The sequence below is a fragment of the Cavia porcellus genome, unplaced genomic scaffold (assembly GCF_034190915.1).
Source record: "Cavia porcellus strain 051 isolate PalLab524CR breed Dunkin Hartley unplaced genomic scaffold, mCavPor4.1 scaffold_18, whole genome shotgun sequence".
Lineage (NCBI taxonomy): Eukaryota > Metazoa > Chordata > Mammalia > Rodentia > Caviidae > Cavia > Cavia porcellus.
Genome location: NW_026947501.1, coordinates 24,357,005 through 24,415,886, shown reverse-complemented (window position 1 = coordinate 24,415,886; position 58,882 = coordinate 24,357,005). Strand labels below are relative to the sequence as shown.

Below are 58,882 nucleotides of genomic sequence, written 5' to 3'. Positions count from 1 at the left end.
AAACCAATCAGGGGGCTAATTTAGTAATCACACAGCCTTAATCCCAGCATCACACGCTCTGGAGTCAGCCAGCTCTGAAAAAGCCCTGTGGCTGCATGAGGCTTTGGGGGCCTAGCTACACAGAAACCATAACACCTATCATTCCAGCACTCAGGAGGCTGCAGAAGGAGTCCCAGGAGTTTGAGGCCAGCCTGGGCTGTATAACGCACTCAAGGCCACCCTGAACTGCACTGTGACACGGTCTCAAAGTACAACAGGACTGTGGCTAACAGTGCAAACATTCAAATTATTCTACAGATTGATAAGCAGAGGACCTTTGCCTCTTCTCTCAGCTTTCACAGTTTGTTCTGGTTCTAAATCTTGCCAACAATGCCAAGCAGCTACTGGATCAGCATGTGTCGCACTGTACAAGCACAAAAGACTGTTTTTGTGGGCCTGAACCTTGTAGAAGCCATCTCATATTAAGAAACAAAAGCTACTATAGCATTTCTAAATCCCACACCCTCAGGAAAAAGAGAAAGTTTTTGTTTTTTTGTTGTGCCAAAGGACGGTTGTGCCAGCACAGAGCATGTCTCATTATTTTCACCTTTTAAAATAGTGGTGAAGTCAGTCAAATGAGGATATTAAAATTGGGCATGTTGGCAACACCTGTAATCCTGCCACTTGGGAGGCTGAGGCAGGATGATCACTGTGAATTTGAGGACAGTTTGGGCTATATAGTGAGTTCAAGATCAGACTACACCACATAGCAAGACTCTGTCTCAAAAGAAAAAAAAAGAGAGAGAATGTTAATTAAAGATGGATTTTTTCAAAAAAATTATGCATAAGAAAAGTATTTCCAGTGTAGGATAGAAAACCATATTACTGAGTTTTTGTAACTGTCTGCAATCACACTGTATTAATGTCCACTTTGTATGCTTTAATTTTGTAACCTGGACAACTGTTTCTGAACTGACAATATGTAATCTATTTACTAGTGAATTCTTACTGTATATTTTTTCTCTTGAAAGTCTGTATTACTTGTAGCCTTTTACTGTCTTGCTTTGTCTTGTTTTGTTTTTCTCTTTAAATAAAAAAAAGAAAAGTATTTCCATAAATAAGACAAAAGGACTGTGATTAGTATTACAAAGATACAAAGAACTCCATAATGGTACGAGGGTAAGTAACTCAATATACAGCACTTGGGAGGCTGAGCCAGAAAAATCACCGTGAGTGCAAGTCCAGCTTGGTCTACCTAAGCAAACTCAAGACCAGCCTGCTTTATAGTGAGAACCTGTCTCAAAAACAAACACTCTATATAAATACGGACTAAGTGTATGACTGAGCAATTAATTCACCAAAGAGTAAGTGCCAATGGTAAAAACAAATGATAAAAACAAACAAAAAAATGGTATATGAAAATATACTAAACCCTAGTAGTTTTTTAGGTAAATGTGAACTAAGACAAGGAGATACCATTTGTTATTGATCATATTGGCAACCTTAACGAAAATGGAAGGAGACCGGGGGAGTGCTCAGGGACCAGTTTTCAAGCATTATTGGTGAGGCTACAAATGACTATGACGTTTATTCAATTCAGTAATCCCCTGTTGGGAATCAACCCTTCAGAAATAAAAAGATCAATGTATAAGGGTACACAAACTAGGTCTGCAACACTGTAGTGGAAAAATTACAGTCACCTGAATGTCTGTTGGTACCAATTATGGTAATTTATTCAATTTATCAATTAATAAATCATAGCACACTCATAATGGGCTATTTGGAAGCTTATTTATTTTTTGAGACAGGGCCTAACTACACAGCTCAGGCTGGCCTTGAACTCACTTTGTAGCCCAAGCTGGACATGAGAATCTGCAGTGATCTTGTTGCCTCAGCCGTCCTAGTGCGGGAATAACCAACATGTACCACCATACCTGGCTGCAGCTACTATTAAAACTTGGGCTAGGAATGTAGCTCAGTGGTAGTTGCACTTAGCATCCCCGAGGCCCTGAGCTCAATTCTCTGTATCCACTCAAGCAAAAAACAGATCTCTTCGCACTGAACTGAGAAACATTCACTAAAGTAAGTTTAAGTAAGAAAAGTCAGTTGCAAAGTATGTATTGTGTTTGTGAAATAACTAAAAATGCTAAGGACTGCTTGTAAATGTGTGTATCTGAATGTATACAGGGTAAAATGTGAACGCTTGCAGAATAAACTTTTATTTTTTTATTTTTATTTTTTTTGTCTTTTTCCTTTTTATCGGTACCAGAGATCAAACTCACGACTGTGACTGCTTGCAAGGCAGGCGCTTATGCCACTGAGCTGAATCCCCAGCCCCCAGAATAAACTTTTCATATCAGTTTCATACTGTAAGAGAGTGAGAACATTTTAATCTTTTCTTTGAATATATATTTCACTTGTAAAAGTGAGCACTTATTACTTTGTTTTTTTTTTGTTTTTTTTTTTCAGGAGGCAAAAGGCGATTTATTGAAAGACTACAGAGTTTTTATAATGTTTCAAAACAAAGAGCAGTACAAGTCACTTTAGGACACTTTCTTGTGCACACAGCAAAGGTAAACATGCTCCTGGGCCCGTGAGAAACTTCTATGTTGTGCAGCCCAGGAGGTAAACATGTTCTTGGGCCCATGAGAAACTTCTATTGTTTATGTTATGAAGCTTTTCCCAGGTTAATATCAGCGCGATGCTTTGTCTAGAAGGCTGAGGTCACTGTAGGATGAGGAACTGATTGAGGTCCAGCTTCAGTGTGTGGTTTCCCACACCCGTTCACTGCCGGACCCCTGGCTCCTGCTCCCAACATATACTGTCATCTTAGAAATAATTGTTCAAGTCACAAAATTAAAGCTTGTAAAGTGGACATTCCATCAATGATACTGCCAACAGTTCTGTTCAATGATCCAATAAATCTCTGTGATATCATATTCTATCTTATACACTTAAATATACATGCAGTAATATAGTTTAGAGCACTTTCTTTTCTTTTCCTCTCTTTTGTACAATGACTATTACACATTTTGGGTTTCATTGCTCTCACGGTTCTTATTACTTTTTTGGAAGAGAGTAAAACCAAATGTGACATAACAGAACAGAATCGGTCAAGTCAAAAGGGTGGACATAATAGATAATGTGAAAACATAATACAAGGTGATCAACAATGGTTACCATAATGCCTCCCGCTATCTCTAATAGAATTGCCTATACCATTAGTTATAATACAATTGAACAAAACAGTAAAGAACAAAACCGACAAAGCCAAACCATTGGAGACATTGTAGGTCTTCAAAAGTAGATAAAAGTCAACGAGAATGGGCGTTATAATGAATCTCATTATCTTCACAGCTGATGCCTAAATTTTCGAACCTGATACTATCCAGCAAAACAGAATAGGGGAACATCAGTTAAAAACCAGATGGTGAGAGTAATACAGGGCTTTAAATCGAGGTAATGGAAAGTCAAAGTGGGTTACTATAATATATCCTGCTATTTTTTTCCTTTAATTAAAAGGATAAAAATTTTTTAAAAAGTATTAAAAAAGTAAATAATGGAGTGGAGATTGAGATAAAAGAGGGCATAACAACGAAACAGCACAGATCAAAACATAACCATTTAAGCAGAATAGTGTTTCACCACCAGATAATCCTGACCTAAAAGTAATTACCATATTGTCTCTTTCCTTGAAATCCTTGAGTACAACTTCGTATACTGTAGCATTAAGTATATCAAAACAACGTAAAACCACTTAAGAGAATGACAGCATTACAGAGTATTTAGAATCGACTAACAGAAAATGAATAATGGTTTCTGTATAATCTCCTTGTCTTTAAAAGGTTTTTGCTTATACTATCATACATAATAAAATCCAGTAAGTTACAACCTATTTAGACCATTGGAGACAGAAGAACAAAAGCTAGATGAGACTTCAAAACAAGATGATACTAAATCAGTATTACCTATTAAGACATCATTTTCTCCAAAATAGCTGTTCCTATCATCCAATCTTCTCTGCCTCATTTCTGTTGAGCTCTTATTCTGTCAGTAGCTGTCAGTTTGTCTTCTTCACTTTGTTCTCTGCTCCATTAGTCGTGGCCTCCACTATTTCTGGATTCTTTGTATTTTTCTTTTTTTAGAATATCCTGCAATACTCTCTGTAGAGTTGAATTGGTGGTTGCAAATTCCCCCAGTTCCTCTTTATCCTGGAAGCACCTTGTTTTCCCATCAATTTCCAGGGACAGTTGTGCAGGATATCTCAATCTTGGCTGGAGATTATTATCTTTCAAAGCTTGAATTATTTCCCCCCATGCTCTTCGTGATTTGATGGTTTGTGCCGAGAAATCTGCTGTAATTCTGATGGGTGTTCCCTTGTAAGTGGTCTGTTTCTTGTCTCTGACAGCTTTTAATATTCTGTTCTTGTATTGAATTTCTGGAATTTTTATTATTATATGCCTGGGTGTTGCTCTGTTTGGGTTGTAGGTAGCTGGGGTCCTGTATGCCTCATACATCTGAGTATCTTTACCTTTTGCTAAATTAGGAAAATTCTCCTGGATTATTTCTGTGAGTAGCTTTTGTAGTTCATTTGTTTGTGTCCCTACTTCTTCTTTTATGTTCTTAATCCTTAAGTTATGGATCCTCTTATCATCTTCTTGTCTTTGTATTATTGCTGTTTGTTTCTTTGCTATTTTTTGTCGATGTCCGCTCCCGGCCGGCAGGAAGGACACACGACAAAGTCTGGCAGTGGACAACCTTTTCTTTTATTTTTCTTCTCCGTACAGCCTGCCCTGGGATCGCTCCCAGCCGAAGCCTCCTTTGGTCCGCTCCCCGCGGCTCCTTCTGGGCTTCTACTTCCGGGCTTCTCCTTCCTCCCCAGGGGTGGCACCAGTATATATACACGGATACAGTGTCCAATCATGTTAAAGTAAGCAAGGCAAGCTGATTGGCTAACATCATCAGTTGCCAGGCAGACTATATTGTTGAGCGGGTTGCTTACGCGGTAAGCAGGAAACTAACGTGCTCGATGGGAGGGGTAATCTACCTCAGGCTTTACTCTTTACTACAGGCCTCACGTCCGCCAAGTGAGGCGACCGGGCTCGGGGCTGCGGCTCCCAACAATTTTTAAGAAGTTTTTCATTTCATTCTCCCATATTACTTTGTAATTTAAAATATTACTGCACTAAAAATTACTTCTATAGGAGTATATATGGTATGTAGTTGGTATGTAGTTGAGCTTAAGGGTATGAATTCAATTCCCAGCACTGCAACAACAAACAAATAAAAGAAAGAAAGAAAAAAAGAAAGAAGGAAAGAAAAAGTTTTTAAAAATTCTACATAGATCCAGGCATGGTAGTGCACACCTGTAATCCTAGCAGTCAGAAAGAAGGCTGGGGCTAGAAGATTGCCAGCCTGGACTACAATAAAAATAAATATAAAAATAAAAAATTAAAATGCCATACAGTGGCATTTGGTAATAAAAATGAATGGGGTACTGATAGATGCTATAACACGGATGAATCTTGAAAGCACAATGCTAAGTGAAAGAAACCAGTTTCAAAAAACCACATATTGTATGGTTCCATTTACGTGAAATGTCCAGAATAAGCGAAATCTATAGGATAAGACAGTTTAGTGGGCTGGGGATTGAACTGTGACAGTAAATGGAGTGACAGCTAATTGGTAAAAAATTCATTTTGTGGGATGAACATGTTCTAAAATTGATTGATAGAAAAGCTCCAAATAAACTGAAAATCACCTTAACTTGGTGTATCAGGAAAGCATTAAAATACTATATACTATTAACATTTGTCTCAAAAGACTAATAATTGATATTGTTTCATATAACTGTAAGAATGTGCAACAGATTCTAATGACAATTTCAAAAATGAAAATCTAAAATATATCACAGTTTAAAGGAACTGCCGTGAGGAGGACATCATGCTTTTGGATGTACAAATTTTCCTATGTTTAAAAATATGTATTTGGGCTGGCTTTAGCCCAGAGGTTCCTTCGAGTCTGGCTTCCCAACCGCCCAGGCCGCGCCGATTGGTCTGCGGGCGCTCTCCAGTCCTTAAAAAAAAAATGTATTTAAGGGCCTGGGGATTTAGCTCAGTGGCATAAGCTCCTGCCTTGCAAGCAGACAGTCGTGAGTTTGATCCCCGGTACCGATAAAAAGAAGAAAGACCAAAAAAAAAAAAAAAAATGTATTTAGCCAACACGGTGGTACATTACTATAATCTCAGCATTCAAGAAGCTGAGGCAGGAAGATCTCCATAGGTTTGAGACAAAGGGCTACCCAACGCAAGTTGAGACCATACTCATAAGCGAAATAAATCAAACTCACATGTATAAATATCGAATAGTTTCCCTAGTGTAAGAAATGGTAAGAGTACATAAAAGAATGTGGTAAACATGATTCCCCATTATATTGCTTTGAAGCCTTATAATGTTTTCATTCATTATTTGGATGGTTTTATACTGGGTTGTTTGATTTTTATTGTCTGTGATGGTATGAACAGTTATTTTGAAGAAAACAATACAATAGCTAGTGATGACTTAATATCTTGTTTTGAAGTCCCATGAAGCTTTTGTTCTTCTGTCTTCATCAATTTATCATGTTGTATCCTATTGGATTTTATTATATATGATAGTATAAACAAAATTTTTTATAGACAAGGAGATAATATAGAAACCATTGTTCGTTTTCTATTAGTTGATTCTAAATACCCTGTAATACTTTCATTCTCTTGAATGGTTTTACACTGTCATGTTGTGTTTGATGCTATACAAAGTTATACTCAAATATTTCAAGGAAAGAGACACTATGGTAGCTACTGTTATGTCGGGTTATCTTGTGGTAAAACACTATTTTGCTTAAATTTTTCTGTTCTGACCTGTGTTACTATATTATGTCCCCTTTTATCTTAAACTTTTTTCTTTTAATTTTTTTATAAAAAATATTTTTTTTTTTTAAAAAAGGGCTACCCAAGCAAGTTCAGGGCCAGCCTGCACTATGTTGTGAGGGGGGGGGGACCCCAAAAGATAAATAAAAATTTTGAAAACATGTATTTCAGATAACTTATTAAATGTATGAAACACACAGTGAGTACACTGACCCATGTTTCAGAGTCCTAATTCTCTTAAAAGGATAAAGTTAATATATCCCCTGACTGATTTAAGATACTTGTGGCCAATTTGCAGTAGTAATTATTTCTTAAATGCTTTACAATGTACATTCAGTGCACCAGAGAAATACAAATATAAAGAAAAATCAATGTCTGAAAATATTTTTCCAGCTTTCAAAAACATTGGTTAATACCAACAAGGCAGATTCTTTTTACTGAAACACTTTTTAAAATAAAATAAAATAGGAATCCTATTTCAATAAACAGGATTTAAAATTTCCTTTTTTGGGTGTTTTGTTTTGTTTTGTTTTGCAGTGCTGGGAATTGAACTCATCTCCTTGAGCTGAACTACATCCTGAGTCCCTACATAAGTAATTTTTTGTAGTATAATATTATTTTAAATTACAAATATAAAATAAAATTAAATAAACTTTCATTTAGTTCCATTAGACAAAAGACAAATCCTTTATTATAAGAAGGAAAAATGACATTATAAAATGTTAATAAACTTTTTATTTTAAATGAATAAATACGAACTTTACCTTCAAGCAAGAATTTACACTTACATATAGTCCTAAGGAACTTTGGGAGGTCCTGATTTCCAACAGCGCCGCTGGTGTAGTGGTATCATGCAAGATTCCCATTCTTGCGACCCGGGTTCGATTCCCGGGCGGCGCAGTTACTCTTTTCATGGACAACTGAGTTAAAGAATTTTACTCCAAGAATCTTGTGTCTTTTCTTCCTTGGAAATATTCGGGCTCCTCATTCTTACGCAGACTTCTATTTTATTATAACTCATTGTTGAAACATTTGCGTCTGCAGCTGCCAGAATTTTGCGCCAGGTCCAGAAATAGTTAACTTTGCGCCTGCGCCGTTTGAGCCTTCCCCCGCATGGAGTGGAAGAGCGGCTGCGCAACAAGTGAACCTATGGATTGAGGTGTACCCTGGCGGCTGCGAGGTTAAACACAAGGTTATTCTGCGCCTGCGCGGCCCGGGTCACTTCGCTGGCTGCTTCCAGGCGCCCGGTTCGCCGCCATCTTGAATCAGGGCTTCATTGTTCGCGCTGGGCCGGGCATTTAGGTGTAATTGCCGCCGACAAAGAAGGCGGAGTAACCTCCGGTCAGCCGCGAAATCCCGCTATTTCTCAACCATAACCGCTCAAACGATTTGGGAGGTAGTGAAAGGAAGGGAGCTGGATCGAGAGGCGCCGCCGCAACAGCAGCCGCCATGGAGGACGAGATGCCCAAGACTCTGTGAGTCTGGAGCAGCAATGAGGGAGGCGGGATGGTGGTCGTCCCGGAGGGAGGCCTCGGCCCTACGCCGCTCCCCAGCCTATTGTTCTCCGTGGACGCCGCGATATCGTGGTTCCTCTCCTTAACACACAGCTGGATGCTTAGAGCCGAGCCCTGGGCTGAGAGGACAGATGGAGGGAGAGGGGGCGCAGCCCCCGACATTAATCCCCGCACCGTAACTGCAGCGCTGCGTGGCCTTTGGCCTCGCCACGGCCTTGGGAGGTCCTTAGACTCGGAGCAAAGACTTTTTAATTCAAACCAGTTTAGAACACGGCGAAGCTTCTTTTTATCCCATACTCTTAACCCCCCCCCGCGCCTCTTTTTAGTTTTAGTCTTAATTGATTTCCTCCTGAAACTTTCTTTCATTTTATTTATGTTGGTAGGGTTTTGTTTTCCCCTTGAGACGGAGGTAAACTTTATTCTCGTATTTGCCAACTGGAAAAAAGCCAAACGTCTTTCTTTATCCTCTCCTTGGCTTTCCTTCTGTAGCACCCCGACCCTCGACCAAAAAGCCTAACCGGACGCCCCAAGGATTTTCAAACTGCTTTTTAAAAATGAAATCTCTCCCGGATGGATAAATCTACTGAGGGGAAGTGGATTTAATACAGGTTTATAGTCGCCTACTACTCTCTTGATTGACAAGTTATTGATCAAGCAGTTTTTATGAAGCAACAGTTGATAAATACCTTAATTTAGTCGAGTCTTAGGAATTTTTAGTAGTGTTAAATAACCTGAGCTTTGAGTGTATTTGTCGCGCAACCTCCCATACTGCATTCTTTTGTTTTTGAGTATTACTGTATTAGTTAGATGATCTTCCCTTTGTTGCATTTCTCGTAAAAGAAAAAAAAGGGGGGATCCCGTTTTTTTATTTTTATTTTGCTTTTAAATTTTATTTGATATTTGCAACATGTTTGTCACAGATGGTAAAATGAAACATTTAACATGTCTTCTCACAGTTAACATTTCAGTGAATTCTACACCTAGCTTTTGTTTTTTATTCTTGAAATATAGGCAGTTTGAAGACTCAGTGCATTGAAAATGCTATTTTAGGTTTCTTTTTACAATTCTCTAGATACTAATTTCTAAACTATGTGTGTTTTTTCATCACCAAAAGTTTAAGTTTTAGTATTTCTAATGTATATTGAAATTGTAGCTATACTTGTTTTCTGATAGGTTAAGTAATTTGCTAGTTTATTTGATAATCTGTTACCTTTGAGTATCATAGGGATGCAACGATTAAAGCATGACCTTTGTTTTTTGGCAAGATTGTATCGTTAAAATGATTATTCCCTAAAAAACTTAGATTCATGATGTTTATGGAAACTTTTTTTTTCCTCTTGCATCATAACTAGAGATGTGATAGCAGCATATTGGGTTAAGACCTACTCATTTTAAAATGTATTTACATTTAAAATTCTTATTTTGTAATTTCAGAAACTACTAGAAGTATCTAGTAATTTAACTTTTTTAGTACATTGATTTGAGAATATTAGATAAAGAAGACAAACATTGTCAGGCCAGTCTGCAAAAACAGATAGTTAAATAGTACTGGACTGGAGAACAAGGACTAATTTTTGGCAAGGAAAGTAAGTTATATTCATTCATAGTTACTGAATGCTTTGCGTGTACCAGGCTCTGTGCTCAATACTCCACATGCTCATTCAATTCTCACCAGAACTCTATTCTAATTTGTAGCCAAGGAAGAGTTAAGCTCAGAGTTTGACTAACCCACAATCGAATACCTTTTTGATCTTTTATCTGGAAACACTACTGTCCTTGGCTTTTAACACTGTTAATAATTGTGCCTTGTATGGCTTAGTAAAACACTCCATTTAAGTTTTTGGATTGTTTTGTTTTTTAGGTGTTTTTCTAACTTCTTCCTAAAGTAGTCTGCGACCTGGAATTTCTTACTGCCTTCTCCTGTTTTCATCCCTCAGCCAAAACCCCCTCCTTCCAGTTAGGCACATGTAGATTGAGCATAGATTCCAGTCTCTTTTAAGTTTTCTTAGCAGTATTTTACTGTTGTTTGCTTTAATGACTCTAGAAGTCAGAGGCCTTTAATTTGTGCTTAGCACAGCATCTGGTTTGTGATAAATGATCAGTAAATTCATTTAAAATTTGATACATTTTTGTGGAAGTAAAACAGGATTTTTTTTTTTTTTTTACTCAGTGTTGAGAATAGTCTGAGAATAAATTAGCATCACCTTTTTTCCTAAATGACTCAGATTTGCCACATCTGGGTGTTTAGTAGCACCTTGTCAATTCAAGCTTGCCAGTATTCATTTTCTTGTAGGTAATACTTAAGAAACATTGTAAGAAACTTTTCTTGGGGTTGGGGATTTAGCTTAGCGGCATAAGTGCCTGCCTTGCAAGCAGGCAGTCCTGCGAGTTTGATCCCTGGTATAGATAAAAATGAAAAAGACCAAAAAAAAAAAGAAAAGAAAAAGAAACTTTTCTTAAAGTGTACACTTCAAGGCTACTCTACTCTTCCATGGTGGCCCATTCTCACACTTTACAGGTATACTTGTTTCCCTACATTTACTTAGCCAAATGCAGCCTGTTTCTTTTCCTACCTTTGATAAAACTTTGCTACCGTTAAAAGAAAATATATATTTTTTTTTCAAAATTATTTTGAAGAGTGTTCAAGGTACAATTAATAAGTTCAAACATTTGTAGTGAGTGAATGGGTAATGTATATATACTATTCTCATGTATAAATTTGAAATTGTCTAAATGAAAAAAATAAAAACGTGTATAGTGGATCTGATTTGGCCTTGGTCACTTTAAAAACATATGCTTTGTGAATTAAAAGCTGCACACTCAACTAGAAAAACATTGTTGGTGTTAGCTGATGGACATTAATTCCCTCAGACCCAGGCACCTTAGTGTGATTACTCTCAAATGCATATAAGGGCGGTCATGGTAGTACATGTCTGTAATTTAGCACTTGGGAGGCTAAGGCCAAAAGGGCACTATGAGATCCTGTCTAAAAAACAAAAATTGTGATAGGATTTTAGAAGACAGAATATAAAGTAAAGTGGCCTTTATTTTAAGGATGTGGAGAGAAACTCCATGACCTCCGGGGTCTGGGTTTTTCTGCCGAACACTTGGTGTGGGGGGCATACATATAGCTTTGGTCTGGAGTGGTGCCTAGAGGGGCATTGCTGACCAGGCCCACTGGAATTCATTTCGGCCACAGGTAAATTGCCTAGGGGCGCGGAAATGACCTCAAGGTAAATGTCCCTTGGTCCTGCCTCTCACTGCTGTCCTGTCCTATCTAGGGCAAAATCCTTTCAATTGTATGAATAATACTGTTTTTAGAGATAACTACATGGTTATCCTGTAGCTTTTTTGTTTGCTAGGAATGTAGGTCTATAAATTACAAAGCAGCTTTAAAGCCTCCAGCTGAATAATTGCTGTACAAATATAAGCCTTATGTTTCCATCACTGTATTTCATCTTATTGTCCACCTCCTGTCCTCTCCAAAAGGCTTTGGCCTTGTAATCAGTATGAAATACCATCTACTTTGTGTTAGTTAAATGTGATTATTCAGTCTTAACTGGAAATTGGATTGTGATTGTGCTGGGAGGTAAGGTTAAAAATGATGTTAACTAAAGTGAGATAATTATTGGATAATACTTAAAATGTGTGCAAATAACTATTAGTATTTGAGCTAGATGAGGTGGCCCATACTTACAAACCTACTCAAGAGGTTGAGGATCACTGTCTAATCATTCAAGGCCCTCCTGGACAACTTAAGGAGTCTCAAAAATGAAAAGGGCTGGATATGTAGCCCAGTGGTTCAATCTCCACTGCCAAAAAACAGCAACATTATATTTGTTCAGTAATATTTGAGAACATACCCCATGGGTTTCATTGTTCTTGGAACTGGTAACACAAGTATGTAAGCAGGTCCTTTAAGAACTTACATTAATAATTATGTCAGATGTTGATAAGTTGTCTTGGTTACTTTTCTGCTTGCTGGGACAAAATACCCAACACCCAAAATTAAAGAAAAATTTATTTAGCTCACTGTTTGTGGAGGTTTCAGTCCATAATCAACTGGTTCCAAGGTAGGGTAGCATGGCACAGAGGCAACACTTCAAGGCAGCAGCCAGCAAAAGAGGGCAGAGCAAGCGCTTTTTCTTATTTATATTGTGCACAGCCCACCTCCACCCTCACCCTCTCCCCGTGAGTGTATCACTCAAAATCTCTTTGCCTTCCTCATGCACCACATGAGGGTATTTACAGAGTTAAGAACCTTGGCTCCCTGTTGAGTCTCTTAGTTAAATTTCTAAACTGTTCAAGTTTTCATAATATATCAACCACAACATAAATGCTATGGAGAGGAAGAACAGTGTGGACATGATAAAGAATAGTAAAGTGATTCTTTTTTCTGTGTGTCTTTTTTGAAACAGGGTTTCACTATGCACTTCAGACTGGCCTTAAGCTTACTCGTAGCCTAGGCTGGTCTCGAACTCGCAACGATCCTCCTGTCTCAGTCTCCTGAGTGCTGGGATTACAGGCATGAGCCACCACGCCCAGCTAGTAAAGTCATTCTTTAATAAGTGATATTTCAGTAGGAAATTAGAGGTGAGGGAGAACCATGCATATAGTTGAGGAAGAAGCTTTCTTGAAAGAGTCAGTGGCCCATGCTTATTGGGTAGCGCGAAGCAGAGAAGATTGGTTAGAATGGGAGAGTAAGGTTTAGGGGGAGATTAGAAGGGCATCTCGTATGGCCCCATGAGGACTATGTCTTTAAGGGGTGATAAAACCCGTATGTCTTAACCATTAAAAGGCAAAATCAAGGACAGAAGGGAGGCTTATAACTCAGTACTGGTGGAAGTTACAAGAAATGGTTTGAAAAAATCTTAACAGGAATTACTAGTGGATCAAATGTATCATGACAATGACATCAACAGTAAGTGGGTTTACTTATATAATTATCACCTAAAATGTTAGTTTGTTGAGTCAGGCAGCGTGGCAGCCTGCACTAGACAGGGAGACCTGGCCTCGACAAAACATACAAAAAATTTGTTGCAAAATAGAAGTAAAAACAGTCCGACATGCATAGCCCTTGAGATCTGCAAGTGTCATTTGGATACATTTGTTCAAATCAATTGGTGTGTATGGTTTTAACTGCAAATGAAACAGGTGCTAGAGCCAGGCATGGTGGTGCACACCTGCAATCCCAGCACTTGGGAGGCAGAGGCAGGAGGATTGCCATGAGTTCATGGCCAGCCTGGGCTACATAGTATAGCCAAGGCCAGCTTGTACTACCTAACGACCCCGACTAAGAAAATAAAAAAAATAGGCATGCATCACTATCCTGGCCCAGAAGATTGTTAGCAAAAAAAAAGTATTAAGGTGACCTGAAATTCTTTTTCTTTTAGAGCTGTCATGTTTTTACTAATAGCATTAATGATTTCTCCATTGACTCTCACTTCTCAAAAAAAGCTAAAAATTACAGAAAAAGCTATAAAAATAATGTATTAACCAAATCTGCTTTTTTCCCCATCTCTTTTTGAGACAAGAGTTAAACTCTGCAGGTTAGGCTGGCCATGAGCTCACTTTTTAACCAAGGCTGGTTAACTCACAATGATCCTTGCATGTGCTGGGATTACAGGTGTGTGTCACCATGCCCAGCTTTGAATTTGTCTTATTTATTTTGTTTTGGGGTTGAAGCATATGATTTATTTGACGATAATGACATTTTACACTTAAATACTGCTATCTCCTAAGCATAAGGGCGTTCTCATATATAAGCATAATATAATTCTTCCCAGGAAGCAGCTGATACATTATGATTATGTATGAATAACACTAGGATTCATATCTAGGTGTTTGTGAGTGCGAAGGTGCTAAATACTGTGCTCTTCCATTGAGCTGTATTCGAAGTTCTAGATATAGTATTAACCAAGATACATTTTATGTTCATATCTATCCAGTTGCCCAAAGAAGACATGCTGTTGTTTGAATGTACATGTCCTGGGGGTTTGGCAATGTTAAGATGTGGTGGAACCTTAATTAAGGGGTGGGACCTACAAAAAAAGTGGGAAGGTCTTGAGGGGGTACCACCTTGGCAAGGATCTAGTAGTTCTTGTGAGACTGTTGAAAGAAGACCAGCCCACATGCTAGGTCTCTATGTGGCTACTTCCTTTCTTCTCCACTTTGTTGTGCTGAAGCCAGGGATCTCGTCACATGCTGTACCATGCTGTTTGGACTTTGCAGTCATCAGAATTGTGAGGCAATGTCATATACTTTGTTTTAACAACATTAAACTGATATTCTCGATCATTGCCTTAATAGTTCTTTTCCTGTTTTTAATTTCTACTTCTGCACAACACTGATAAACAACAGGATTGATAAACAACATCAGATGTGTTTGTACATGCCAATATAGGATACTTAAATCCTTGCTGTTAGCAAAATATCCAAGGAATAGCTAAAAAGACATTTCAAAGCTGAGCATGGTGGCACACACTGTAATCCCAGCTGCTTGGGAGTCTGAGGTAGAAGGATTCAAAGTGCTAAGTCAGCCTGGGCAATTTAGGGAATTAGTCTCCCAAAATGTAAAGAAAAAAATGTGCAAAGCCCTGAATTCAATTCCCAGTACTACCCCCAACCAAATGGTCTTCAAAAAAATCAAGCATTGAAAAATAAGAATAAATATAATGAAACTTCACACTTTTGTTTTGTAGAGTAGGAGGCATCTTGACAAGAAATCTGATCCAGTACCAGTTTTTGTAGTAAGACATAAAAACAAGTATCAGGAAAAATAATTGAAGTATAAAAAATTAAAAACATATTAGGCTTTCAAAATTTGCAGGGAAGTCCTGGAACTTGGCTTAGAAGATGTTTAGGAAAAAGAGACCATCACATGATTTTGCATCACAATACTTAGATCGTGATCATAATCACCCCTCGGATGATCCCAGGAAGGAAGCTGCAATCTCATCTACTACTGAGAGTGGGACGTGTTCTACCCTTTGAGCTATATAGCTTGCCTCTTTTAAAACTTCTATTGATTTATTTTTGTTCTCTTATGATTTTGTTTTTTAAGACAGGGTCTTGCTATTAATTAAGGCTGGTTTTGAAATAAATCACTACGAACCCCAGGCTGGTGTGGAATTCACAAAGATCTTCCTGCCTCTGCCTCCTGATTGCTAAGTTTATAGGCAAACACCACCATACCTAGCCCTTTCTTTTAGATTTTAGGTTTCAGATTTTAATGAGTTGTCCAGGTTCACCACAAATGTGGGATCTTCCTGCGTCCATCTGCCAAGTAGCTGAGATTGAAGATATGTGTCACTATTCCCAACAATCTGCTTTTTAAAGCCTTCTCTCTGGAGTCTGCCCAGTAGTACTGGCATCTGTGATGTAGCTTGCATCATGTGTACATACTTTAGCTCAGGGAGGCCTGCAAAGCCTTCTTGGCATTCTCAGCTTTTGTAGGGAGTCAGGCAGTGCCACAGGGTAATAATTTCTCTTAAAATACAAAGGGATTCTTCAGTTTCCAGTACTAAAGGAAAAAAAAAGGATCCAGAAGGAAAGAAACTAGGATGTATAATATTTAAATCCGTACTTCAAATAGGATACTTCTGGGGCTGGGGATTTAGCTCAGCAGTATAAGTGCCTGGACTGACAAGTGCAAGGTTCTGAGTTCGATCCCCAGTACCAAAAACAACAACAACAAAAAACAAATAGAAACTCCTTTAGCCTCAGAAACAATAGTGTGACAAAGTGGAAAAACTAAAACATTCATGTGTAAAGATGAGGACAAACTTTAAGACAATTTTATAGAGTATAATAAACTTGTTTATTTTCCATTTACAATATCTTGGGTATAAAAAGAATGCCCATTTTAGGGCTGGGGATTTAGCTCAACGGCATAAGCCTTGCAAGTGTGCAGTCGTGAGTTTGATCCCTGGTACCGATAAAAACGAAAAAGACCAAAAAAAAAAAAAAAAAAGAAGAAGAATGCCTATTTTATATTTTGGGAGGGGCTGTCCCAAACTAGTATTTAGCAAATAGATTTGAAAAGTAATATTAAGATGTCTGTAGCTGGGGTGGTGGCATACACTTGTATTCCTGCACTTGGGAGGCTGAGGCAAGAAGATTGTTCAAAGTTCAAAGCCAATCTGGGCTACATAGGAGTTCAGGGCCAGCCTGTACCACATAATGATACCTTGACTCAAAAAAAAAAAGGAAAAGTTGTTTATAAAAATTCGATGTAAAAATAAAAATATTATTGTATTGGGTCCAGTCCCCATGTTTGTTTATTTGTACAAGGAGGAATAAGATTTTGTCATCTGATTTCTTTAATATAAAACTGTTGTACTGGGGCTGGGGATTTAGTTCAGTGCATAAGCGCCTGCCTGGCAAGCACCAGATTGTGAGCTTGATCCCTAGTACCAAAAACAAAAACAAAAGAGCTTGTACTGTGTGCTACTTGTAGTTTATTGAAATGATGTGCAAGGTTGAGATAGAGTTCTGTGTACAATTTCCTCTGAAGAGCCTTAGAATTCATTGACAAATGTTCTAAGAGCTCATGGAATATGACAAGCTCCATTAAATGAGTAAATGAATGAATAAAATCAAAGGCAATAACAAACATTTCTTTTGTGTGTTTAATTTTTGAGTCAAGGTCTCACTGTATATTCACTATGGTGCTGAACTTGAGATCCTCCCGCTTCCAACTCAGCCTCCCTACTGCTGGGATTAAAGGCATGTATCAACAACCTGACACAATATACTTCCCTTCCTGCCTCCTTTCCTTCTCTTCTTCCTTATTTTGAGCTGTGGGCCTTCACCAAGCTATGTACTCATCGTGTTGTGGGGGAGGGGGGGTTATTTGTTTGTTTGTTTTTGTTTTGTCTTTTTAAGACAGGGTCTTGCTATGCAGTTCAGGCTGGCTTTGAGCTCACTTTGTAGCCCAGGCTGGTCTCAAACTTTCAAATGATCCTCCTGCTTCAGCCTCCCAAGTGCTGGGATTACAGGAGTGTACCACCATGCCCAGCTTCCCAATCCTGTTTTTTTATGTTTTTGGTACTGGGAATCGAACTCAAGACCTCATGCTTGCCAGGCAGATCTTAGGCTGCTGAGCTGAATCCCGGGCCCTTGTCAGTCCTATTTTTAAGACAAGGTCTCGCTTAATTGCTCAGGCTGGGCTTCAATTTGTGATCCTCCTGCTTTAGCTTTCTTGATGCTGGGATTATAGATTATAGATTATAGGCATAAATCACCGTGCTTGGCTGGGAATTTCTTATAAGAACAAAAGTTAGTAAAAGTAGGCATAAATTTGTGGAGCTAACACAGTTCTTTCTCAATCTTCACCCAACTTCTCAATTTAACATCTTACACAACCATGGTACAGTTACCAAAAATAAAAAATTGATTTTGGACCTTGTGCTGGCATTTGCCTTTATTCCCAGCCCTCAGAAGGCTGTGGTGAGAGGATACTTGAGCTGAAGAGTTTTTGAAACTAGACCACACAACATAATAAAACAGTCTGTCTATCTATCTATATTTAAAAATTGATACTGGTATAATATTGTAAACAGGCTTTATCCCACCTTCCCCAACTTTCTCACTTTTTTGGTACCAACAGTTGAACTCAGGACTTGGCGCTTGCCAGACAGGTGCCATGCTGCTAAGCTAAATCCCTTGCCCAACTTTCCCATTAATACTTTTTTTTTTCCAGGATTCAATACAGGATATAACATTACATTTAATTGCCCCTATCTCTATTATCCTTTGATACCTAAGGAGAGATTTCTTTTTTTTTTTTTTTTTTTTTGGTCTTTTTCCTTTTTACCGGTACCGGGGATCGAACTCACGACTGCCTGCTTTCAAGGCAGGCGCTTATGCCGCTGAGCTAAACCCCCAGCCCCCCTAAGGAGAGATTTCATGACAGACATTTGAAGAGAACTATTTCTTTGCTGTATAATCACTGTTTTTTCCTTATGATAGTCTTTTGTTTAGAAGTCTCTAAAGCCATAAGAAGAATTGGCTAGCCATGGTGGTAAATACCGGTAATCCCAGTAATTGTACTTGGGAGGCTGAATAGGAAGATTGACCCAAGTGCAAGGTGCCTGGACTATACAACAAGACTGTATCTCAAAAGAAAAAAAAAAAAAACGCTGTATTTCCTGAGGGGAATATATGAAAAGAATTGTATTACAAGATAAAAACCTCCATTTCATTGATTGAAAACATAATAAGCGTTTTTTTGTTTTTTTTTTTTTTTTGGTTCTTAGTGATACTGGGGATTGAACTCAGGATGTTTGCATGTCTCTCCTACACACATATACATTTCTTTGAGATTGGGTCTCACTATGTAATTCAAGCAGGCCTTAAACTCATTGTGTAGATGAGGCTAGCGTTGAGTATATTGTGATTCTCCTGCCTGTCTCCCAGTGTTGGGATTAGAGACATGCACCAACAAACCCAGTTTTTTATTTATTTATTTGAGATCCTAGTCTGAACTGGAACTTGAGGTCTTCCTATCTCCACCTCCCCAGGTTCTGGGATTATAGATATGAGCCACCGTGCCTGGTTTTGTGGTGTTTAATGATTTTTTTAATCTCTTATTCCTGGTACATTTATTAATAAACATTACAAAAGGCCAAGCTCTTTTTTCACTAGCCAGGATCCAGTCGAGGCATATACATTGTATTTGACTGTCAGTATAAATTTTAGGTATCTTAAGAGTATCCTCATTGTTTTTAGTTTTAATTAGGACTGGTTTATTTGGGAGTTCAGTTTTGTCCTATTTATTTTCACTCTTGTACTGAGGTGTAAACCCCTTCTTAGTACATACTCTCATACTAAACTTTACCCTTGGCCTAGGATTTAATTAATTTATTTGTTTGTGTATTTGTTTCAGCAGTATTGGGGACTGAACCCAGGATCTTTGCACTGATCTACATCCCCAACCCATTTCTACTTTTTATTTTGAGACTGGGGTAGAATTTGGAATTCTGCCTCTGCTTCCCAGAGTGCTAGAATTACATGTATGTGCCACCACATCTGACTCGGGACAATTTCTTGAAAAGATCTACAAGTGGGCCGGGATTTAGCTCAGCAGCATAAGCACCTGCTTGGCAAGTATGAGGTTGTAAGTTTGATCCCCAGTGCCAAAGAAAAAACACTGAAAAGTGTCTTATAAAATGTCCTACATCTGCCAGGCGTGGTGGTGTAGGCCTGTAATCCTAGCCCAGGGGAGGCTAGGAGCAGTGGGCAAATCACTGTGAGTTCCAGGGCAGCCTGGGCTACAAAGCGAGTTCAAGGCCAGCCTGAACTGCATAGTGAAACCCTGTCTCAAAAAGCCAAAAAAAAAAGGGGGGGGTGGGGCACATCTGTATTTATGTGATTTTTATTTGTATGTTCAGTATCCTATAAATTTAAATTTATTTTAAGCTTGATTAAATTAAGGTTACATGTTTTTCATAAATGCTTCATAGATGAAACTAATTAGTATTCCATAATTTCTCCCTTACCATTTGTAAAATAATATAAAATTTGTAGTAATAATAACAACCACAGCTGTGTTCCCCTCCTCCACCCGCCCCCACTGGGGATCGAACTCACAACCTCGCACTTGCCAGGCAGGGGCATGTGCCACTGAGCTATATACCCAGCCACAGCTGTCATGTTTTAAGGTAGAGTTTCCTTTTGCAGTCAGTTAAATGTGTGGTTTTTGTTTTTTTGAATGAGAATTGAATTCAGGACGTGGAGCTTGCCAGGCAGGCACTGTGCTGCTGAGTTATATCCCTGACCCTGTGATAATTTTAATACTGTGTCAGTGGACATTTCTGCAGCAATCTTTCCATGCTTTTAGCATAAATCAACCCACTAGGGCTTATATATTGTTACTAATGTCCTTATATGTTTATTAGCTAATATTCTTTTGTAAAGGAAAGCTTTTCCTCAACGGAGTCCATTAGATCATACTATTATGGTGGACCTAGGCAGGATACTTACTTCATTTTTAACCTTTACTGGTTTTCAGAAGACAAACTTCAGTGTAATAGTAATATAATGGTGACAAATTGTGACTGAGTAACTGTTCCTATTGCTTTCTCTTAAGTACAGTACCATTGTTTTCTCTGGTCTTTAAATATTGTTTATTGTTTCTTGGCCAGGGATTTAGCTCAGCAGCATAAACACCTGCCTTGCGAGCAGGTGGTTCTGAGTTCGATCCCGAGTACCAATAAAAAAAAAGAAAAAAAATACTGTTTATTGTTTATTTTTTTCTTAAGATTTAACACTTCTCTCTTTGCCATTTTAACCTATTACTGTGGCTTTGTAGTAAGCACTTGATAAGTGTTTATGGGACAGTAGAAAGAACAATTGAATCCATACTTTGTGAAAATAAATAGGGGTTGGGGATTTATCTCAGCGGCATAAGCACCGGCCTTGCAAGCAGGCAGTCGTGAGTTCGATCCCTGGTACCAATGAAAAGGAAATAGACAAAAAAAAAAAGAAATAGATGTTTATTTTTCCAGGGAGTTTATATCATTCATCAAATTTGTGGCAGAACAATGGAAAACTAGTTATTGGGAAACTACACTCTGTGATTTCAGAAGTGATAATTTTCTTAACTTTGTAACTTACCTAGAGGCAATCATTTGAAAATCCTGCTTTAAAGACAATTTATAAGCATGTTAAATAAAGTTCATCTCAGATCATGTTGACTTGTAATGCACTATTTATATTAATTTTGTTAATCAGCAACTCATTATCTGGAATCTTTATACTATATTTTGTTTGACTCTGGATGAAGTAAAAGATTTCCCATCCTTTATGAGCAAATCTGCAACACCTAAGAAGCAATTCACTCATTTGTTCATTAAATCCCCCTTCAGTTCCTCAAGCTGAAGTCTCTTTCTTGTTTTCTGTTTGAACTCTGCATAATAAATCTGCCTATGCCTCACAAAAAAGGAAAAATTTTGTTAATTGTTACCAAAGTCTACCTAAATTGGACATTATTAGGGAAATAATATGAATTGAAGTTAGGAGAAAATTAATGTTCTCAATAATACAGAAGTAGAAATAATGCTTCCCAGGATAGATTATATAAAATATTCTAAATCATAACGAATCATTTACAGCTGGGCATGGTGGTGCATGCCTGTAATCCTAGCACTTGAGCGGCAGGGGCAGGAGGATCACATGAATTCAAGGTCAGCCTGGGCTATGTAGTAAGTTTGAGGCCATTCTGGAATACATAGTGAGTTACTGTCTCAAAACACCAAAAGAAAAATAGAAATTCACTGGAGTTTTAAAAGTGTGTCTTCCCTAAGGTAAGTCTAGAAAAGTAAATAGGCAGTACTTTTAAGCTTTAAAACCTTGATGAAAATATATAAGCTCACACATTAGCTTTTCCTCTATTGGCAGTGTCTAATATATTTGCAGATAACCTATTTTATATGTATTTGAAAGATTTTAATAGTTTTCCAAATTCTGTAGTTTTAAGGCAAAGATCTGCATGTTCCAAAATTTATTTTCCGGTAAGCACCTTTAAAAACCCATTAAAAGACGGTAGGGGTGGGCCTGGGGATTTAGCTCAGCAGCATAAGCGCCTGCCTTGCAAGCAGGCAGTGGTGAGTTCGATCCCCGGTACCGATAAAAAGGAAAAAGACAAAAAAAAAAAAAAAATGGGGGTTTAGCTCAGTGGCACAAGTGCCTGCCTGGCAGATGGGAGGTCCTGAGTTCGATCCCTGCTAACAAAAAAACAAAAACAAACAACCAAGCAAACAAACAAATCATTAGAAAAAAGAAGTAAATGTAAAATAGTAAACTGTTTTTCTTTCTATTTCAGATATGTCGGTAACCTTTCCAGAGATGTGACAGAAGCTCTAATTCTCCAGCTCTTTAGTCAGATTGGACCATGTAAAAACTGCAAAATGATTATGGATGTAAGGGTATTTCACTTAGTTAACTTTCTTCTTTTTAGACATATTAATTAAAACGATTAATTCTACAACTTCTTATCTTAGTTCACATCTAAATTTATAATGATTTTAGTGATTTAATGAGTTTCTTGACAACTGGGTTAATTTCTTTGGCTAAAGGAACAGAATAGAAGTAATTATTTCTAGAGCAGATGTACTGAAGTATCAGAATTGTTTATCTGTGTTTCAGTTGGTCAAGTGATTAAGAATCTAGTTACTACAATTAGATTGGGAAATGGCTGTTATTAGGGACCTGCCAAAATCCCCAACTGCCTATATGAGGGGTGCAGTGAAAGGATGCAATAAAAGACAGATAGAAATTTAGTAATGCATGATGGGGGACTGGGAGGGCAGTACCTCAGGATAGGCAAAAACCCAGAGACTCCAAACTAGCCACTATTTATTGGGCGTGTACAATGAAATGGGTGTATACAATGATAGGAGAGGCTAGCCAGCGATTCAGAGGTGAATCCTGGGATGACTCAGGAGGATGGAAATAATTTTATGCCAAGAAGAACCTTGCTCTGGAGTGTTCTTTTTAATCTTAGTATTCTTAGTTAGTGGATAGGAAAGGATGGCCAATCCCAAGAGTTAATGGGAAGTCTCAAAAGGGTGATACTATACTCCCAAGCTTCCATTTATCCCTTAGCTAAGTACGCAGAGTTAGCCATACAGAGAAAGTGTTTTTAGCTAATGATGAAGGTCATCATTTAAGTTTTTCTTGTATTTAGGCAGTTTCTATCTATTAAACCTTAACATATAGGAAATGTATTTAATGTAAAAATAGATTAAATATATAATTGGTATATGTATATATATTTTTTAATTTTGATGAAGTAAATTTTTGGTTTTTGAAAAGAAGTCCTTTTATGGTGTAGTCTTTCCTTCCTATAAAACTCTTGGTTTTCCTTGCTGGGCATGGTGCCCACATGCCCGTAATCACTTGGAAAGATGACATAGGAGGATCACAAATTTGAGTCCATCTGAGTAGTTTAGTGACAACCTATCTCAAAATAAAAAAGGGCTAGCTGTGTAGCTCGGTGTGAATGCCCTGGGTTCAGTCCCTAGCACCACCAAAAAGAGAAAAAAAATAAGAAAAGGGATTTTCCTTGTTTTCTTTCCTCCCGAAAAATTCCAATTTAACTTTTTAGCTTGGTGTTTTAAACAATAATTGTTTATTCAAGCATGGTGATGCATACTTTTAGTATTCCCAGTTATGTAGGAAGTGGAAGCAAATTGTGAGATCGAAGCCAGACTCAGCAATTTAGTGAGACTTTATACTACCAAAAAAAAAAAAAAAGCAGCCACATTAATTTGTTATCTTAGATGTTAAATGTTGTCAGTCCTGTCTTCTGTTGCTGAACAGTCATCTAATTATGTGGATGGGATCAGCAGCTATTTTTTTTTTTTCTTTTTATTTTTTGGTACTGGGAATTGAACTCAGGACGTTATGCTTGCCAGACAGGCACTGTGCTGCTTAGCTATATCTCTGGCCCTCGACAGCTGTTTTTGTCTTTACCTTCTATCATATGTAGTATTGCTATGCTTTTGGATAAAAGAGAAAAAATCTGTGAAAACAGTCAGGCACAATGGCACATGCCTGTAATCCCAGCACTCTAGGAGGTGGAGGTGGAAGGATTAGAAATAGCAATCCATTTGGGGTAGCTGAGGGATTTAGCAAGACCCTATCTCAAAATAAAAATGGAATTATGGGCCAGTGTATGCCCATAAACCCAGTTTCCAGGAAGCTGAGGAAGAAGATCATCAGGAGTTCAAAGCCACCCTGAACCATATAGCAGTAATCCTGTCTCTAAAAACTAAACAAAAGAAAGACCAGACTGACTGACTGTGGTTGCAATTCAGTGTTCAGTTTCTCTTATCGATTTTCAAAAAGAAATGGAAGTATTCTCTGAAAGCATAAGGGAACTAAGGAGAAAAACATTTGAGGAAATAGTAGGGAAGTTAAAACCAGTCTTCCTTGATCTAGTAACACATATTACTTGCTGTCATTAGTTATTTTAGTGCATCATTACAATTATAAATGCTCAATAGAAGCCTTGTAAAGAAAATGTTCATGTATAAGGAAATAGAGCAAAGTAAGGATGTAGGACTCATTGATCTATCTGAATATAAATTTTCTCCATTAGTCTGTTTGCTGCTATTCTCCCTCTAGCTGTATATTTCGGTAAAAACCTTTATACTCCTGAACATAAAAGCTGATAATATGTATGTATGTATGGTTAGTTTCTTTTTACTTTTCTTTTTCTTTCTTTCTTTTCTTTTTCTTTTTCTTTTTTTTTTTTTGATGCTCAGAATCGAACTCACAACCTTGTGCGTGCCAGGCAGACACTTGTGCTATTGAACTATATCCTCGGCCCAGTTTGTTTTTATTTTAAAAGTTAGCTTTTATATATACAGATTAAATAATATGCATGTTGTCTTTTCATTTGTTTGTTCCACTCTTTTCATATATGTTCCTGGTGAGTCTGGGGATTTAGCTCAGCAGCATAAGCACCTGCCTTGCAAGCAGGCGGTTGTGAGTTCAATCCCTGGTACTGATATAAAAAATAAAAAAAAAAGAATTTCAAATATATATGTTCCTGGTGCTGAGGACTGAACCTGGGGCCTTGTACCCACTAGGCAAGCATGCTACCACTGAGTTACATCTGTAGCCTTGTTTCTTCTACTCTTTAGTGCAAGCTAGTTTGTCTAACCACACTCTAATGCCTGTGAACATTTTTCTTTGTAATAGATTGCCCATTAGTTTGAATGATAAAGTATATATTTACTTATTTTTGAGACAGAGTCTGGCTCTGTAGTTCAGGCTGGCCTTAAAACTTGTGACAGTTCTTTTGCCTCTGCTTTCTAGATGCTGAGATTACAGGTGTGTGCTGCCATGCCTGGCCATTGTTTTTAAAATTTTATATTTTAAAACAGAATCTTCCCTAAGTCAGTAAATTGCTCAGGCAGGGCTAAAGTGTACAGCCCTCTCACATCAGCCTCCCAGAGTGCTGGGATCACAGTCTGTACCATCACGCAGGTTGGATTTCATAATTTTTATATTCTTTTAATTGTGTAAAACAAAATAAAATTGTGTAAAACAAAATAACGTGTTAATCCCATTATAAAAGTTATTTGGCATTTTATACTGATGGGTATAAAATGTTGGAGTTTTTTGCTTTAGTTTAAAATAAAGCATTCTAAAGTTTTGGGCTGGAGGAACTGCTTAGTGGTAGAAAATTTGCCTGCATAAGGCCTTGGGTTTGATTTTGAGGACGCCAAGGAAAACTAATCCATCCAGGCTTTATTATCATATAATTACAACTGCCAAAAATGAAAAAGAAAGCATTTTTAAAAAGCTTCTGAGCAGCTAAAGAATTTGTGACAGGAAATCTACATTGTAAACTGGGTGTAGTGACACATGGGTGTAGTGACACATGCGTGTAATTCCAGCGGGAGGCAGCAGAATTGCTATGGGTTCAAGGCCAGCGTGGACTGCATAGTCAGTTCAAGACCAGCCTGAACTACATAGAAAAACCCTGCCTAAAAACAAACAAACAGGTGGTAAAATGGTTTCTAAAACTTAAGTTGCTAGAGAACTTTAGGCTCCAGAGCCTATTTTACAAACAGGTTGAAAAAGATTGGTTATAGTTTTCTGCTGCTCAGCAGGTTAGAAGTAGCAAGGAGATACATACTTTTGTAGCAATAAAAAGAAACAAGTAGGGCATAGAAAATACATCACAAAATGTCACAAGGTGTAGTGGCACACACCTGTAGTCCTAGCACTGGGGAAGCTGAGACAGGAGGATCACTGAGTTCAAGGCCAGCCTGTGCAACATAGTTCAAGACCAACCTTAACTACATAGGGAAGACTCTGTTTCTCTCTCTCACACACACACACCAAAAATCATAAAATGTTAAAACAAGAGTTTATAATTTCTATTGTTTTGAGACAGTCTCACTGTGTAGCCCAGGTTAGCTTCACGCTTGCAGTGATCTTCCTGCCTCAGCCTCACTTGATAAAGTGCTAGGATTACAGGCATGTGTCATCATCCCGGGTTTAAGACTTCAGAACCATGTAGCTAGAAGAAATAATTATATTGTGGTAAGAAGAAAATACAAATTATATTTATAGCTATACATTATTATTAAATTATAGTAGCATAGCATAACCTGCCAAAGAAGAAAGCTTATATTAAAATTTTTCTTTATTTTTGTGGTACTATACATCACACTAAACTTATGTCCCCCACCTTTTACTATTTCTAAGTTTTAGAGCAGTTCTAAGTTGTCTAACTAGATTTGAATATGTGATTCTCCTGCCTGAGTCACCCCTACTGTTGGAATTACATGCATGTGCCACTAGACCTGGCTGAAAAATACAGCTTTCACTATATAGTTCACTCTTAAGGGCTTTCTTTGTAGTGGAGAGCCAGTACGGGGAGTGAGCCTAGGGCCTTGTGCATGGTGAGCATGCACTGTACAACTAAACTGAATCCCTAGCCCTGGTATTTCCTTTTTTCTTATGTAAAAATTTACTTATGGAGTGGACTGTTCATTCTCAATGACCTGATAACTAAGTATATCGAACTTGGTTTAAAAATCTCCATACATAATTTTAAGGTTATTGAAGAATAAAGCTTAAAAGTGACTTTTGTATTGCTTCTCCAACAGACAGCTGGAAATGATCCTTACTGTTTTGTGGAGTTTCATGAACATCGCCATGCAGCTGCAGCACTGGCTGCTATGAATGGGCGGAAGATAATGGGTAAGGTAAGCTGTCATAATAAAAGGTGACTTGCCTAGAAATTTCTAAGTTGTTTGTGGTTTGATTCCTTTTTTAGAAGCATTATATTACTGGATGTAGTAGCATACACCTGTAATCTTAAGTACACAGAAGACTGAGGCAGGATTCCTATATGTTAGAGGCCTAGCCTGGACTACACAGCAAGATTCTGTCTCAAAAAAAAAAAATCATTATATTCACTTTATGGCAAACAGTCAATTATGTAGTCACATTTCATATTTAAAAGGTGGGGTAAAGCTTTTAGGAGGGGAGAAGCCTATGTATTTTCTCTGGTTCCTTGCACATAATAAAGTTTTTTTAAATTAAATTTATTGGTACATTTTAGGTATATTTAAATGTGCATGATAAAATATTAAAATATTTGTCAGATTACTCAAGTTTGAATAAAACATCTAGAAACATTGAACGCTAATGAGTAATAATAAAGGGAAAATATATTGGTTTTTTTGGTTAAAAAAAGTTATTTTTTATTAGTAGAGATGTGTAAAGATTAGGATATTTCTGACTGGGTGTACTGCTCAGTGGTAGAACCCTTGCCTAGCATGTGCAGTGCCTTGGGTTCATCCCCAGTACTGGAGGGAAAAAGATTATAATATCAGAGTGATTTGCATATATGTAGGTCAAAAGGTGATTGTTGAAACTTTGACCAGAACTGGTATCTCTTTGAATGTTTCATTTTAAAATAACACCTTTTCTATTTACTCATAGATGCAAATCTTGTTTTGGGGGTCAGGGATATAGCTCATGGCATAGTACCTGCTTGGCAAGCATGAAGTCCTGAGTTTGATTTCCAGTACCCGCCCCCCAAAAAACTTCATTTTGAACTTTTATTATTGTGGAGTTTAAATGTGGAAATTTTCTTTTAGGAAGTCAAAGTGAATTGGGCAACAACCCCCAGCAGTCAAAAGAAAGATACAAGCAGTAAGTATATTTTGCACCCTTTGAACATTTGTTTTTATTATACCCAGTAGTTTTATTGTAAAGCATATAAACATCATACGTTTGCAGTAATATTTGATCGTTATCCTAAGATATGATTTAATGTGTTTGTGTTAATAAATTTAAGAACAAATCTAATCTTTGTCATCAGGTAGTACCGTTGTCAGCACACAGCGTTCACAAGGTAATTGTATCTTCTTAAACATAAAATGAAATCTCTTGCAAAGGCTATTCACTAACCACCTGAAGTTTTTGTTTGATATTGGGGGGAGGTGGGAGGAAGGCGATAGTATTTCTGTTTGTCCCTTGGCAGTATTTTTCCCGTTCCCCATTGTTCACTAAATGAGGCTCGTCCACTACTGTAGCACTAGTTCAGCTTTATGACCCCTTAGTAGCTGATTTCTCAGAGATACTTTCACCACTTAAAGGGCAAGATACACTGCTTCCCTGAGGTCACCTGGACTGTATACCCAGATCTTCCAAGTGCTCGAGTTGCTCCTAAAACTCTTTCCCAAAGAATAGCCCAGTATGTTACTTAAGGCCTACCAAATAGGGGTAACCTTTCTTTCCAAGTATACTTTATCAAAATTGTTATAAATATATATATATATATAAATATATGTTCCTTTTATAATGTTTGTCCAACATTTTGCGTTTTTAAGTGTTTCTTTTTTGAGTGTTGTCTTTTGAAAAGTCACATATGGGATGATGATTTCTTTCCAATGCTTTTTTAATGGTTCTGATATAAAGTGAAGGGATTACTGTTTTCATTCTGTTGCCTTCAGTCTTAGTTCACTTGCACATGGATTCACATAAACTGAATGGTGTAATGTCTGGGCAACCAAAACTGTTGGCTTTTGAGAAAACTGTCAAAATACTTTAACATCAAACTGTTGCAATGCAAGGTATTTCTTTGATTGTTCTTCACAAAATATGGTTAAACCAAGTAGATCATGTAGCTAGCTTCAGTAAATTGTGTTAACTGAGGCAAATCTAGTCTACAGAATTCACAATACCACTATTTTATTTTAATTTATAAAGCCTTAATATAGTGGTAAAATGGATAAAAGTAAATAATTACTATTAGAATGGTAACTTTAATTTTCTTGCAGAACTGAAACTTGTTATATATGTTTATTCTCTTAGACTAGTATAATTGACTATAAATGGAAATGTAACTGAGTTTTCAGTTAGCTGTATCAGTCTTTTTAGAAGAATCTTCCCTGTACTGTTACCTTGATTTATGTTTAAAATTAATAGGATTTTTATACAGATAGTATAGTGTTTTATTTATGCTTTATATTATAATCTATAAATTAAGAATACTGTATTGGATAGATTGTAGTATTTTCCAGATTCTAACGTTCTATTTTTGTTTTCACTTCCCCTTTTATCCCCTTATAAGATCATTTCCATGTCTTTGTTGGTGATCTCAGTCCAGAAATTACAACTGAAGATATAAAAGCAGCTTTTGCACCGTTTGGAAGAATATCGTAAGTAACAGAAGATAAATAAAATACTTGTAGTTAGAAACAATTCTATGTAAAAGTAATTTGAAAATAGTTGTTATGAATTTGGGACACTAATTTTAACTCTTGAACATAGCGTATTAGATTGTTTAGAGACATTCAAGATGTTAATAGCAAAAGACTTCTATTAATGAATAAACCTTTAATTTTCAATTACCTTAAAATCCTTCTTCAACTAGCATTAGTTTTTAAGAGACATTTGTTACTGTACATGTTATAGTTTCTTACATAGGTTTTTTGCTAGCTTGATAATAATCTTTAGTAACAAACTTTAACCAAGCATTTGTTTGGGCACTTTTATGATACCATGCATTTTGTGTTGATATAATTTAACAACAAGAAAACCTTAACAAAAAAGCACTTGTTAAATGTTATTTCCTAGTTTTTGTCTATTTTTTTAATGTTAACAGAGTAGTGCCTTATAGGTTTTATAAAACACTATCTTGCTTGCGTTTGATATTTATCACACATTTTTTAGGTCCTTTCTAAGTATCTTTATTCAAGGTAGCATTCATCATAGAACTTTTAATGTTTTGAAAAGCATGCCATATTAGAGAGAGAATAACAAGTTTTTTATAATACTTCTTAGGAGTAATTGCTGAATTTAGAAAACAATATGTTGTTTTAGGAGTTTTGGTTGCTTTTTATTGTTTTAGCTAGAAAAGTAGTAAAAGGAAAATGCTAGTTGTGGTTTGGGTTGAACAGACCAACAGCAAAATTCAGGGGGTAAGGAAGCTGCTGGAAAGTAAATGCCAGGAGCGTTGGTGATGAATCTTAGGGCTTTTCATTTGAAGAGTTGTAGTTCATTGGCAACAGGATGCAAATACATAGTGACTAAGCAGTGGCCAATTTAAAGGTAGTCACAAGATTGGGGCTTATAGATGGTCTCTTCTATTAAATGACATTTGTCTTTGTGAGAACTGATTAGGAAAATAAAGCTTTAATTTCCTGATCCTCTTTGTGTCCTTTAGTGTTTCAGTAATGGTTAACTTGCTTTCAGATATCTAGACTTGAGTAGTTGGCTGTTTAAGGATTCTACAAGTCCCTGTATACAGAACTTGGGGTGCTTGCATTTTGTTGTACAGAATCTTTATTAGTTTTATCCTGTCCTCAGAGTAATCATGGGACCATAAGGGATTAAGAACCCTGTTTTAGAACCAGGGATTTTTAGCTCAGTGGCGTAAACACCTTCCTGGCAAGCACAAGGTCATGAGTTCAATCCCCAGTACAAATAAAAAAAAACCTCTGTTCTAGATATTTGCTGCTGCTTTTTCAGAGAACCTTTTGGAGAGAAAGTAAGAGCTGAATAGATTTTAGGGCTGACATTTCCCAAAGCTTTGAAATGAAAATATTTTTTTCCTAACATTCCAAACAAATTAGCTATTTTTTTAAATGCTTCAATTTTTGATTTAAGTGACTTTCCTTAAAGTAGGAATTCTAGTTTGGGCTTCACAAATATTGTTTAGTAATTGGCAGGTTTAAGTTATGTGACCTAATTTTAGCAACTTTATTATTTTAATCATGGATCAATAATTTCCTTTTGTTAAATACAGTATATTGGCCGGGCGTGGTGGTGCATGCCTGTAATCCCAGCACTCAGAGTTAGTAATCCCAGCAAAGAGTTAGCTTTCCTAAATTTAAAATAACCATTTAGCAATGAGTAGCATATTTTCTTGATTTTTATAATTGTTGTTATTAAGTTGACAACTATATGTTGAACAGTTCTCATTATAGTTAGATATTCTCTTATAGGGAGATTAAAGCAGTGTACAGTTCATTGGAAATAGTACAATGAGTGGTGGCCGGTTAAACTATTTAATATAAAAAAAATACTTTCCCGATTTTACATAGCTTAAACTTTTATTTCTTTAGTTTAGAGTAACGTATCAAATTTTGGAGTAGAAGTATATCAGCTACCAAGTTAAATGCATGTGTACCATATAGATAATGTAAGAAGGATTTTTACATATTGAGAAGTGACTTGCATTAGCTTTCCCTTTTCACCCGCACCTCTTGGTCATTTTGACTGCACTTAATAATAAAGCACCCCTAAATTAGTCTAAAATATGCTTATGTATACTTTAATTAATATAAAATTACATTGCATGGCTTTCTGACTTGGGTTTTTGTTGTAAAAGTGCCTGTTTTGTTCATGTGTCCTGAGAGAACAAGCATTGTGACATACCTGGCTAACTTAAAAGCAGATTGCCTGTGAAGCACAATTTGAGTCCAATTTTTTGAGGTATGGAGTTTTAGCTATCATGGCTGGGATTTTACTCAATCTCAAATAATAGGGCTCTGGTTATTTTGCAGAGTGTCTCTGAAGAATGGACAGAATTGCCCTGGCTAACTACAAGCTACGGTTCACAGTGGATAAATGTTGGCGTGCTTTTTTACTTTTCTGATTTTTTAAAATTTTGCTTTTATTATCTTGTAGTTTCCAATCAATCTTAATATGAATGCTATTATAAAATTCAGTATAAAATCTTTCTTATATAATTTAATACTAAAGTGTGTATCTAGTATTTTTCCGCAATGATTTAACATTTCTGAAATATCAAGTTCTCACTTTACCCTAGCCCAGAATGGGGGTGTAGATTGATTGAGAAAATGAAATTATTTAATTAGTTTAGGAAATATATAGTTTTTTAATTCTTTTAGTTTCCAGTTTTCTATTTTAATTTTTTAATGATTAGGTAGAATATGGTGTCAGATAGCAAATTATAAATTGCATGGTTAAAGAAAGCCGTTCATTTATTGTGCTTGGGAAACCTTTAAGTAGTTAAGTAGTAAATCATATGAATAGCTACTTTGACCATGCTTAATATATAAAATTATAAACATTTTGAAGTGGGAGGCAATTTCTGTGTAATACATACATATATTTAAGAAGTTACTGATTTGCATGTCTATAAAGCCTCATTTGCTAATACATGATAAATTTTATAGTAAAAGGTACATTTTCATTAAAGGCTCACTTTAATGATGGTGAACATGAGAATGAGTTGTGTATGAAATTCTCATTTTATGTCCAGAGGACAGTTAGCAAACCTAAACTTCTGATTGTTTCTGTTTGCAGAGATGCTCGAGTGGTAAAAGACATGGCAACAGGAAAGTCTAAAGGATATGGCTTTGTCTCTTTTTTCAACAAATGGGTGAGCGCAACGAGAAGTGCATGTGCAGTGCTTTAAGAGTAAAGAATGGAAACACTGTTTTATGACTTTTTCTTTCATCTGTTCATATCACTGATAATTAGCACCCTCCCTAAGAAGATGTCTTCTTTGTCCTGTTTATTCAGTACAGACTTATAACACCTGATTCATGCAAAGTACAGATAAAATGTTTCATAAAACATAAACAGAAGATGTTTAGATTATCAGCCAAAAGCAGATGTTGAAAGATTGTATTTATGGGAACTGGAAGTGTTGCTTAGTAGTTGTCTTGGTTATGTCTGTCTTGTGCTGGGACAAAATGTTCGACCCTCAAAATTGGGAAAGGAAAGGTTTATTTAGCTTACAGATTTTGGAGATTTCAGTCCATACTCAGCCGGTTTCTAGGCAGGGTGGTGTGGCAAAGGAGTAGCCATTCATGTCTGCTGTGGCAGAGTCCCTAACTGCAAGAGTGAAAGGACAGAAAGGGGAAAAGCACACTTCCTTCCCTCCCTTATACTGTGTGCTGGCTACCTGCCCCTGGGCAGGTGCAGCACTCATTCCGCCAGTCCCAGCGCTAGACAGTGAGCCAGTCACAAATGCTAGGCTCAGCTGCCTAGGAAAGACCTCCCCACCGTGACCACATGAGGCTTTGGGAGGACATACAAACACAAACCATAACAGTAGTAGAGCACACATAGCATGTTTGAAGCCCTTGATTCAATCCCCAACTCCAAAAAGGAAAGAAAATTCTGTTGATGAATTTAATTTGTTACCTCCTTTATTATTTTTATTTTATTTTTTTGGTATTAGGGATCAAACTCACAACCTTGCACTTACCAGGCAAGACTTGTGCTATGCCGCTGAGCTAAATCTCCAGCCCTCCTCCTTTTTTTATATTTCCATGGTAATTAAAAAGTAAGCAGATGCTATCTGACATGGTGTCATATGCCTATTAATCCTAGCATGTAGGAGACAGGACGCTGAGACAGCATTGTATTTCTCTGGGCTACATAACGCAGTTAGTGTCAGCTTGGACCACATAGCAAGAGCCTGTCTCAATAAACTAAAACATTAGGAGACTACTCTGATGGATGAAAACTTTTAAAAAATTATATATTAATACTTTTGAGATTTTACCTTATTTACCCAATTTCTTCGATAATTGAACATTAATTTGCATAGACTTTAAATTTCTAAGTTTTGCAGAGGAAAGGAAGGACATTGTAGTACTGATTATAGAGAGAATTCCATTATGTTATTAGGGAAAAGGGAAGAGGACACATACTTGTGCGATGTGGTTTTTGTCATCTTTTTTGTCAGTACTGGGTATTGAATGCAGAGCCTTTACATTGAATCGCATCTCATTCCCATTTTTTTTATCTGGGATTAGAGTATGTTACCATGCCCAGTTTTGTGTCTTCTTGTTTTTCCATGCAGGGATAAATAAAACTTAGAACAAGGATTCCTGTTTGGAGTGAGGTTTGAGAAATAGATTGAACAGTATACTTGTGTTGTACTTTTTAATGTTTTAGTGTTATGTGTTTCCAATTCAAATAATAAAGTGCTTTAAACCTTTTAATATCATAACTGACTATTATAGTACCAGATATTGAACTCAGCCTGTGCATGCTAGGGAAGCACTCTGCCATTGAGCTGTATCCCTAAACCATAACTGAATATTGAAAGTAGTTAAATGCATCAGGATCACACTTGCAAAGACACAGGACTCCATAGCAGGAGAATTTATATGCTCAAATTTGTAGCCAGGAAAACAATTGTAGCTGGCATGTTAATCCCAGCACTCAGGAAGCTGAGCCCGGATAATTAGGGATGTAAGGCCAGTTTAGGCTACATGAGTGTATATAAGTACAAAGAGATTATACCTTCTGTGTTAGAGTACCCAAGAATGAATTTAGAACTTTTACTGTCCAAGTTTTTTCTTACTTGAGTAAATGGAGTATTCTGATGATAATATATCATTTCTTGGTGACTCCTGATTAAATTTATAAACATTCTTTAGTATGCTATGATATAATGAAATATATACTTCTGAGTTAAAATATCTGTGCAGCTATGCCAATGGCTCAAAATAGCATTTTTTTCTAGCCCTATGTCTACTTATAGTGACTTAATGTCTATTGATTCCTAGCCATCAATTTTTACTGTCTGCTCACTATAACTGCTTGCGATCATTTACCTAATTTTTTTTTTTTTTTTTTTTTTGGTGCCGGAGATCATACTCACAACCTAGCACTTGCCAGGCAAGCACTTATGCCACTGAGCTAAATCCCTGGCCCCATTTACCGAAAATTTAATATCCAAATCAGAAATTTACTCTAAAAATATGATTAGCAAGTCTTGGCAAGAGCATAAAATTTATTGCGTAAATAAGCTGTTCTCAGAGCAACATTACATCTTGTGCCAGCCATAGTGGCACCTGCCTGTAATCCTAGCACTGTGGAGGCTGAAACAGAAGAATTACTGTGAGTTCAAAACCTGCCTGGGGTATGTAGCAAGACCTTGGCACATACACACACACAAAGATGATTAACAGTTGGGCTATTTCCAAATAAAGATAATTTAAAAATACCACTGCATTTTTGGAAAGCTGTCATACATTGTGTATTTTGTAAAGTACTTTGACTTTAACAACATATGTTAAAAGCTCCTAGTTTTCTTTACTATTAAAAGTTGTTGAACATCAACTAACAGTGGATTCTTTGTTGTTTCTAATGTTATGCGGAACAGGATGCGGAAAATGCCATTCAACAGATGGGTGGCCAGTGGCTTGGTGGAAGACAAATCAGAACTAACTGGGCAACCCGAAAGCCTCCAGCTCCAAAGAGTACATATGAGTGTAGGTGTATTGGAGAAGAAAAAGCAATGTGGAATTTTGGAGAAAGATACACTAGATTTTAAATGTTAGACCTGTTCCCGGAGACTTATTGCAGAAATAGATGAGAAGCAAATCAAGACTACTATTCAAAAATGTACTTAGTTTTCATTTTTGTAATTTTAAATAATAATATTATCTTTAATGTTAAGTCTCCTCTCAAATAGAGAATACGGGGTAATGTTTTAGACATTCTTGGGCGATGTTTAATCCTAAACTTGAATGTAATAAATATTTTGTAACTATTTTGCACAAGGTAAATACTGTGGTAGTATTTGTAGTAGTATAATTAATGCTGTTTTTATCCTTTTGAGCATTTTATCTAGGGAATTAAAGTTATAAAACTTTTTCCTTCCCAGCAAACACTAAACAGTTATCATATGATGAAGTTGTGAGTCAGTCTAGTCCAAGCAACTGTACTGTGTACTGTGGAGGTGTTACGTCTGGGCTAACAGGTATGGGAGCTTTTGTTGTGGCGTGTTGAAATTAATTTTTAAACCAAGAAACTTAGTATTTCTAGAATTATAAAATAACTTATTTTGGTTTCTTCTGTTTTTGTTTATTTTTCTAACAGAACAGCTAATGCGTCAGACTTTTTCACCATTTGGACAAATAATGGAAATTCGAGTCTTTCCAGATAAAGGATATTCATTTGTTCGGTAGGCTTGTTTTTTTATTTTTTGTTTTTTTAACTCTGTGTTACCAGGGATTAAATCTAGACCCCTCATAGTAAACTATATCCTATCCCCTTTTAATTTTTTTTTTTTTTTTAATTTTGAGATAGGCTCTCACTATGTCACTAAAATGCCCAGACTGAGCTCAAACTTGAGATCCTCCTGCCTCAGCCTCCCAGAGTGCTGGATTCATAGGTGTGTGTCACCACATTCAGATGGATTTTTTTTTCCCAAAAAGTTTCTCCCCTCAAATAATTTTTAAATACTTAATTTGGTGATTTTCTTAGGAATTTACTTTGTTTGAAGAAGTGTATGGCTTTCAGTTTTTAAAATGTTTCATTCATAAATATTTAAAAGAATGTATATTGGTGATTCTTAATATTATTTCTAATAGGTTCAATTCCCATGAAAGTGCAGCACATGCAATTGTTTCTGTTAATGGTACTACAATTGAAGGTCATGTCGTGAAATGCTATTGGGGCAAAGAAACTCTTGATATGATAAATCCCGTGCAGCAGGTGAGCGAGTCCTTTGGAAAATAATTTCTGTGCTAATCATGTTTATTTTAAAGTGAATATTGAAAATCACTTTTAATGTTTCTAGCTCAATTCATGGTATATAAAGGCTCTACAGTTCCAGAGTGGTGTTTCATAGGTTGCAGTGGTGACATGATGAGTGTAACCATCTCATTTGACTCATGCTTACACGGTGGATTTTATTTATTTTTTTACACAGTGGATTTTCAGATCTTCTGACACATCTAACAAGGCATTAAATCTTCTTTTTTTAGTATTTCATAAATTTATTCACATATTACTTGAAGAACATACAAGAATGTTTGTCTCAACTGCATAAAAAATAAAGTAATAATAAATGTGTTTAGAACTTGGCATTTTATTCTAGATTTTGCAGGCTTTTGTTTTCCCAAACTACTATAGTGGTCAGACTTGATACCACAAAGATTTCTGTATGGAAATGGTGAATGGAGCATAGAATTGAGAGTACAAAAATGCTAACCTTTATAGGTTTTTAAAAATAAATCAAATACAAGAGTAAATTGTATGCACCTGTAATCCCAGCATTTGGGAGGCTGAGGCAGGAGGATTACTATGAGTTTGAGGCCAGCTTGGGCTACATAAGCAAGTTCAAGGCCAGCCTCGGCTACATAGCAAGACCCTGTCTCAAAAAAAAAAAAAAATTCTTGTCTTTATACCTTCTTAATCTAAAGGAAACAATCATGTGAATAGATTACCAAACACCTAAACATTATATTAAATTCAGTATTTATTATAGGAGCATTATCTGCTGCCTTTAAAGAATTGTCATATGGAGCATCTTGTTGAGTTTTAGCAATATAACCTCTTTATTGTGTCATTTTAATTATAATGATGTCCTTAATGTTTCAGCTAACTGTTTTTGGATATCAGGGCTGGATATGTACAAATAACTTGAAGTAGTACTGAAGTATTTGTTGTAATTTTTTTCTAATAGCAGAATCAAATTGGATATCCACAACCTTATGGCCAGTGGGGCCAGTGGTATGGAAATGCACAACAGATTGGCCAGTATATGCCTAATGGTTGGCAGGTACCTGCATATGGAATGTATGGTCAACCATGGAACCAACAGGGATTTAAGTAAGCATATTTAATCTCTTTTTTATATTAACCTTTGGAAATATCAAAAGGAAATTTTAAGTAATCAGGTAATGTGACCTCCTATGTACAGTAAAATATAACTCTTAACCTATGAAAGACTTTAATTTAGAGTAGGTTTGTTGTTTTGGTTTTTGTCTTTTTGAAACAGGGTCTTGCTATGCAGTTCAGGCTGGCCTTGAGCTCACTTTGTTTTTTGTGTGTGTGTGTTCGTTTGTTTAGCTCACTTTGTAACCCAGGCTGGTTTCGAACTTGCAGCAATCCTGCTGCCTCAGCCTCCCAAGTGCTGAGATGACAGGCGTGCATCACCACGTCTGGCAGAGTAGTTTTTAATTCATAGTTGTAAATAATTTCTCATTAGAAATTTGCTTAGAAACTGGGCATGTTGGCAGCTGTAGCAGTTACGAGGCTGAGGCAGCAGGTTTGATGCAAATTTGAGGCCAGCATGAACTACATAATGAGACCCTGTCTCAAAAAAAATGTTTTGTTTTGTTTTGTTTTGTTTTTTGCCTAGAAATATTTTGCCTTAAAGTATAATCAGGGTCATACAAATTTTGGTGATGTTTGGTAATAAATGGAGTAAGACAGTTAAGTGCTTAACAGTTGTTAAGCCTTTTGCATGATTAATGATTCCTTGGCTATTCTTGGGTACACATACTTTCTCCAAAGGAAGAGCATTTGTTAGCATTTAACAAACCTCATTCCATGTGGCTTCTGGCCACCAGAACACAGACGTACACTCAGCTTCCTCCTGGATGGCAAGCTTCGTTGTGCACCCTGAAGTACACCATTTTACTTACATTTCTGAAAAACAGGCTGGAAATAAAAATACTTCACTGGTTAAAAATTATCTCGTAAAAAAAAAAAAAAAAAAAAAAAAAAATTATCTCGTGACGGTAAAATCTGTGAGTTTACATATACTAATTTATTAATTTCTTCCAGTAACATAAACACTAGTTTTGTTGTACTAAATGATGGAGTTCCTTTCAGGAACTCCACCCATCATATGTCCAGATAGAGATGAGATGAGATGAGAGATGGTTTTCCTGAGTTGAGAGGGAATGAATATAACAGGTTAAGAGTATTTTTTTAACTGTATTTGTCAGAAAATATAACTGCCTTAATTAAATGTATGGGGATGTTTGTTTTCAAAAGCTTTTATTTGTACCGTTACCTTCCCAGGCATAGTAGTGTTTCTTTTTTTTGGTAGTGGAGTGGTGGGGATTGAACTTAGGACCTTGCCTTTGCCCAGCAGGCACTTGTGCTGCTGAGCTAAACCCCAGCCCAAGTAGTGTTGCTTATTAAGTACATTTCCCACTTCTCCAGTATTTTTTACTTGCTTTTGGGATTGCATCATGTTAACCAGTGGGTCTCCTTGCCCCTCTGCTTCTTCCATATCCTCTACCAGTCAGACACAGTCTTCTGCACCTTGGATGGGACCGAATTACGGAGTACAGCCGCCTCCGCCTCAGGGCCAGAACGGCAGCATGCTGCCTAATCAGCCTGCGGGGTATCGAGTAGCAGGGTATGAAACCCAGTGAGAAGGGACTGCAGACTCTGAAGCCAGTGGCTTGAGGCTACCAGAAGTGTAGTGAAGCCGTTGTTTACTTAAAGATTTATCAAATCAGTCAGTGCAAATATCAGATACAATGTATTTATTTAAAAGATTCATTTTTTAATCATGAAATTACTTATCATCCACATTGTTTTAAAAAGAAACAAGATGCTGGATGTCTGCCAATTTTTGCCTTCATTACCTGTTTTGATAAAGTTTCTCAGATCCTTGTTTCAAATACAAATGCAGGGATTGCTGCCACTTTTTTTAAAAGTAAGAGGCAGAAAATTGCACAATGTTGAACTTTTTTCCACTAAAGTAGTATGCAGTTCTAGTTTGCATTCCTGATATGATTTAAAACATGTAATATAAAGATGTAAAGAAAGAGAAGAAGAGGAGGAGGAGGAGGAGAAAGAAGAGGAAGAAGAAGAAAAACCAAAACTGCAAAGTCTAGAAGTACTTTGCAATCTTCAGCTTCTGCACAATTCTGTTTTAGGTTTTAAAAAATGCATTGTTTGAGCAGTCCCATCTCCACTGTTAACCCTTTAGGCTTTTTTTAAAATATAAATTATTAGTTTACATCATTTTGTATTTACATTTTTCAGAAATTTGTCTTGCCTTATTAAAGTTCTGTAAAATACACTTAAACGGAAAAAATGATGTTCACCTAGATTGAAAGCTTTTTCAGATGGGTTGATAATTGTATTCATCTTGTGTTTTATATGAGAAGGTGCCTCAAGAATTCCCTGTTGGATTTGTTTAAAAGGATTTTTATCTTCTGTGATAAACTTTGCTGTATACCAGGAACTGTAAAAACAAACCTTGTTACTAAAGAAAATCTCTGAAATGTGATTAAGTTCTTGCCATGTTACTTCCATGTGTCAGCTTCTACATTTACATGTTATTATTTCATTATGTAAAATGTTTTCTCAATTTATTAATATTTTGCACACTTAGCAAACTTTGTATGTCATTTCCTTCTTAAAGGCATCGTGGAGGCTTGACATGAGATTTAGAAGTTTTAAGTTGTTTGCATGTGAATATCAAATACATACTTTGGTAGTTTTTGAGTATAAAGTCATCTGCTCTTGTTTTTTCAAGAATTTTGAGACACAAAGTTGTATGTAAAGGAATATTTTAATTTTCCATTTTCTAGTTAGATTTACTTTAAAAGAGTAAATCAAGTGAATTTTAATGTGTACAAATAAGTGGTAGCTGTGAAACTGTAGAATATCCTTATGTCAGGCTTGGGGTTCATTGTAAACTCCAGAATTACCCTAAAGGACCAGCCAAGCAAAGCATTTTTTACATGTTCAGAGGCCAAAAGATAAACAAACAAAAACTTTAAAATCCTACCTCCTTAAAATAGCCTTCAAAGAAGAAAATCCTCAGTGCAATCATCATTTTGATTCTTGTGGTACCTGTTCTCTTGGAGTTCCCAATTTGGGAGAGGGGCCTCCAACCATTAAGATACTTACTCTTTGATGGCATTGTTCTAGCTTTGAAATTTCTGGTACATTTCAGAGTCTTTTAGTTTTGCTTTTATTTTCAGTGAAGGTCAGAAACCATCTTCTTCCTTGACTTACAGAGGCAAAGGGTCCCTAGAGTATATATTTGAGTGTTTGATGGTTTTTAACACCTTCAGAGAACTCCCAGCATTTTATCTAACAATAACAATAAGAACAACAAAGACCTGTGAAATCCTAAAACCTTTTTGCGTGTATCTTCCAGGTAGAAGCAAAGGACACTTAAGCTGGTCTCTAAGCCAATACATTTTAAACCAGAGCCCAAGAAAGACAGCTTTAAGTATATCATTCTCTGGAGCTCGATTCTATGCAGTTGTACTGATGTTTCATTAAGTCACTGTGTATTTTTAAGTATTAATACATTAAAAGTTGCTTTATGGAAGATGAGTAAAATTTTAGAATACATGGAAATTTTATTTCCTTGTTTGTTAACTTCTATAAATCAGGGCATGCAATCAAAAGCAGCTTAAATGAAATACTCAAAAATAAAAAAATAATCAGGAAGCTATTTTTAGGTTCTTCTGACTTAAGATTCTATTTTAGGACCCTCATTTTTTCTCTTAGAAAAAAAGATTTTATTTGCTGTATATCTCATGGACTGTAGGGTGAATTGTTGGGAAAAAGTAATCTGACTAGAAGTACAGTTTTCATTTTCACTCTCAAGTAATAGTTTTTATTAGCCAATATATTTTCTTACTGTATAAATCTTAAACTCTACATTGACTACTTTTTGAGAAGTGATACCAGTATTCATGATGAAAAGGTTACTACTGAACAACTGCACATTTCAGAAACATTACTAACTTTGATTTAAATCTTCATGTTAAAGCAAATCATTTAAAGATTTTTCAGTCCAAAAAATTATACTGGTATTAGTTTCAGGTAAGGAGATTAAAGTTCTTAAAGTGATTTTATTCTTTGCAATATGCATTCAGATTTTACTTTCTGGTACTGTAAAGAACCTAAAGTGATTCACTCTTAATGGGTCATTAATCCAGAATTCCTTACCCTGTTTGGATATTAAAGTTCCTTTATGTTTTCTATAACCTGTGAGATCTTCTTGCAGTGATTATTGTGTGTGAGAATTTTATTCACTTTGGTCTAGCCATGTTGTTATTTACTTTAAATTTTATTCTGGAAATGATAATTTGCATCAAATTATAGCTTAATACTACAGAGAATTTGCATTCTGCACACTTAATTATAAGACTAGTCTCTTTTTCCTTAGTATCATCTGTTTATTGAAAATGAGATTCACATTTTAGTCTTTTCCTCCTATTTATCCCTCTATTCATCTGCCTTCTATATGTGCATTATAGTTCTGTTCCACTTTAAAAAGCAGTTGAAAAGGGCTAAATTGCATTTACAAAGTTGTTAGATTTACTTAGTACTATAGGGTGCTCTTGAAGTTACAGTTGACTTAGAAAAACAAAATGTGTTTATAGGAACTGAAACAGAAAACCTTTTAGAGAGTGATGATTTCTAAAAGCAATTACAGTAGTACTTTGGTTCACAAATGTAATTCATTCCACAATTATGATCACAGAATTTGTTCAACGATGCTGGTTGTATCCAATTTGCAAGCATGTGCAGTTGTAGAAAAAAATTGGTGAGCCAAGATTGTTTGTGTTTCTTTATGAAGGACAATAATCTTAATGCATTTTCTCTCGTCCCTCTTGTATTTAGATTTTGAAGAGCATAGCTCTAATACTGTGAATTTTAAGAGCCTTAATTAAAATGAGTATGTCACCAGGTATGGTGGTACATACCAAAATCTCAGTACTCAGGAGACTGATGCAGGATGATTGTTATGTATTTCAGTTAGCCTAAACTACAAATCAAGACCCTATCTCCAAAAAAAAAAGTATGTCTCAATTGAATAGGGTCCCCCCACTTTTTTTTTTTGAAATTTCATCTATGGCAAGAGATTAACCAAACTTAAAACCTGTAAGTATTTATAGTTGTTGTAGTCAGAACTTGCAAGAAGAACAATTACATATACGTAATTTATAGTATTTTTAAGGACACTCAGGGACTCAAATACAAAGAAAGAACAAGAAATCTGTCCATAGCACTAATGACCTAGAAAATGCAGCCAAGGGCCTGGGTTCCATGGTAATAATTGCATGAATCCGGTTGAAAACCTAATGCTCATGATAAAGACTTATGAAAGTCTATTTCATGAATCTGCGCTGGGAAGACCCAAAAGTCAATGGTGGAAGCCAGAAAGGCTATACCAGCGGAGTGAAGAATCAGCAAGCCGAGGGTTCTGTGCCGGAGCCAAGAAGTGACACTCAAACTAAGGACCAGGACTCTCCTGAAAAGTACCTCAGCCATCCTCAGTGACAGTGAGGTCCTAAGGTCCTCCAACAATGAGAACAGCCAAATACCTGTCAGGAAACCAGCAAAACAAACTTCTGGAGACAACAGCACATATCTTCCCCTCCAGAGCCAGGGAGCAATGCTCAAGGATCAGAGCTCCCCTACGGTGATTCTCAGCAATAAGGTCATAAGCACCTTTGATGATAACTACTGAGTTCAGATCAAGGGAGCCAACATGACAAGCTCCTCCAGGAGAACCAACAGCTCCAACACCAACACTTAGGAGAACCCACAGCACTACTCTTGCTCCCCAGGTCTCCTTTTTATGCTGGCAACAGTCCTCAGGTAGACTCAGCACCGTGCTGATTCAGTTCAGTTGAAGTTTAAGTTCATCACCAGTTACCAATCCACTACCATAGTAGAATATTTTGAATGTCCTTCAATTATTACAAAAATTCTACTCTGCTCTGTTATCTGTAGCACTGGCTTCAGAGATGAGGTTTTTGGCAAAATTAAGCAATATTTTAGAAAAGATAGCCTTTTTCTTTCTTTCTTTTTTTTTTTTTTTTCCAGTACCAGGGGTTGAGCTCAGGAACTTGCGCTTGCTAGGCAGTGCTTATGCCACTGAGCTAAATCCCCAGCCCCCAAATTAAGCAATATTTATGTCCTCTAAAATTGGAGGCTGATGTTACTCTTAACAGTAACCCAACCCTAAAAGGAAGCAGTAGATTTCTTTACTAAGGCTATGTTGTCTAGAAAATAGGGACAGATTGTGTTTACTATATAAATGAGTTTTCTGGCTCCTTGTCCTTGTTCAGCTCTAAAATACCAACAGCAGGATATGTGCCCAACAAGCAGGATGTTGGAGGATCTTTTTATGGGAAAACTGAATAACTTCTGAGAGAGAAGATAGGTCCTCGCAAAAAAGACAGCCAACTATCACCAGGAAACGGGAAAAATCTCTTTAGCTCTACGCAAAAAGCAGATAAAAAAAATCAGGACATTTCAAAGGACTGTAATAAACTCAGATAACTTCTAGAAATCAGGGCAGGATACTAGTAAAATAATACAGTGAAGGGAAGAAATAAAAAGATGGATTCAGGAAGTTTATACACAAGTCAGAGTCTAAGAAGAGAATTTTGTCAGTGGTAGTAGGGACTGAACCTTGGGCCGTCACACTGAGCGATAATCTCCAGCCCATTTTTCACTTTTAACATGGAGACAGGTCTCACTAAGGTGGTAACTTAGTTGACTGGTCTTGAACTTTTGATCCTCCTACCTCAGGCTCCCAGAGTGCTAGAATCATAGGTGTGTAGTAATCATGCTTAACTAAAAGGAAAATTTGGGAAAATGGGGCTGTGGATAAACTTATTTAAAAATATAAGAAAATATACCTGGTGAAGAGTTTCAAGATCATAAAAATGTTACTGATTTAGGACAATGAAGACGTACCACGTACCACCATGCAATTTTAGGACACCAGAAACAGAATCTCCTAAAAGTTGCCAAATGACAAAAGGATAGATAACACTGGCTTTCAATGCTTATCAGCAGTGTTGAAAACTAGGATTCTATGGGGTGCTACCTTCAAAGGCTCGTATGAATGACTTATCCAAGTATACTGTCATAGGTGGCAACAAAATAAAACTCTTGAATATGTAAGCTCTCAAACCTTTTCATGCAACCAGACGTGCTCATTACATTGACAACACATCTGTAACCCCCACCACTCAGGCAGGAAGATTATGAATTTGAGGCAATTTAGTGAAAGCCTGTCTCAAACATAAAGAACAGCAGTCAGCCAGGCATAGTGGCATGTACCTGACTATAGTCCTGCTCCCAAGGGTTCAAGACCAGTCTGGGCAATTCAGCAAAGCCCAGCTCATAATGTAAAATTATAAACCAGAAAAAGTAAAATAGAATATCTAGAAGTAGAATCCAATATAGGAAGGAATAAAGCAAAATCTTGAGTTGGTTTGTAAAACCAGCATCCAATCTGGATTGACAGGCACAGATAATCTCATGCTAAGAAGGATCTTGACCTAGAATATAGTTTTTGGCTTATTCAAGAGGGTTTAATTGGTGTTATGCTAAGAAGAGTCAATGGGAAATTTCAGATGGGTGGTACCAGTAATCCCAAACCTCCATTTTATCCCTTGGGGAAGTATGCAGAATTAGCCATTGTGAATTTGTGATCCCCAGCACATAGCGAGACTATGACTCATTATGCCTCCTGCAAAAAAAAAATTCTTACTGTCTGAATTGTGTGAAAAATTTATACTGGACCTATGGGGATAAATAAGGAAAGAGAAAATCTCTTGCTTAATTGTCTCATTCTTAAAATGAAAATGGTATAATCTGATCCACCAGAGGATTGAAACAGCACATATAAAGCAAACAGTAAACACTCAAAATGCTGTCTATACATAAATTCAGAAAAGAGTTGAGAGCAGTATTTATGAATTACGTTATATGGGTTTGCTTTTAAGTGGCCGTGGCACAGGACTGTAATCCCTGCATTTGGGAGGCCGAAGCAGGAAGACTGCAACTTCAAGGACAGCCTGAGCTACATAGTGAAACCCTGTCAAAAAAAAAGAAAAAAATAATGTAGCAAAAAGAAAACGATTTTGTGCATTCTGTCTTATAATCATTTCTGGTGTAAGTTGGTTTTTTTTTTATATGAGTATTTGGTAAGGAATCAAAAGATAAAAATGCAAAAATAATGTAAATTCTATGTAATTGGTGAATACTAATGATGGAAGCTCAAGAAATGGACCTTGTTATGGGCTGGGGATTTAGCTCAGCGGCATAAGCACCTGCCTTGCAAGCAGGCAGTTGTGAGTTCGATCCCTGGTACTGATAAAAAAGTTAAAAATTAAAAAAAAAAAACTTTAAATAGATTTGTCCAAAAGCAATCAAGTGCCTTTAAGCCTTCCCATAAATCTCAAGATATCTTTGAAAATTACCTAAAGAAACCTGATTTTCATAATGTAGAGCCATTTTAGTGTTCTCCTTTGATTTAGTGCAATATACCAAAGTTGAAAAAAAGTAGGTCCTTTGTTTCCTTTTGAATTCCACAGGGTTAATAATTGGTCTTTGAAAAGTTATCAAACCAGGTAGGTTACTATTTGAAGCAATTACTGAATTATGGCTTCTGTCTAGATGTCCCCACACCCTCATGCAGCCACAGGTGGGGCTTCTTCAGAGTTGGCTGGATCTCCCAGGGTGTGGCTGACTCATGGTACAATGCTAGAATTAAGGGTGGGTGATTACTAAATCAGTCCAATGACTGGTTTGACACAGCTGAAACCCTAGTAGCCTACACAGAATATAAAGGGAGCAGAAAGAGGCTGCTAAAGTCTCTTGGACTTGCTTGCCACTTGCCATCTGCCTGCCCTGCTTTGCCAGGCCACCCTGCCTTGGAGCCAGCTGGTTACAGACCAAAATCTCTACAAACTGAGCTAAATAAACCTTTCCCCTTTAATTTTGGGTGTTGAGTGTTTTGTTTCGGCAATGAGAGAAAAGTAATGAAGACATTGCAAACCTAAATTAGTACTTAGATGGGTACCATCTTAGACTCTTCTTGGCTATGGATCCTCTAATCAGGGTCTTCTGGAACTTACTGGATTTGGAGCTGGCTGTGGTGGTGGGTGCCTCTAAAACCAGCACTCTGGGAGGCTGAAGAAGGACTGAAAATTCAAGTCTGTCCTAGGCAATTTAGCAATTTAGTGAGACCTGGCTCAAAATTTTAAAATAAAAGAGGGGTGCTGGGAATGTAGCTCAGTAAAAGGCCCTGGGTTCAGTCCCCAGTATAGTAGAAAACAAAATGTGAGGATACAGAATTAATTAATTTAGTGTATAGGTTTTGTTTTTATTGAGTAGCATGTGTTTTTCTTGGTTTGGGAAAGAATAGAACATGTGGGAAAAGTTGAGGGGCATGCAGGGAAAGTTAAAGGGCCCCAGTGGGGTTTCTGATAAATAGATTTAGACCCCTGCTAGACAATAGCTAAGACAAACAGCACAGATAAGGCTTTTTTTTTTTTTTTTTTTTTTTGGTCTTTTTCCTTTTTTATCCGTACCAGGGATCAAACTCATGACTGCCTGCTTGCAAGGCAGGCACTGATGCAGCTGAGCTAAATCCCCAGCCCCCAGATAAGGCTTTTTTCATGTCAGCACAAAACATTTCTTCATCCTTACCTAATTAAGTACAAAAGGAAGTGGGAAGGGAAGACTATGCAATAAAAATTCACAGTATAGAGAAGAGAAACTACGCCTTTCCATGAAGCAGGCCCCGTTATGCTGATTGGTAAGAGCCTCAACTAGAAGAAAAACCAAGCTTTCCCATGAGCTCAACTAGCACGTGGGCTGAAAACCCAGAAGAGAATCAGAGGACTCGGTGAGACATAGCACTGAGGGGAAGGGAAGAGCTTGATGCTTGTAGTGTTTGGCTGACTGTAGCCCTGGGGCTGGTGGTCTGGGCACCTGCTGGGAGGAAGGCAGCGTGCACTGTGTCAGCTGTGGGGGATTTCCTCCTGTCTTGTTTTTGAAATCCAACGCTTTATTCCATTTTACTGTTTTGTTTTATCCCTGCATCTGGTAACCTGAGCAACTACTTTGAAGATAACAGTGTGCAATATTGTTCTCAATGTTTTGTTCCAATTTATTGTTTTGTTTATACAATGTTATGTTTGATTGGCTTCAGTCTGTTTTGTTTTGTTTGATTTTGCTAAGTCTGATGGTATGGGCAACTATTGGGAAGATAGCAAGATATATTATGGCAGTCATTGTTGATTTCCTATCTATCATTCTGCTTTGAAATTGTGTACCAGTTTCACTGCTTTGTTTTGGATTGGCTTTGTCCTGATTTGTTTTGTTGGTTTTTATTCTCTTTAAAATAAAAAAGGAATTCACAGTGTATGAAATACATACACTCATGTATATAGGTACCTATATATTTTATTATCCTCACCATATTAATACACTAAAATACACATGTATCCTTTTTACAAACTCAGCCTTGAATGTAACTCTGCTATGTATCTCACAAGATAAGTCCCTGGACAGTGCCAAGAGACCACAGAAGCACTTCTCCAAAAATATACACATAGGCAGTGGAAGGGGCAGTGGCCAAATCAGGGGTTTCAGAGCCCAAATGGTCAGGTCATAACAGCTCTCAGGGGAGATGATCCCTTTCTTGCCATGTAATAAAACAGACTTAGAACAAAGACCCCCAAGTGCCAGTTCAGGGTTCCTTATCTTACTCCGACAAGGTAGGTAGCTACCTATCTATTTATTTTCTCTCTTTTTCTCAATAAATTGATTTTGCTTTCCCATTTCTCTTACCTTTCCAATAAGGTGATTTTGTTTTTTCCTTTTGAACTTATATCTCTAATCTTTTTGTTGATGAAGGTTTTCTTTAAGAACCCTAAATAAAAATCTACCATCACAAGGCATAACAAACATGAGCATTTCCCATCTTAAGGACAATGTACAAAGTGTCTATATACACCAATGCAGTGTGACATATTTGTGATTGAACAAAAATTCATCTCTGTGCAGGGGCATGGTGTATGCATCTGTAGTCCCAACACTGTGAGCATCGCTATGTAGTTCAGGCTGGTTTGGTTTTGTTTAGGTACCGGGAATTGAACTCACAACCTTGTGCTTGCCAGGCAGGCATGGTGCCACTGAGCTATATCCTTGGCCCAAGGCTGGTCTTAAATTTGCTATGTAGCTCAGGCTGTCTTAGAGCTCAAGGTGATCCCCCTGCCTCAGCCTCCTAGGTACTAGGATTACTGGTGTGTGCCACCACTTCCCATCCAAATAAAAAATTTAAAAACAGGTGGAGACATAATTTGGCATGAAGGTCCAGGGTCTCTTCAGTCGTGAGTTCTCTGTGACAGTTGTAACCTTGCCCAAATGGGGGTCTGTGCCAGCTCTGAACTCCCTCAGTTTCTTTATCAGCTACATTAAGGGATCTAGTTGCTGCCTTTCAGTGATCTCCTAACTTGCTTCCTAAAATACATTCAGGTCCCCTCAGAACCTCACAGTTCTTTCTCTGCCTCTCTGAGGCTTCACATCGATTCAGCCCTACTAATGGTAGGCTCCACTGGGAACTGGGCAATATTTTCTGCTAGAAATCATTTGCTATGACATTTGAATATAACCTAATATGTTTACCTGACCTGCGGTGCCCCTGTAGTGTAGATCTTATTGTCCAACTTCATAGCAAGTCATTTTCCATTCTCTCATAAGCCTTCAGCTCCACACTGATCTTTGTTTCTTGAATAATTAATTTACTCTAGACAAGAGACAGAGACCAACACTAAAACTAGAAATGTAGGAAAAGTTGGCTAACTATTAAAAGGGATAAACAAAGACTCAGATCTACAAATTTCAGGTGCAAAAAAAGCAGCCACTACCTACAGATTGTTCAAAGAAGGAGGGCTTATGAAAGCATCCTATCCCTTTTTATTTTGAAGCAGAGTCTCACTAAATTGCCCAGGATGAACTCAAAACTTCTCTAATCCTTGTACTTTGATCTGCTAGGGTTACAAGTGTGCACCATCATATGTGGCTCTGATTTACTGTTTACACATAAAGAAGAATGGGTGTTATATACATCCCTGGAATCATCTGGAAGGCTGAAGCAGGAGGATTACAAGTTTGAGCCTTCCCTGGACAATTTAGTAAATTAGAATTTGTCTCACAAGCTGGGTGTGGTGGCTCATGCCTGTAACCCCAGCACTCGGGAGGCTGAGGCAGGAGGATCATTGCAAGTTCGAGACCAGCCTGGGCTACAAAGTGAGCTCAAGGCCAGCCTGAACTGCATAGCGAGACCCTGTCTCAAAAAGACAAAAAAAAAAAAAAAAAAAAAAAAAGAATTTGTCTCACAATAAAAAATTAAAAGAGGCAAGATGTAGCTCAGTCAAAGGTCCTAGGTTTAATCTTCAATGCAATAAATTTTAAAAAATTAAAACAACCAGAATTCTAGTTAAAGAATGTGTGTGCTTTTTTGTCTTATCTTTGCTCTTGTTGCTGAGACAAAACACTAGAAGGCCAAAATTAAGGAAGAAAAGGTTTATTTAGCTCACAGTTTGTGGAGGTTTCATACTCAGTTGGCATCAAGGCAGGGTGGCACATGGCAGAAGGACAACAATTAATGGCAGTGGAAGACAGCAAAAGCAATTAGAGCAACAGGAAAGAGTGTGCAGACAAGACTCTTTCTGTCCCTTATTAGTCCCCTAATCCCAGTATTGGACCATGAATTAATCACAGTTTCTTGTGTGTGTGCATGCATGTGTGTGTGTTTATAATCACAATTTCTAGAGGCCTGCTCCCCATGACTGTATGAGGCTTTGGAGGACATCTAGACCCAAACCATAACACTTGTGTACATGTGTAAACTGTTTCTAGGATAGTTAAAAACTGAGTGATGATTTAAGAAATGTGACTAGAGATCCGGTACGGCCATGGTGGAACCCAGGTGGCTGCACAAAGAAGCAATTTGCCCACCTTCTTGGAAGCGCCTCTCTCTGGCCTGAGCCAGGAGGAGACTCAGTCAGCATCTCCTGTGAGCCTACTGGTGTATGGGCTGGCAATCAAACATCCCAACCCAACCCCACCATTAGCACCTGGGGACAGAGGTCTGAGCATCTCTGGGGAGGATGACTGTATGCAATATAGCAAATATGGGGGATTTCCTTCTATCTACTGTTTGAAAGCAAATGTTGTTTTCACTGTTTTGTTTCATTATGATTAACTGTTTTACTCTACTCAATACTCTCTTTTGATTGGTTTTATAATGTTCTATCTTTGATTTGATTTCACTATACCTAAAGGGCTAGACATCTATTGTGAAGATAACAAGATATACTATGGTACCTATTATTGTTATCCAGTAACCTGCTGTGAAGTACTGTACTGATTTTACCGCATTGTCTCAATTGGCTTTGTTCTGTCTTGTTCTGTTGTATTTCTTTTACCTTCAAAATAAAAAGAAAAGAAAAAAAAATGTGACTAACAGGCTAGGGATTTAGCTCAGCAGCATAAGCGCCTGCCTTGCAAGCAGGCAGTCGTGAGTTCGATCCCTGGTACCAATAAAAAGAAAAAAGAAAAAAAAAGTGTAAAAAAAAGAAATGTGACCAACAAGGGGCATGGTGGCTCATGCCTGTAATCCCAGCACTTGGGAGACTGAGGCAGAAGGATCCCCATGAGTTTAAGGCCAGCCTGACCCACAGAATGAGACCCAGTCTAAAATAAAAGAAAAAAAATGTGAATTGTAAAAATCATAATATATGTCAAATTGCCCTCATTAAAATCCCAAACATAATTTTTTTGCTTCAACTAGTTTTACAAGAAAACTCATTTTGTCTTACATATACCAATACTAGTTGTTGTGAAGCTTTTATTTTTACCCATCTGATGAATGTACAAGGATCTATATTTCCTTGACTACAAGTAAGTTCAATTATTTTTCATGATAATTGGCTGTTTATATTTCTTGTCTGTAACAGCTTCCATGTTTTATTAGATTGTTGACTTTTTTTAATGAGCAAGAGAAATACTTTATGTAATTGTGATAACTCAGACCCCGGTATGAAATTCAAGGAAGCAAGAAATTAAAATTTGGGAAGCAAAGGCTTTATTAGGTAAAATCCAGGCCTGGTAACGAGTCTCCGGGAGCCAATTTGAAGACTGCATGCCTCACAGCTAAAAGTCAGGACTTTTTATCTTGTAAATCCACAAACAGCTGCTGGTCACACAATGTAAGGAGGGGGATGGGGGTGTGACCACTACAAAGCAGAAACGGCAATTGCAAGTCTCCCTGCATACTAGCAAGTTTAGATAAGAAGAAATCTTGTTTTTCTTAGCAAAGAATAGAAAAGTCTAACAGCAATTAACAACCTTAGTTACCTTACTTTAGCACCACAACTGTTCTATTTGTAGAGGGCAAAAATGGTTAACATATCAATTAGGTAAGATTTTACAATTCTTTACAGAGGAGAGCATTGATTAACATATCAATCCTTTGCCCAGAGGGAAAGGAAAACACATATTTACAGTAAGGCCAAGTTACAGGTATTGCTATGATACAAACGAAGCTATTTTTGTGAAGAATGTACAATCTAATACAATCTAATGTAATTAACACAATTTGTGACGGGCTACCGGGTAGAGAAGGGGGTTGTCAGGAGCTATTACCTCACGCCTTTGTTTTATGGCCTTTAGGAAGTTAAAACTTAACCTAGTTAGATTTGAAGGGAGAAGGGGAGAGGAAGCAGCAGGTGGGCTTATACAGAACAGACCTTACGGCGCAATAGTTAGGGGGCCTTAGGTTATAACATAATTTGGCTACTCAGAAATTTTTGCTGGATTTTTGCTCCAATCAGCCCCTCAGAATTACTTCAGGTTGAAAATGATTGTGAACTCATAATCTACACTGCAAGAAAAGCCAAAAAACCTCCTCCCCAAAAGAGCAGGAACAAAGAGCTGTGGAGGTGAGCTTTCCCAAACAATCACACTATCAATTAATTGACCTGTTAGTTAACCCATACAAATGCTTCCTGAGCCACTAGCTCCTGAGAACGCATTGTCTCACTGGGTAAACACTATACCTGAAGTTTGTCTCATTTACACCAATTAATTCTTATAATCCAGGACACTGAGCACCTTCTACTGTGTTGCTCCTGCTTTTGTAAGTATTTGAAAAGTCTTCCTATCACTGAAAGACATAACAATTTTATAAGTGCCTGTCTGGCAAGTATGAGGTTAGGAGTTCAATCCCCGGTACCAGAAACAAACAAAACCAAACCTCTAGCATTAGCACAAACCATACAATACTGCTGGAAATTTAAAAATATTGTTTCTGGTTTTGATGCTGTTGAGAGGTAGAGCACTTATGTAGCATGTTGGAGGCCCTAGGTTCCATCCCAACACCACAAAAAATGAAAGAAAAAGAGAAACAGGAAGAGGAAAAGGAGGGAGGGTGTATGAGAGGAAGGAAAGAAAAAAAAGAAAAATAGAAAGACAACACTTTCTGCAATGTTTTACCTTCCTTGTGTAATAACATTGTACCAAAATGTGTATTTTGTGTGTATGTGGTCCTTGGGATGGGACTAAGGTATGCCATCATACCAGTTTATTATCTAGATGTCTTCCCAAAATTTTATATGCTCTAGGTGGGGCTTTGGAAGGGTCATCGGATCATTTAGGCATGATACTTAGGTGTGGTGTGGATTAATGATGACCTCTCTATCTCCTTCCTGCCTCCCTGAATCACACTCTGCTTCCTGCCTGTAGTGCCATGAACAAGTCTCTGCAATGCCCCCCGCTGTGCTGCCTTGCCTTGAAATCAGCCCACTATGGACTGAGCTTCTATACCATAAGTGAAAATAAACCTGTCCTGCTAGGTTGTGGGTGTCAGGTACTATGTCTCAGGGTCCAGAAAATAAGTAAGACAAATGCTAAGCCTGATCTCCATCACTGAGCTGTTTACTTAGCCCATCTTTTTTTGATTTGTTAGTTTGTGCTGTGCTGGACACTGAACTCCAGGCAGCACGGTGCTCGGCAGGCATCCCACCACTGAGCTACCTTCCTAGCCCTTATGTTGACACTGTGGCTAAGGTCCATGCTGACTTGGAAATTGTCACTCTCCCACCAAAGGCTATAGAGAAAGTACCTGGGAATTCAGGTTTGTGGGTCTGTGCATAGCTTCACTATGTCTTGATGCCAGAAGCCTTATTTTAATTTAAAAACTTGATTCAAGTGTGACAACAGAAGTCTACCTTAAGGTTGAAATAATTGTAGGTAATAGGAAAAAAAGGCTTACTGTGTCAAACCACAACTTAAGAATGTTGAATTATAAAATCAACTTTGAAAATTATGAGGAAGGCGCAGAAAGGACTTCTTAAAAGGCTTTTCTTTGATATAAAACTTTTTAATGGTTAGTTTAGAAAAAAACCTCCTTTAGAGATGGGGCTGCTGACAGAAAGAAAGAAATGGGGCCGCTGGGCTCAGTGGTTCAGTGCCTGCCAGGCAAGCTCAAGGCCTTTAGTTTGATTCCAGGTACCCACTCCCCCCCCCAAAAAAAAGAAAAAGAAATGGGGCTGCTTCCAGGTGTGATAGTACACACCTGTAATCCCAGCACTTTGGGAGGCTGAAGTAGGATTGCAAGTTCCAACCCAGCCTGGGCAATTTAGCCAGATGCTGTCTCAAAATTTAAAACAAGGGTGTGTGTGTGTGTGTGTGTGTGTGTGTGTGTGTAGGGGGGTGTGGTTTAGGATAAAGGCCCTGGGCTCAATCCTCAGTTGTAAAAAACAAAATAAAACTAAAAACAAACAAACACCACGAGGGCCTCAACTGAAAACTCAGCTAACTAGGATCCATCAGGCAATTCCATAGAAAAAAAGCTAAATCTTGTTTTTACAACAGTCTCTCAACTTTGGCACTACTGAGATTTTGGGCCAGATAATTTTTCTTGTGAGAAGTTAGCCTATGCGTTAGTGCGATCTGTGATAACATCCATGGCCTCTAGTCACTAACTAGTTGCCAGCAGCAGCACATCCAGTTGAAAAACACGTTAGCTAATTTGGCACAAATATAATCATAAACATAACCAAGCATGGTGAAAGGTAATTACTAGATGATCGAGGATAAACTGAAGATCATTTTTAAAATAGCACAAATGGAGCTTTTCAAACATGGCGGACAGATAACAGCAACTACCGGAGGCTCTCTGAAAGACTCGGCTCAGAAGCCAGGAATGGTGCGGACTAAGGAGACATAAGCAGGTGGAGATATGCTCTGCTGACTCAGGAACGAACTGGGCTGAGAGAAACCAACTTGGAATGCAGTCCTGGTGCTAAAACAGGAACAGAAAGGCCTCGGTGTGGAGGCTGGACCCCGCGCCATTGTAAGCCGCGATTTGGGTTTCCCGCCTCGCGGCGGCTGGCTGCCTCTACAGTGGCTCAGCAAGGAGAGAGACGTGCGGAAGCTCTGAGAACGGCAATCTGTGAACGGCAGCGAGGCGTGCACTGACTTGTGGTGAGGTGAGTGAGAGAAACTGACACTCTACCACAGTTTGACTCCAGCAGAGGACTTTCTGGGCCCGAGCAGTCCTGCGGGAGCAGGGCGCGGTGGCGACTCCAGCCACACATCCCCCTCTCGGGCGGGATTGGTGAAAAGTGCCTGGCCTGCGTGACGCTGCCGGTGGACCTGGTAGGCTGTCCCAACCCAGATCCCAGAGCCTGACGGTGGCCGGGAGGGGCGGGCCCCGCGTGGGCTGCCTGGTGCGCAGTGGTGAGCGGGAACACCTAACTGGCGCAATTCGATCAGGCTGTGGCTGACTAGGAGAGAAGCTGGGCCTCTTATATAAGCTTGCATATATAAAGAACAGAGAAGAAGAGGCAGCATGGGAAGAGGCAGCAACAAGAAAGGCTCCTCGGCCCCCAATTCTGAGAAACAGGCAATAGCAGACACCGCACCAATACACATAAGGCACCATATAGAGAGCCTCATAGACCAATTCAGGAATGAAGTTATCAATGACCTGAAGCTAGAAGTATGCAGAATAGTTAGAGAAATGCTAAGTACCACCCAAGAAAAAACAGGTGGTGGAATGGAAGAACAGAAAAAAAGGGGAGAATTGTTTGTTGGAGAAAACAGAGAAAGCATAGAATACGTGAAGCAGGTTCAAAAGGACTACCAAGATACTAAGAAGTCTATCGAAGACTGGCATAACAGCTTGAAAGAAACTAAGGACAGACTATCTGAACTGGAGGGCAGACTTGAAATATGGGAGAATGAAATGAAAAACTTCTTAAAAATAACAAAGAAACAAACAGCAATAATACAAAGACAAGAAGATGATAAGAGGAGCCATAACTTAAGGATTAAGAACATAAAAGAAGAAGTAGGGACACAAACAAGTGAACTACAAAAGCTACTCACAGAAATAATCCAGCAGAATTTTCCTAATTTAGCAAAAGGTAAAGATACTCAGATGTATGAGGCATACAGGACCCCAGCCACCTACAACCCAAACAGAGCAACACCCAGGCATATAATAATTAAAATTCCAGAAATTCAATACAAGAACAGAATATTAAAAGCTGTCAGAGACAAGAAACAGACCACTTACAAGGGAACACCCATCAGAATTACAGCAGATTTCTCTGCACAAACCATCAAATCACGAAGAGCGTGGGGGGAAATAATTCAAGCTTTGAAAGAGAATAATCTCCAGCCAAGATTGAGATATCCTGCACAACTGTCCCTGGAAATTGATGGAAAAACAAGGTGCTTCCAGGATAAAGAGGAACTGGGGGAATTTGCAACCACCAATTCAACTCTACAGAGAGTATTGCAGGATATTCTAAAAAAAGAAAAATAAAAAGAATCCAGAAATAATGGCAGAGAGGCCACAACGAATGGAGCAGAGAACAAAATGAAGAAGACAAACTGACAGCTACTGACAGAAAAAGAGCTCAACAGAAATGAGGCAGAGAAGATTGGATGATAGGAACAGCTATTTTGGAGAAAATGACATCTTAATAGGTAATACTGATTTAGTATCATCTTGTTTTGAAGTCTCATCTAGCTTTTGTCCTTCTGTCTCCAATGGTCTAAATAGGTTGTAACTTACTGGATTTTTTTATGTACGATAGTATAAGCAAAAACCTTTTAAAGACAAGGAGATTATACAGAAACGATTGTTCATTTTCTGTTAGTCGATTCTAAATACTCTGTAATGCTGTCATTCTCTTGAATGGTTTTACATTGTTTTGATATACTTAATGCTACAGTATACAAAGTTGTACTCAAGGATTTCAAAGAAAGAGACAATATGGTAACTACTTTTAGGTTAGGATTATCTGGTGGTGAAACACTATTCTAATGGTTATGTTTTGATCTGCGCTGTTTCGTTGTTATGCCCTCTTTTATCTCAATCTCCATTTTATTATTTACTTTTTTATCTTTATCCTTTTAATTAAAGGGAAAAAAATAGCAGGATATATTATAGTAACCCACTTTGACTTTTCATTACCTTGATTTAAAGCCCTGTATTACTCTCACCATCTGGTTTTTAACTGATGTTCCCCTATTCTGTTTTGCTGGATAGTATCATGTTTGAAAGTTTAGGCATCAGCTGTGAAGATAATGAGATTCATTATGACGCCCATTCTTGTTGACTTTTATCTACCTTTGAAGACCTACAATGTCTCCAATGTTTTGGTTTTGTCGGTTTTATTCTTTACTGTCTTGTTCAATTGTATTATAACTAACGATATAGGCAATTCTATTAGAGATAGCGGGAGGCATTATGGTAACCATTGTTGATCACCTTGTATTATGTTTTTACATTATCTATTATGTCCACCCTTTTGACTTGACCGTTTCTGTTCTGTTATGTCACATTTGGTTTTACTCTCTTCCAAAAAAGTAATAAGAACCGTGGGAGCAATGAAACCCAAAATGTGTAATAGTCATGGTACAAAAGAGAGGAAAAGAAAGTGCTCCAAACTATATAACTGCATGTATATTTAAGTGTATAAGATAGAAAATGATATCACAGAGTTTTATTGGATCAATGAACAGAACTGTTTGCAGTATCACTGATGGAATGTCCACTTTACAAGCTTTAATTTTGTGACTTGAACAATTATTTCTAAGATGACAATATGTAATCCATTAACTAGTGATGTCCTACTGTTCATTTTTTTCTGTAAATCTGTATAACTTGTACCCTTTCCCTGCTTTTTTTTCTTTTCTCCTTAAATAAAATTAAAAAAATATTTTCTTTTGATAAAAAAAAATAAAATAGCACAAATGGAAAGAAAACTCTGGAAAAATTGTGTATTCTTCCTCAAGTTCAAGAAATAGGGGCTGGGGATTTAGCTCAGCGGCATAAGCGTCTGCCTTGCAAGCAGGCAGTCATGAGTTCGATCCCCGGTACCGGTAAAAACAAAAAGGACAAAAAAAAAAAAAAGAAAGAAAGAAATAATATTACAAGGCTGGGGATTTAGCTCAGTGGCATAAGCGCCTACCTGGCAAGCACGAGGTCGTGAGTTCGATCCCAATTACCAAAAAAATTTACAAACTTTAGTCTTGAAAAGGACCATTCCTCTTATAAGTAACTGAGAAGATTAAATATCTCGATGGCAAACCAACTTGCCTACAGTGCCACTACTAGTTAGTAGGCAAATTAGGGACAGAGGATGCTAGAATTTTCAACGGGCTTCACCTTTAAACGCACTCCATCTGGGAGTTATCTGCAATCCTCAACAGAGCATCTCTCTAAGACTCCATGGACCATAATGAGGACACACAGGAAGCCAGTCTCAGTCTCAGCACAGTATAAGGGAAAACATTCAACTACTATTTCAAAATGTAGCTAAGGGAGCAAAAGAACATAAACACACAAATGATGGAAAGAAACAATGAACACTGGTGGGAAAGGCCTCTAAACTA

The 58,882-nt window shown here is 37.5% G+C and overlaps 1 protein-coding gene and 1 non-coding gene across 18 annotated transcripts; both read left to right on the top strand.

Moving 5' to 3' along the window:
- Positions 1-7,716: 7,716 nt before the first annotated feature.
- On the top strand, positions 7,717-7,787 carry Trnag-ccc (transfer RNA glycine (anticodon CCC)). Its single transcript has one exon. It is a non-coding gene; the product is annotated as a tRNA-Gly (tRNA).
- Positions 7,788-8,098: 311 nt separating this feature from the next.
- Tia1 (TIA1 cytotoxic granule associated RNA binding protein) lies at positions 8,099-42,135 on the top strand. 17 transcript variants are annotated; one of them, XM_023564794.2, is made up of 13 exons: positions 8,107-8,362; positions 22,227-22,323; positions 27,034-27,132; positions 28,033-28,087; positions 28,257-28,289; positions 29,511-29,598; positions 32,714-32,789; positions 35,535-35,643; positions 36,039-36,134; positions 36,254-36,338; positions 36,748-36,871; positions 37,848-37,990; positions 39,417-42,135. In XM_023564794.2, exons 1-13 carry the CDS (start codon positions 8,337-8,339, stop codon positions 39,547-39,549), a joined length of 1,164 nt encoding a protein of 387 aa, XP_023420562.1. In that variant the 5' UTR covers positions 8,107-8,336; the 3' UTR covers positions 39,550-42,135. The 17 variants fall into 17 exon arrangements, 15 of the variants coding, with proteins under 15 accessions (XP_023420562.1, XP_013007041.1, XP_013007040.1 ...); XM_013151587.3 differs by having other exon boundaries at positions 22,227-22,329; XM_013151586.3 differs by having other exon boundaries at positions 8,108-8,362; positions 22,227-22,329; positions 37,845-37,990.
- Positions 42,136-58,882: the final 16,747 nt, after the last annotated feature.

What these genes read in the sequence shown, in the direction of transcription:
- Tia1 (XM_013151586.3), top strand. Translation starts at nt 8,337, where the DNA reads ATGGAGGACGAGATGCCCAAGACTCT. An exon ending in GGCGGAAGATAATGGGTAAG is followed by an intron (nt 27,133 to 28,032) that starts GTAAGCTGTCAT and finishes ATTTTCTTTTAG; the next exon opens with GAAGTCAAAGTGAATTGGGC. An exon ending in TCAAAAGAAAGATACAAGCA is followed by an intron (nt 28,088 to 28,256) that starts GTAAGTATATTT and finishes CTTTGTCATCAG; the next exon opens with GTAGTACCGTTGTCAGCACA.